This window comes from Mesoplodon mirus (assembly GCF_964341445.2).
Source record: "Mesoplodon mirus genome assembly, chromosome: 18".
Lineage (NCBI taxonomy): Eukaryota > Metazoa > Chordata > Mammalia > Artiodactyla > Ziphiidae > Mesoplodon > Mesoplodon mirus.
Window position 1 is genome coordinate 27,816,359 of NC_138994.1, and position 69,917 is coordinate 27,886,275.

The 69,917-nt window shown below is 54.1% G+C and overlaps 3 protein-coding genes across 3 annotated transcripts; all 3 read right to left on the reverse strand.

Annotated features, from left to right (window-relative positions):
* Nucleotides 1-3,066: 3,066 nt before the first annotated feature.
* On the reverse strand, nucleotides 3,067-6,018 carry LOC309793695 (forkhead box protein J1-like; the record flags this gene model as incomplete). The annotated part of the gene is made up of 2 exons (XM_082604386.1): nucleotides 3,067-3,834; nucleotides 5,521-6,018. The coding sequence occupies 2 exons, from the start codon at nucleotides 6,016-6,018 to the stop codon at nucleotides 3,067-3,069; spliced, it is 1,266 nt and encodes a 421-aa protein (XP_082460512.1).
* A 20,739-nt stretch (nucleotides 6,019-26,757) lies between these two features.
* Nucleotides 26,758-29,711, reverse strand: LOC309793944 (forkhead box protein J1-like; the record flags this gene model as incomplete). The annotated part of the gene is made up of 2 exons (XM_082604847.1): nucleotides 26,758-27,525; nucleotides 29,214-29,711. 2 exons carry the CDS (start codon nucleotides 29,709-29,711, stop codon nucleotides 26,758-26,760), a joined length of 1,266 nt encoding a protein of 421 aa, XP_082460973.1.
* Nucleotides 29,712-50,460: 20,749 nt separating this feature from the next.
* LOC309793993 (forkhead box protein J1-like) lies at nucleotides 50,461-53,413 on the reverse strand (the record flags this gene model as incomplete). The annotated part of the gene is made up of 2 exons (XM_082604929.1): nucleotides 50,461-51,228; nucleotides 52,916-53,413. The coding sequence occupies 2 exons, from the start codon at nucleotides 53,411-53,413 to the stop codon at nucleotides 50,461-50,463; spliced, it is 1,266 nt and encodes a 421-aa protein (XP_082461055.1).
* Between the last annotated feature and the right edge of the window lie 16,504 nt (nucleotides 53,414-69,917).

Below are 69,917 nucleotides of genomic sequence, written 5' to 3' on the forward strand. Positions count from 1 at the left end.
ACCACAGGAGTTTGTGTCCCTCCAGCACCTGTAACCATGTTGCAAAGAGAGTAAAGCAATGGACCCATGACGGGACTTGGCTGTCCTGAAGCTTAAACATGTCCAGGGCATGTTTAAGAGATTACAGACCACGCAACATGAAGGCAGTCTCTGCTGTGAACCAAGGAGGGGCAATTTCGACCTAGTCCACCAGGCAAGACGTGGCTTTAGAGCCATGGTTGGTGAAGCCCTTGGTGAGCATGGAGCAGAGAGACATCAGTGCCCAGAGTGTGACTGACAGGTGGGCTCCTCCTGAGAACTCATCCTGGATTCAGTTTAGTGTCATGAGAAGGAATAAGGGGCACGTTGATGGCCCTGATTGAATTTATAGAGTTAGGGCTCCAGGGAGAAGAGTTACCCTCGACCCCTGATTGTTCCTTTGGGATCCAAATCTAGGGAGCACAAGGCAACTGGTGGTAGCCCAGGGCTCACTGGGTCACAGAGCTAGTCTATAAAATGCTGGCTTTGAAATTCCTCTCTGATCCTAACTAAACACTCTCCTCTGAGTGGCTACAGGTTCCCTTTTCAAGGGCTCAGGCTCTCTTTCCAAGACCTTATCACAGAGGCCGTGTCTGCCTTAAACTGCCTGTTGATGGAAACAAGACCAGGCCCCCTGCCATGGGATCTGCAAGATCATGATGGAGTGGGCACGGTCAGGTCAAATCGGAAGGCTTTGGAGGTATTTTTGTGCCTTTCTCCATGCCCAAATAGATTCGCTTAGAGCAGAGTCGCTCTTTGCCCAAGGACTCTCCCAAGGCTGCCTCACTTCCTTTCAGCAACTGGCTCCCAGCACCTTAGCAAAGCCCATGCCTTCTTGCAGGAACTGCAGGGCAGGAGATGGGTGTCCCAGGGTGAGAGCAGGGGTGCGAGCAGGGGAGCGTCTCCCACCAAGTTCATGTTCAGCAGACTGCCACTCACCGGCTAAGCAGACCGCAGAGCACAGCTTATTGTCCAGTGCTTTCATGCTGGCGATGTCAAAGTCATTGTTATTGTCACACTCCATACCTAGAAATGCGAATGTCCTCTGGCCTGTAACGGAGTTAAGGCAGTTAGAGAGGACCTGGCTGTGTTTTTCTCTGCTTTGCTGTCCTTAAAATAAAAATCTTAAGGATGGAGACAAAAAACATCAAATCATATGTTAAAAAAAAGACAATAATTAAGTGGGGAGAGAGGACAATAAAGGAAACTGCGTGGGTACGTTTGTGTTCTCGCTCTGTTCTGCTCTGTTTCCTTAACTGGCCCCTTTCCAGCCTTCGTTCCAGGGAAATCAGACCCTGTGGGCTGTGCTCCACAAGGGCGTGCTGGCGGGGCCAGGTGCAGGCTCGGGGGAGAGATGGGTTCCAGGCAAAGCTGGGGTGAGGGGGTGGAAAGGTGCCTGCTGAGTGTCACATATTTGCTGTGCCTCAGTTTCCCCATCAGAACTCTGGTACGTTGATTCCTCACAGGCTGGAGCTGTAGGGTCTAGGCACCCCGTCTTCCGTCTGCCCTGATGGCCTCCCTCAGCCCCAACCTGCATTGGAGGGAAGGCCCTGGGCGGGGTGAATGAACCCCAGGGTGGCAAGTGGGGCCCCAGGGGCTGGGGCCCTCTGACCTCACACCCTGTCCCTTCAGGAAGGGACCAAGGGAGGGAGGAGCTGGAGACAGGCCCAGGCGAGGACCGCAGGTGAGTCTGGGCAGGCCCTCAACTTGGGCGAGGTGGGGAACGTGAGCCGAGCCCTGGGCAAGAACGGCCTTTGTGAGTGAGTCCTCAGGGCCAGGGAGGGGGCTGTGCCTCCTTTGCCGCCTGCTCCTCGGGGCTGTGGGTACAGTCTCCCCATTGCACATAGAGAGGTGCCGAGGCCCTGGCTGCAGGGGACCCCCGAGGGCCGCCTCTCAGCCCCTTTCTCTCTGGGCACCCAGAGATCCTGAGGAGTGCATCAGGGGACACTCTGCAGGCCTTTGGTGCCCCCCATCTTCCTCCCAGCCATTCCCCCTTGGGCCGTGGCCTCCCCAAAACTGGCCCATGCTTTTCCCCAGAGAAAGTTGCAAGCAGGTCCATTTTGAGACTTTTTAAAACTTTAGTTTTAAAAATGTTTTTATTGTAAATCACTTTCTATGAAAAAGGTTAAATTGCCCGATGGGTTAGGAGAGTGGATATGGGATGCAGCCCAGGGCGTTTATGGTGGAGCAAGACACTCCCCTGCAGGAGTGCAAGCAAGGGCACGGGGCCATCGCCCCATTCCTGGTCCCAGTGGTTCTAGCAAGCACTGCGTCCCTCCCAGTTAAGCCTCAGCTCTAGCTACACTCACTACATTAGTCTGTCTGTCCCCTTTCCCTCCGCAGCTTGGCTGCCCCAGCCCCTAACCCCCAGATCCCCATCTCCCCGCTGCTCTCAGCCTCAAGTTGGGCTCAAAGATTAGGGACACATACCCTCTGCCCCACCTCTAGGGATGAAGCCAGAAGATCCCAGAGGCCTTAGAAAATCTCCTGGCTCCACCCGGCACCCCGGCCTCCTTTCTGTCTCCTCTCTCTTCCCCCCTCCGCCTAGCTCCTCCTCACAGACTGCCGGGAGAGGCCTCTTGGGTGTTCATTTGCAGTCACCTAATCAGCATTGGTTGTACCTGGGAACTTGCTCTGGATAGAGACCTGGGGAGGAGAGCAGGAGAGAGAGAAGCTTGGAAGCTAAGGTGTTCTGGGGCGGGCCCTGTACTGATGTTTCCAGCTTGGCCAGGGCCCCTCCAAGCCGCAGCTCTCATAGTGCAGGGCCCTTAGCGTGTCTCTGGGGCAGGGAAGAAGTGGATCAATGAAACACTGTGTGTATGGGGGGCTGGGGAGCGGAGGCAGCAATTTGGGTCCTGGGCCCCAATTCTCAGCCTGCTGGACTAGAATCTGAGGATGGCCTGGGCTGGGGGCCGTGTGGCCTGGTGGGGTGAGCTGGCCCAGCCCCTGCCTGGGCGGTAGGGTGTCCATGGGCCTGCACTGGCGGGGAGGGGGGCAGTCTGGGCCCAGACTTCGGTGCTGTCTGGAGGTGGGGCAGGGCCTGGCTTCTTACAAGAAGGCGCCCAGGCTGGCCCAGTCATGCAGGTCAGAGGCCAGTGTGGCATCCCCGGCCTCAAAGAGGGGCTCGGGGGGCAGGGAGCTACGGGTGCTCTCGTCCCAGGGGTGCTCCAGGAAGGATGTGGCCAGGAAGGTCTCATCAAAGTCCAGGCTGTCGGTAGCCTGCTCCGCTGGAGGCCCCCAGGTAACAGGGCAGTCGATGTGGTGGCCATGGATGGTGAGGTCCACGTCCCCGTGTGAGGCAGGGCTCAGCGGCGGGATCAGCTCCGAGATCTCCAGCGTGCCCAGCTCCCCGTCCAGCGTGCCAGCGTCCAAGATGGCCTCCCAGTCAAAGTTGCCCTTGAGGGGTTCCAGCTCACCCTGCTCCTCCTGGGTCAGCAGCAGGGGGCTGGAGGGCCGCGGGACCTTGGCCTCCTGCTTGGGCAGCGGCTGTTGACGCTTGCGCCCCAGCCTGCCCTCGCCTGCACCCCAGCCCGCCTCCCCAGTGGCCTCCTCGAACTCCCGCAGCAGCTGCTGGGCCTCGGTGCTCACGGTCAGTGGCCCGGCCCATGGGGCGGCGCTGGGCTCTGGCACGGCCTGGCGGGCAAAGGCCGGGTGGATGTGGACTGGGGGCAGCCGCTGCTTCTTCAAGGCCCCACTCAGCAGCCGCTCGGCGTACTGGGGGTCGATGCACCAGAAGCCCCCCTTGCCTGGCTCGTCCTTCTCCCGAGGCACCTTGATGAAGCCCTTCTTCAGGGACAGGTTGTGGCGGATGGAGTTCTGGACACAGGGAGGTAGGAGAGAAGGAAGACAGCTGGGAGAGTGGGTGGGGTCAGTGATGGGGGGTTCCTAGAGCCACTGCCAGTCCCACCACCACCTTCTCTCCGATGGGGGCAGGGGAGACAGAGGCGCTGCTCCGAGCGGGAGGCTCTGGGACACCAGCCACGGGGCACCAGGAGCTGGGAGTGCTGTCGGGGGCTTTTGTTCCCTTTGGCCAGGATATCTGCCTGCTCGGTCATCCGAGCCCTGAGCCGCAGGGTGGCTCTCAGTGCCAGCCTGTCCTGCCCTCCCTCCCTTACCCCGCTGCTTGCGGCCTCTGGTCAAAGGCCTTGGCTCCCCCAGGTCCTGGACGGCCATCTCCCTCTGCCTGGGCCTGGCTGGCCTTCTCTGTTTGTGAAATGAGTGAGTGGGTGTGAGGGTGTGTGTGGGGGGGGGGGATGAAGTGTGGGAGGATCTGATGACTTTCCTTGTTTCTAGAGCCGGCTGCTGGCCTGGGCCCTCACCCACCATGTCCCCCTCCTCCCACCCCAGGCTCTGAGGCCTCAGTTGATTATTACCCAGCCAAGAGCATAGCGCTCATTCCTGGGGCCTCTCAGGCTTGGGGTAGTGTGTGGGGGGGTGGAGGGTCTCTGCTTTCTCACCAAGGTTACAAATGGTACCTGCCCCAGGGTCAGGGCCCAAGCAATCGTGGAATAGCTGTGATTACAGGAACTCTGATCCTGTGACCTGTGCCACAGGGAAGGATCTGTGCATCCTCAGGGTCTCTGTCCCCAAGTAGCCCCTGATCCTGATGGTCGAAGAGGCTCAGGGCAGCGTGTGCCCAGCCTGAATCACCATCCTGCCTTGTTCACGCCTGGGTGCACAGTCCAAACCACGCTGGGGCACAGGGGTCTGGGGCCTGGTGGGTGGGGCCGGCAGGTGAGTAGTGCCCCCTGGCAAGACTGGGAGGTTTACATGGTGGTCTGGGCCCCTTGGCTGCTCTGTGCCAGGTTCCGGAGACTTGGAACATGAAGCCAGTGTGGGAGGAAAGAGCCCCTGTGGAAAGCACGTGGCTGAGGTAATTGTCCCCCCAGGGAGTTTGATGAGAAGAGGGGGAGGAGTGTAGGCAGGAAACTAGGGAGGGCTTGGGGTGGGGGCTGGCACAGCAGCTTTCGGAAGGCCCCGTAGCCCTTCCACTGGGACACCGATGGCCTTCACACCCCGCAGCACGCCCCTCTCCCCTCCCAGAGCCCCTCCAGCCAACTGAAAGCAGGCGGGATGCAGAGTCTGGCAGGAACGATGCTCTGCCTCCAGTCAGGCCCTGACAAACTGACCTTGAGGAGGGGAGTGTCGAGGAATTCCAGGACTTGGGACAAAAATGTGTCCCTCAGTCCATCAACCTACCCTGGGGGGCTGTGTCCACGCATAGTTCAGCCCTGGTCTTTGGGCTGAGCCTGCCGGATGAGTGACAAGTTCTTTCCCCTTGAACCTCTATGTCGGCACCCCTGCAGCCCTCTGAACATCCTCCCTCCTCCGTCTCTGAAGTCAAAGGGGCAGCAGTCCAAGCACTGGGCTCCCTTGAGGTCCTTCCTGGACGGCCTTCCTCTCTCGGGGCCCTGGCCGTACCGCGCCTACTTGGCCTGCGGATCTGGGATGTGAGTCCAGTCCGCGAGGGCATGGGGAGGGAGGGAGGGAGTGCCTCCCTACCTGCCAGGTGGGATCAGCGTGGCGGAAGTAACAGAAGTTGTCCGTGATCCACTTGTAGATGGCCGACAGGGTGATCTTGGTGGCCTTGCTGGCCTGCATGGCCATGCAGATGAGCGTGGCATACGAGTAGGGCGGCTTCACGTGCGGGTTGGTGGCGTAGTCCACGTCGTCGGGAGGCGAGGCCTGCAGCCCCGAGGGGGCGCTCCGCGGCGTGCAGGAGGACGTGGGCTTGCCGGGTGTGTGCGGCTGCCCCAGGCAGGCGGGGTCCGCCGCCAGGGGAGACCCCGGCTCGGCCGAGCCTGCCAGCTCGTGGGAGCCGTGGGGGTCGGTGTCCCCCGAAGGCAGGGCGGGGAGCTCGGCGTTGAGAATGGAGAATTCCTGCAGCCACTGCAGGCTGGTCAGGCTGTCATTCAGGGCGTTGGACTCCTCCAGGCCGCCTTCCGGTCCGGCCTCCTCCGCTGCCCCTGCTCCCGAGACGCGTAGCCAGCTCTCCGCCATATCTGCGGGGACTCTCCGAGGGGGCTGTCAACATCCACGAGCCGAGCCGAGGGTGGCCGCCGAGCTCTCCGGCCCGCTGACTCCCGCGGCTTCAGTTACGCAGCCTCCCGGAAGCGGGCTTCCATCCCGCGATCCGGGGGTAGCCTCCTCCAAACGGAATGTGGTGCCTGCGGGGACCAGAGCGGGAACTGAGCCCTCTTTCCCCACCCCCGAGGGGAGAGTGTGGGCGAGGGGGGAGGCTCTTACTAAAATCCTTCCTGCAGCCGGGGAGGATCTTTTACTGCCGACGTCTGGGAAACAGAAGGTGTGCCCGGGGCTCCGACCCACACGGGGTTCGCCTCGCTCTTTTCCTCTTGGATCTTTAAGAGGAGACTTAATTAGCCCAACGAGGGAATAGTGTAGGGGCATGCGAGGCCACCCGTTTCTCCCTCAAAGCGGGGAATTAACCCCCCTCTCTCCGTCCACAACCAATGGAAATGGGGCGAGAGAGTCCAGGAGGGCAGTACGACGGGTCGGGGGGCGGGGGAGGTCGTCTGATCTTTGAAAAGGGATATTAGGATGGGGCTCAAGGGGAAGGAAGGAAACAATACAGAGAGTTATAAGGGGGTGGGAAGTGAGTGTCCCCCAAACGCCTCTGATGTCAGTCCCCGGGCCCTCCACTTCCGTCGGGGACGGATGGGAGAGCGGGCTGGTACTGACGCCCTCCCTTCCCACGGCCGGCAGCCCTCCCCGTCCCTTACCTGGCTCAGAGCGCAGCCCGGGCCAAAGGAAGCTTCTCAAAGAAATTCCTCCCACCGCCCACCCTCACCGCGGCTCTCTGCTCCCAGCTCCAGGGCCCAGCCAGCAATCCTCGTCGCCACTCACGCCCGCCGGCGCCTCTCTGAAAGCCAGCGGCTGGGGACCGGCACTCAGTAGCCGCTCGCAAGGCGTCTCCTGCTGCCGTGGCGACGCCCCGCCCATATAAACAGCTTCCGCTTCTGCCATTGGCCAGGGCATCTCCAAAGAGACCGCGGGCTCTTAACGGCTCTCTCACGCGGTAACTCTCTTCCAGCTCCCTCCTGCCGCCCTCTCCCGCGCGCGACCCAGCCCCCTACCCGCCACCGCGTCCCGGCTCCGCGCATTCCCGCCCGACGGCCCCGCGCAGGGCTCGGAGAGGCGCGCGGCTCGGCGCTCCCGCAGAGGCCCCGGGGCCCTCGGCGAGCAGTTCGCCGCGGGAACCGTCCTCCGCCCCACCCCCTTCCCATCTGGGCTGCTCAGAGGTGGCGACGGCTCCTGGGACGCAGCCCGTGGCGCGGGGGCCAGGGCTGGGTGCATGCTTGGGGCTTTCCTTTCCTCTCCTCTGGGCTGCGAGTGGCACTTCCTCACGTTTCTGCGGCCTGTCCCGGTCTCCCGACCGAGTGTCGTCTTGGTGCCCGCAAGCAGGTCTGACTCTCCGATGCCACCTGCCGCTCAGGTCCGCAGAAACCGCAGCCCCGGTCGCAGGCACCCCAAGGCGGCTAGGGTAATCCAGTGTTTCCCGGTAAGCGCCCCCTCCCCGCCCCGTCCTCAGCAAGATTCCCAGAAGCTGACATTCCAGAGGCTTCTTCGGAAGTGCTCTCCCTCCTTTCCAGATAGCCGAGGAAACAGAGCCGTTGGGTGAAAGCCAGGAAAGCCGTGGACTTGCCAAATTCTTTGACTGGGGTCATTTGCCCCATTCATTTCACCAGCCTTTAAGTGACGGACTAACGGTGGACTGTGGTCCTTCCTCCTCCCCTCCCCCAGCCTCCCTCCAGTCACCAGCTTTCCTGCTCTTCAGTTATTGAGGAGCTGCAGTTGGAAGTTCTCTGGTTGAAGGGGGTGGGTGGAGGTGAGGGCTCCTTATCAGGCCTCTGGGCAGGAGCTGTGCCCGGGGGATGGTACACCAGCTCCCACCCAGAAACATGTCTTTTCCTCTACCCCTTGCCCTCTCTCACTCCTCCATGTCCAGCTTGTCTTGAGTCAAAGTTTTTTTTTTCTTCCCAAGTATTTATTGTTTTATTTTAATTTTTATTTTATTTTTTTATTAGTTTCTGCTTTATAACAAAGTGAATCAGTCATACATATACATCTGTTCCCACATCCCTTCCCTCAGGCATCTCCCTCCCTCCCACCCTCCCCATCCCACCCCTCCAGGCGGTCACAAAGCACCGAGCTGATCTCCCTGTGCTCTGCGGCTGCTTCCCACTATCTACCTTACGTTTGGTAGTGTATATATGTCCATGCCTCTCTTTCGCTTTGTCACAACTTACCCTTCCCCCTCCCCATATCCTCAAGTCCATTCTCAAGTAGGTCTGTGTCTTTATTCCTGTTTTACCCCTAGGTTATTCATGACATTTTTTAAAATTCCATATATATGTGTTAGCATACGGTATTTGTCTTTCTCTTTCTGACTTACTTCACGGTGTATGACAGACTCTAGGTCTATCCACCTCATTACAAATAGCTCAGTTTCGTTTCTTTTTATGGCTGAGTAATATTCCATTGTATATATGTGCCACATCTTCTTTATCCATTCATCCGATGATGGACACTTAGGTTGCTTCCATCTCCGGGCTATTGTGAATAGAGCTGCAATGAACATTTTGGTACATGCCTCTTTTTGAATTATGGTTTTCTCAGGGTATATGCCTAGTAGTGGGATTGCTGGGTCATATGGTAGTTCGAGTTTTAGTCTTTTAAGGAACCTCCATACTGTTCTCCATAGTGGCTGTACCAATTCACATTCCCACCAGCAGTGCAAGAGTGTTCCCTTTTCTCCACACCCTCTCCAGCATTTATTGTTTCTAGATTTCTTGATGATGGCCATTCTGACTGGTGTGAGATGATATCTCATTGTAGTTTTGATTTGCATTTCTCTAATGATTAATGATGCTGAGCATTCTTTCATGTGTTTGTTGGCAGTCTGTATATCTTCTTTGGAGAAATGCCTATTTAAGTCTTCTGCCCATTTTTGGATTGGGTTGTTTGTTTTTTTGCTATTGAGCTGCATGAGCTGTTTTTAAATTTTGGAGATTAATCCTTTGTCAGTTGCTTCATTTGCAAATATTTTCTCCCATTCTGAGGGTTGTCTTTTGGTCTTGTTTATGGTTTCCTTTGCTGTGCAAAAGCTTTGAAGTTTCATTAGGTCCCATTTGTTTATCTTTGTTTTTATTTCCATTTCTCTAGGAGGTGGGTCCAAAAGGATCTTGCTGTGATTTATGTCATAGAGTGTTCTGCCTATGTTTTCCTCTAAGAGTTTGATAGCTTCTGGCCTTACATTTAGGTCTTTAATCCATTTTGAGCTTATTTTTGTGTATGGTGTCAGGGAATGATCTAATCTCATACTTTTACATGTCCCTGTCCAGTTTTCCCAGCACCACTTATTGAAGAGGCTGTCCTTTCTCCACTGTACATTCCTGCCTCCTTGATCAAAGATAAGTTGACCATATGGGTGTGGGTTTATCTCTGGGCTTTCTATCCTGTTCCATTGATCTATCTTTCTGTTTTTGTGCCAGTAAAACACTGTCTTGCTTACTATAGCTTTGTAGTGTAGTCTGAAGTCAGGGAGCCTGATTCCTCCAGCTCCGTTTTTCGTTCTCAAGATTGCTTTGGCTATTCGGAGTCTTTTGTTTTTCCAAACAAAGTTTGAATTTTTTTGTTCTAGTTCTGTGAAAAATGCCAGTGGTAGTTTGATAGGGATTGCATTGAACCTGTAGATTGCTTTGGGTAGTAGAGTCATTTTCACAATATCGATTCTTCCAATCCAGGAGCATGGTATATCTCTCCATCTATTTGTATCATCTTTAATTTCTTTCATCAGTATCTTATAATTTTCTGCATACAGGTCTTTTGTCTCCTTAGGTAGGTTTATTCCTAGGTATTTTATTCTTTTTGTTGCAATGGTAAATGGGGGTGTTTTCTTGATTTCACTTTCAGATTCTTCATCATTCGTGTACAGGAATGCCAGAGATTTCTGTGCATTAATTTTGTATCCTGCTACTTTTCCAAATTCATTGATTAGCTCTAGTAGTTTTCTGGTAGCATCTTTAGGATTCTCTATGTATAGTATCATGTCATCTGCAAACAGTGACAGCTTTACTTCTTCTTTTCCAATTTGGATTCCTTTTATTTCCTTTTCTTCTCTGATTGCTGTTTCTAAAACTTCCAAAACTAAGTTGAATAAGAGTGGTGAGAGTGGGCCACCTTGTCTTGTTCCTGATCTTAGTGGAAATGGTTTCAGTTTTTCACCATTGAGGACAATGTTGGCTGTGGGTTTGTCATTTATGGCCTTTATTATCTTGAGGAAAGTTCCCTCTATGCCTACTTTCTGCAGGGTTTTTATCATAAATGGGTGTTGAATTTTGTCGAAAGCTTTCTCTGAATCTATTGAGATGATCATATGGTTTTTCTCCTTCAATTTGTTAATATGGTGTATCACATTGATTGATTTGCGTATATTGAAGAATCCTTGCATTCCTGGCATAAACCCCACTTGATCATGGTGTATGATCCTTTTAATGTGCTGTTGGATTCTGTTTGCTAGTATTTTGTTGAGGATTTTTGCATCTATGTTCATCAGTGATATTGGCCTGTAGTTTTCTTTCTTTGTGACATCCTTGCCTGGTTTTGGTATCAAGGTGATGGTGGCCTCGTAGAATGAGTTTCGGAGTGCTCCTCCCTCTGCTATATTTTGGAAGAGTTTGAGAAGGATAGGTGTTAGCTCTTCTCTAAATGTCTGATAGAATTCGCCTGTGAAGCCATCTGGTCCTGGGCTTCTGTTTGTTGGAAGATTTTTAATCACAGTTTCCATTTCAGTGCTTGTGATTGGTCTATTCATATTTTCTATTTCTTCCTGATTCAGTCTTGGCAGGTTGTGCATTTCTAAGAATTTGTCCATTTCTTCCAGGTTGTCCATTTTCTTGGCATAGAGTTTCTTGTAGTAATCTCTCATGATCTTCTATATTTCTGCAGTGTGAGTTGTTATTGAGTCAAAGTATTAAAAGCGTGCTGGAGAAAGTCGGACAGCAACTTTCACAAATAAGCCAACTGCGCAGTTAACACCTCTTCTTCCCTTGTGAACAGTTTTATTCATTTTTAAGAATCATGCAGCAGTCCATAAATATTGCATCCTTGACGTCCCCACTGTAGTGTGCCCATGAGTGTACTCCAGGGAGTGAGGGGTACACAGATGGCACAACAGTACACACATATTTACACACACTAGGTGTGCAGATCCTAAAGCACAGTGAGCAAGCAGCATGCCAAGGTCAGGTGAACAGGACAAAAACCCTCCCCAGGTGAGATGGCTTAACGTGTGTGGATCCGTGCCCAGGAGACGCCCCAGCGTTGGCATGGCCTCTGGTAGGATGGGACTGGGGAGGAGAAGGAAAAAGGGCTCTGTGAGAAGGCTGGGATCACCACACCACCCGGAAGTGAGCTCATAGGTGAGCTCCGACTTGAGTGTGGCAGGAAGGAACCCCAGGCCTCCGGTTAGTCTGTGTCCTTGTGTGAGAAACCAGGCCCCGTCATATTCTCTGTGGGTCAACTGCCAACAACATGACCATCTCCAGATGATGACTGGGGCGGCTGTCCTGTTCCCCGACCAGGCTCTGTGCCCTGTTCCCTGATCCCAGCCCTTTTGGATGGGATATTTCTGCTCGCCAAAGAGCTAAATGAGGGCAAAGAGGTGCGGGGATGGGGGAGAGAGCAGGAACTGTCTGAGAAACAGGAGTGAAGGGCCACTTCTCACCCGGGTATGTCTTGGTTATGGAACCAAGGCCTTGAGGAATCTCTCTGAGCCTCTTCCTGGGAGAAGACAGACCCTCCAGAAAGGGTGAAGACAATGGCTTCCTCTTAGGGTTCCTGGCCACTGTGGCGACTGTTTACCTACATCTCCTTCATCTCAGGTAACACCACACTCTGAATACTACCTGCCGGGAGAGGAGGTGGATCTGTATGCCACCACCCCAGGCTCAGGGAGAGTCCCCTTCCCTAGTGCTTCTGGGGCTCAGATTTCAAGGAAATCAGGAAGTGTGGTTATTGCTGGAATCATCAATATGAAAGGGTCTGTAAGAATGTTTCGGGGAAAGAAAGGACATTAACAGGGGTCTGAAACAGCAGAGCCCACTGCAGGATTTCAGAGCGGGTGGACACCGGAACTCAAGGCAGAAGCTGAGATTTGGCTTGGCTCATGTAGTGTCTGTCAGGACCACAGGCCTCCACCTGCCCACCCCCAGGGCAGGATGTGAACCACAACCACCAGGCAGTGAGGGTCACCACGCACCTGACGGCACAAGGCAGCCACACAGGAGGTGCAAAAGATCCCCCGGTACTGGGCTCTCTTTGAGGCCTTGGGAAGGACCCTGAAAAGTTCCTCTAGGGCAACAATTCCAACTACTAATTCAGGCCATCATGGTGGGCATAGCCTAGGGCTCTGTCACATCTCAGCCTCACAAACTGTTGGATCCCACTTTGCTTCTCAATCTCATGCTCCACTAACTAACCACCTCTTCCAAAAGCCAGCAGACAATGCATCTATCAGAGAGCTATGAGGAATCCATTGATAACACTAGTGTTGAGAGACGAACAGCCAACAGCTTACGGTCTTGCTGTTTCAGACTGTTATTTATATGCCTACACTGGACTGGGGTGGGGTGGACATGTGATTTGAACAATATCTCTAAATCTCTGATGAGCCTATGGAAGGCAGTACCTCCGGCTCCCCCCATCAGGCTCAGCTGATCTGGAGGACAGGGGAGGAAAACCGGTGGGATGGGGAGCCTCCCAGACCACCACTGACCCCAGCTCAGCCCTTCCCCCAACCTCCTTTGGGGTTCCTGGGCACCAAATGAGAACCACCGGTCCACCCCTCTCTCAGCTTCTTTCTTCAACTCTTTCAGAAAAGCGGGGTGGAGACGGGGGCAGCAGGGGTAAGAATGCCACCTGACAGGGCGGTAGTGATGAAACGTGATAATATACGACAGTCCCTAACAAGTGCCTGGTACATAGAGGGGGTCAAAAATGCCTTTGCAGTGTCACCTTAGGATGGAGCCCCAGGCCTTCCTGAGTGCACCTGATCATAAAGAACTCCCCGGTAGGTCATCATGTAACTGAGGGGTTCTCAGATTCAAGGCCTCCTTCCTAAGCAGACACACGAGGCATAGCCTCTGCTACCAGAAGCAAGAACTGTTTTCCCAACCAACCTTCTGGTGGTTGCCACTGCTTCTTGTCCTTGAGAGAGGAGCTCCTAATGCATTTTGAGGGAAACCCCACTTACAGTGCAATATGGCTTTCCCTTCTCACAGGAGTCATCCCCCAACGCCACCCCAATCTGCAGGTCTCAGATTGGTTATGATGTCCCAGAGACTAGAAAATGCCAGATGGGTGTTTGTAATGAAGTCACCCAAACTCTTGAGTCTTCTTGGTCTACCTCCTCAGGAGAAAAAAAAAAAAAAAGATACAAAAGAAATAACCAGTCTGTAGACCACAGCTCCACCTGAAGATCAAGATACAGTGGAAACATTCCAGAGACTCTCTGCAAAGGGTCTCATGAGCTGCAGTTCGAGTGGCTTTAGCCCACAAGGAGAAAAGAGGTTTCCAGTCCCTTCTGAGAGGGGAAGGATCACGGTTGCGGAAGAAGATGAGTCTGGGAGAAGGGTCAGGTGCCCTCAGCATCCAGCTTTCACGTGGGTCTAAAAAGTCTCCGTGTGTCTGGCTGAGGATGCCCAGGAGGTCAGTGGTGCCATGAGGCCAGGATGGGATGTGAGAACGGGAGGAGAGCCCTGGTACAGGGGCTAAGGCTCTCAGATGGCCAAAGGATCCCACACGCAGAGCCTGTTCTCGGGGTCCTCCAGGCTGCCAGAAGATGGGCGTCTGCGCTGCGTGTTCCGACGACTGACCACGTTGTCGTCAGCCTGCCAGGCACCTGAGAAGAGGAAAGGAAGGTTACCGGACCTTTGGTTTGGTGCAGATGGTGTCTCTGGCAGGACAGTCCGGGAGTTTGGCACGAAAGCTGGCAAGATGCGCATTAGCTGGAACTCCCACAGGGTGCAAACCACAGCACGTGAAACTTGGGAGCAGTGGCGTCCACTGGGCGAGGGACAGTCATGGCCACTGTGGCCCACTGATGGAGGGACATGCAGGATGGTCCTTGTTTTGTGAGCTTGCCGTAGGATCCACCTTTGTATCTTTATTTGGTCTTGAAGTTTGCCTAAGTGTTACAGCGGACCAGGAAAAGAAACTGAGTCTGGCTGAGACTTTCACGAGAGCAGGAGGAGGTGAAGGGGAGGGAGAAGAGTGTGTTAATTTGGGCTCAGAGTTAGTGTTTGCTGTGGGGGCCAGGGTGGGGCAGGAAGGGACTGGCTGCCCAGCAGGGTGCCAGGGACCAAATGGCATGGCAGAGAACAGAGTGACAGCTGTTCCTCTCCTTCTGCACCCGAACAGCCCACCGAGAGTTGCTATCAGCTGGTGCCACCAACCCCAGGAGACATTAGCTCCAGAGCTTTGGGGTCCCCCGGGTACCATCCACGAAACTCATCATCTTCCCCCCCTTGTCCTGCAGTTCCTGCACGAGAAGCACCCGCTGCCCATGCTGGAAACCCACTCTTGGTGCTTCTCTCTCCTTCATGCTCTGTATCCAATCCATCCTGACCTCCTGCTTGTTCAAGCTCTAGTAAGGTCTAAATCTGTAGTCAGAAAACCGGGATACAGCCCCAGCTTGTAACGTACTGACTGTGTGACCTTGGGCAGGTCACTGTACTTGGAGCCCTGGTTTTCCCATCCATCAGATGGGAGACAAGTACTTACACCCCAGGGATGCCGTGAGACTAAGCGAGGTGACATGGAAGAGTGGTGAGCAGGGCGCCTGACTCACAGAATGTGCGCGAAAACCATCCGCCCCCCAGGCCTTGTTCAGGCTACACTCATCTCCCCCAAGTCGTCCTCCCAGCCCACAGAATGACTCCATCTGATTCAGTCCCCCCAGTGCAGCGAGATGCCCCTTCTGAAGGGAGAGGATGAAGCCCTAACCCCCTGAGTTGGGGGAAAGCCTTCCATTCTCTGGCCGAGGACTGCTGAGCTGCCTCTTCCAGCACCTGCCCCCAGAAGGCCCCCCCTGAAGCCAGATGGGGTCCAGCGTGCTCCGAAGTGCTCCCCCACTGGCCCGTACCACCACCCCATTTCTCATGCTGTGTGGAAATTGCTGGATCCTCCAGCACACGGTGATCTCCTCCAGGGCAGAGCCGAGAGCCATGCCCTTCAGAGGGCTCAGTTCGTGGACGGAGCCGGCTGACCCTGGAGGGTGGGCGTGAGGCTCACTGTGTCACATTTGAGGGAGGCCACTCACAAATGTCTGGCGTCAGCTTCAGTTTAGGCCAGCCCAAGACACGAAACCCTTTAATGGCAGAAACACTAGGATTCAGCGGGTATAAATTGTGTATACCCATAAATGTCCTGGTGTGCTAATCCGCCCTAAGGCTCTAATAATAGTCTTGTGGAGGTGGACCCCAGGGGAAGGGGAGTGAGTGGGACAGGAAATGTTTAGGTATCTCTCACAGCCAGATGGAATGCGGGGATCTGTACTCCCTGGGGGTACCGGAGTCCGGCACATGGGTCCACAGTGCTTTTCCCCTCTAAGGGTGACAGGATGCAGAGCAGGCAAGATTGCGCTTTTAAGTTAGGAACCCCCAGATGAAATAAGTTGTTCCTTCATTTTATATAATTTGGTAGATCTCATACTTATTCCTCTGTGTTTAATGGGCAGGACTCCGGAACTGTGGCTGTTTGGTAGGAACGACCAAAAGCAAATGGTAAACAGGAGAGAAGACACACACACACACACACACACACACACACACACACAAAGTCAAATCAAAACACTGCTGCAGCCTCGCCGCCACCACCACTGGCTGCCAGGCTGCCTGGCTCTGAATTCTTGAGTCCTTGCTACAAACACCACCGGTCCAGATTCTGAGCCAGGGCTGAAAACTGGCTCCTTCTGAAACAGCCTGAAGACTCAGACCTGAAGTCTCTGATCTCCCCAGCTTCTTGGTACAGTCGGTGGTTCTCTTTCCTCTAAAAAGGCTTCTGCCAGACCCTCGGCGAAACCCTGCTGCTCCGTGCATCCTGGATGCAGAAGGTAAGCCTGGAAGGCGCAGGAGGACTTCCTGAGCGAGTGCTACCATTCTGTCCAGCCCTCAGCCAGAAAAGGGAGCCTGGAGATTCAAAATCCTTCCCGGGAGGTAGAGAAAGGTGGTTCCCACTTAATTCCCTCCTCAGGCTCAGAAACGGGGGAGTGAAGACACCTCTAGAGGCAGATTTGGGGAGCACATCTAGGGGGATTCCACACACCTCTTTCCTGCCTCTACCCAGCCACTAATTAAATTTAAGATCTGTAACAGTTCCACCATCTTGTAGAGTTTCTCTCCAAGAAAAGAGAAAGTTAATTCCGATTTTTCCTTAGTATCTGCGAAGCATAACCCTTCCTAGTGGCGTCTTAGTCTTGGGTTATTTCAGGTCTCCATAAGTACTTTTCTTTTTTTGGCTGCACAGTGGCTTGGAAGATCTTAGTTCTCCGACCAGGGATTGAACCAGGCCACTGAAGTGAAAGTGCTGAGTCCTAACCACTGGACTGCCAGGGAATTCCCTCCATAAGTACTTTTAGATTTCATCGGTATGCCCACTCCTGTCCAATGCCATCATTTAAAAACATCTGTATCGGGCTTCCCTGATGGCGCAGTGGTTGAGAGTCTCCCTGCCGATGCAGAGGACAAGGGTTTGTGCCCTGGTCCGGGAAAATCCCAAATGCCACGGAGCGGCTGGGCCCGTGAGCCATGGCCGCTGAGCCTGAGCATCCGGAGCCTGTGCTCCGCAACGGGAGAGGCCACAACAGTGGGAGGCACGCGTACCACAAAAAACAAAACAAAACAAAACAAAAACATTTGTATTTCCACTAATAAACTCAAATTATCTTTGCTTTTTCCCATCACACCACCCAGAGCCTTTTCACAGAATTGTCACTGGTCCCCTGGCCACTATCCTGACGCCTGTGTGATACTCCATCAGGTTCCTTGGGGCCCCGTCTACCTAGCATGGCCTCGCGATTATAGTCAGCTCATCACCTACAATGGTCAACTCAGATTTCCTCCCTTTGAGAACCTTGCAGAACAATCTCAGAACATACCATCGCCCCCCCACCTTGGTCTCGGGGCCAAAGAAGACCCAGAGGCTTCTTAGCGGAAGAGGTGCTGGAATGACACAGGTGCTTTCTCAACATCACTCCCACAAGGGTGATGAGAGCAGCGAGGATGGGGACCTGAGCCATCCTTGCCGCGAGCTGGGGCTCCTGGCAGAGCACCTGTGGGCCTGGGGAGGGTGGACCATGGGGTGCTCCCCGGGCTCCCTCCTTGTGGGCGCTCCGTGAGGCGAGTGGCATCCGTGTGGGGAGGGAAACAGTGTGGAGAGGGAGACCAAGTGCCTGAGAAGCTGTCCTGATGGCCAAGCCAGCCTGAGGCACCTCAGTCATAGGAAGGAACTTTGAACTTACAGCTGAGCGTGGTGAGGTCTGTTGATTCCATGGGACCTACCACAGTGGATGCTCCTGTCATTAACCTGACATTAACCTGACAGATTCTTCCAGAGAGTTCCCCAGCTCTTTACTACCAGTGTGACGCTAACGGCAGAACCCGAGAAACATTTTACCAAGAGAGCAGATGCACTTTCCTTCTCTCGTAAGAGCCCTTGAGACCTCAGGTTGAGGCTACGATGGGACCCTCAACTCCCTCTCCCGGCAGGCGCCACTGTCATTCGGTTTCAGGTCTGGCCTGAACGGTGAAGCCAGTTTAATCTGAGAATGGCTGGCTCCCGAGATCACCGTAAAGAAGCCCAGGCATTGTTTTCCTTCCAGGCCTCGCTCTCCTGCCGCAATCCCAGAGTGGAATAAACATCCACCAGCAGGTTGGCCCGAAGGAGTTAGGGAGAGGAGGAAGCACAAGGCCTGGGGTCAGTTTCCACCAGCATGGGCGGCTAAAACAATTCCCAGGAGCTCTCTCTGCCAAACACGGGGGTTGGTGGGGAGCCACTGCGGGGAGGCAGGAGCCTAGATTCCTCTCTTGAAGCCCAGTGAGCGGCTGGCCGGCACAGCTGCCACAGACTCAGGGCAGAGTGAGGGCAGAGATGGCATCTTCCCCAACTAGTGACCAAAACGAATCCTGCCTGTAACCTTTGCCACCGAAGCATCCCCGCTTTTGTGGAACAGGGATTAATCTAGTCTCACAGATATTTATTTTTCCTGGAAAATTTCAGCCTATTAAATACAGGCTCTTGCCAGTTAGGAATGGAAGCCTCAGCGAGGGCCCCTCGGATGTGCGTGCGCCCAGCAAGCTTGGGGTTGGGTGTGGGTGAACATGAACTTTCACACGAAGTCTGGGTAACCTAAATGAGTTTCAAAATAAACAAACTGGACAGACAGACGTACATTTGGCAAAAAGACATGAGAAACAAATGGACAGACAGAAGCCAGGTAAAGAGTGGGAAGGCAGGAAGTGAAGTGTACCCTGGACCTCAGCCACTCTGGCCCAAGCCTGGCTGGGTCAACGCTAAGTGGGAAGGGACCGGAGAGCCCCTGGGAAGGCTGTGGGAGGCGTCTCTGGGGATTACGGCTTCCTCCACCACAAGCCTGCATGGGGCCAGAGGGGTGAGTACATGGGTCTTCTGCAAGCTGATGGAGAGTGGCAACCACAGGAGTTTGTGTCCCTCCAGCACCTGTAACCATGTTGCAAAGAGAGTAAAGCAATGGACCCATGACGGGACCTGGCTGTCCTGAAGCTTAAACATGTCCAGGGCATGTTTAAGAGATTACAGACCACGCAACATGAAGGCAGTCTCTGCTGTGAACCAAGGAGGGGCAATTTGGACCTAGTCCACCAGGCAAGACGTGGCTTTAGAGCCATGGTTGGTGAAGCCCTTGGTGAGCATGGAGCAGAGAGACATCAGTGCCCAGAGTGTGACTGACAGGTGGGCTCCTCCTGAGAACTCATCCCGGATTCAGTTTAGTGTCATGAGAAGGAATAAGGGGCACGTTGATGGCCCTGATTGAATTTATAGAGTTAGGGCTCCAGGGAGAAGAGTTACCCTCGACCCCTGATTGTTCCTTTGGGATCCAAATCTAGGGAGCACAAGGCAACTGGTGGTAGCCCAGGGCTCACTGGGTCACAGAGCTAGTCTATAAAATGCTGGCTTTGAAATTCCTCTCTGATCCTAACTAAACACTCTCCTCTGAGTGGCTACAGGTTCCCTTTTCAAGGGCTCAGGCTCTCTTTCCAAGACCTTATCACAGAGGCCGTGTCTGCCTTAAACTGCCTGTTGATGGAAACAAGACCAGGCCCCCTGCCATGGGATCTGCAAGATCATGATGGAGTGGGCACGGTCAGGTCAAATCGGAAGGCTTTGGAGGTATTTTTGTGCCTTTCTCCATGCCCAAATAGATTCGCTTAGAGCAGAGTCGCTCTTTGCCCAAGGACTCTCCCAAGGCTGCCTCACTTCCTTTCAGCAACTGGCTCCCAGCACCTTAGCAAAGCCCATGCCTTCTTGCAGGAACTGCAGGGCAGGAGATGGGTGTCCCAGGGTGAGAGCAGGGGTGCGAGCAGGGGAGCGTCTCCCACCAAGTTCATGTTCAGCAGACTGCCACTCACCGGGTAAGCAGACCGCAGAGCACAGCTTATTGTCCAGTGCTTTCATGCTGGCGATGTCAAAGTCATTGTTATTGTCACGCTCCATACCTAGAAATGCGAATGTCCTCTGGCCTGTAACGGAGTTAAGGCAGTTAGAGAGGACCTGGCTGTGTTTTTCTCTGCTTTGCTGTCCTTAAAATAAAAATCTTAAGGATGGAGACAAAAAACATCAAATCATATGTTAAAAAAAAGACAATAATTAAGTGGGGAGAGAGGACAATAAAGGAAACTGCGTGGGTACGTTTGTGTTCTCGCTCTGTTCTGCTCTGTTTCCTTAACTGGCCCCTTTCCAGCCTTCGTTCCAGGGAAATCAGACCCTGGGGAGGTCTGTGGGATTCGGACACGCAGACCCGGGCCCAGAGCAGAGCCTAAGCCAGGCTGGAAGAGCTAGGAGAGCCACGGGGGAAGTGACCCCGGGCTCAGGCCTGTGTCTGTCGGTGCACGTGAGGTGTGTTTATGACCACAAGGCTCTGCGAAATGACTAATACATAAAATGGCAATTAAAGCTCTTTGGTCCCGTAATTTTGCACCTGAAATCAAAGAATCGCATTGCTTGCAAAATTATGATTTATTTTCTCTGAGACTTAATTTTCTATTCTGAAGATGTTTTAAGGGGCTGACCAGAAACCTACAGTCGTGTAAGATGGGAAGGGGACAATTTTAGATGTTATTTTTTCAAGCCCCCACCCGGTTTTTTTTTCCTTGGTGAAAGGGAGAGGAAGAAACATACATCTACTGTGTACAGCATGTCAGGTGGAAACCACATATGGAATGTCAGGCGGAAACCACGTACTGCCCTGTGCCTTTTAGAAGCAAATATTCTACTGGGGACGACAATCACAATGGAGAACTCAGAGCCTTGCGCCCTGAAGACATCAACCGAGGAGAGGTAGCGCCCAACCCCGGCTTGGTTGGCGTGCGCGTGCGGCAGAGGCACAGCCTGGGCGACCACCCCTCCTCCGGCACTACTTTGCCAGGAGAGAGTGGTCATGTGCACATGCGCACACCCTGCACACCACACAACCCCCCAAGCAACTGCCATGGCCAAAGCAGAAGCGACTAGCATGACATCTGCATCCAGGCTGGGATCCAGGTTTGCTCTGGAGATTGCCCTTCGGTGCAGGCACCTCAGAGGAGCAGACGGAAGAGACACCGGTTCCTGGGACGCCTGGTCCTACAATCCCAGGTGGGATTCCCAGCTCGCCTACCCTCCCCCCCCCCGCCACTTCCTTGCTCTATATGTAGGTCGTTCCTTCGCTTCTCGGCTTACTAGAAACCAAATTCTTCCGACTGAAGATATGATTGACCTTATTTACAAAACAGAAATAGAGTCACAGGTGTAGAAAACAAACTTATGGTTATGGCGGGGGGCAAGGGAGGGGAGGGATAAATTGGGAGATTGGGATTGACATATACACACTACTATATATAAAATAGATAACTAATAAGGACCTGCTGTAGAGCACAGGGGACTCTACTCAGTACCCTGTAATGGCCTATATGGGCAAAGAATCTAAAAACAGAGTGGATATATGTATATGTATAATTGATTCACGTTGCTGTACAGCAGAAACTAACACAACATTGTAAACCAACTCTTCCAATTTAAAAAAAAATATCTACTTGAGGCCTGAATGATGGTAAAGAGACTCGTTCCAATAGCCTACAAACACTAGTGTACGCTGAGCTGCTAACGTCTCTTCCCCTCACCTTTGCTGTGCCGCCAGGGCTGTGATCCTTCTGCTACTGTAACATCAGCCGTTTTCTTCACTAAAGCAGGAAAACCTACTGCCTAACAGTCGGTTCCCCCAAGGGGAGGAAGCTGTTCTCCTGCTGCAGCTGAACTTTGGGGCTGCTAGAGCAGTTCTGTGAGACTCGGCTGAGAAGCTGAAGCAGGAAGGAAGGTGATGGCAGTTGCCCAAGAAGCTTCAGGATCTACTCAACGTAGATGGAGAACTCCATGTATCTTCTGCAGCCTTGGCTCAGAGGCCCAGAAAGAGCCAGGAAGGCTGCTGAGGTCCTCAGATACCCTGCTTGCTTTGATATTCCATCAAGAAGACAACCTTTCCCCAAAGCCACACCCTTGAGCAGTGCCACCAAGTCACACCAGTGCCCCTTTCTCTACCCTTCAGAGAATACCCGGGAGAGAAATATAATAAAAGGGAGCAAAAGACCAGGTCTTTTACCATCTTCTTGTGTGGGTGATCCGTCCTCTTCTTCTAGAACCTCATTTCCCTAGGACAGAAGGAAGGCACTGTGAGTCCATAAAGCAGTGAAATGAGTCTACTGATTGTCAGAAGACAGAACTAACCACCCTCATGGTATCCATACATTTCCTGTCCGTGTGAGATGGCTGGGAGGCCCAGCAGAGGCAGATTTTGCTTGGCGAGGCAGGATCGGCCCGTAGGGACCAGGTCTGAGGCACGTTCCAGAGGGACCAGGTCTGAGGCACCTTACAGAGGGACCCTGGGACTGTCAGGAATAGCCTTGGTCATAGTTTAGCTCACACTGTTTCTCTCAGGTGGAAATCAAAGTTGTCAAATGAAAAAGCAAACCGTGAGATCATAAAACTTTCAGGAACCCTTTAGGATCCCCAATCCCATCCAGATACTCCTTTGAGAACATCTGGCTCAAGAGAAAGTTGTAGAGTCCCCACTGGGAGCTGGGCATTCCATATACTTCAGGCACACCTCCGTCAGAGCACTGCTCACGCTGAGTTATAACTCTGATTCCTCCATCAGATGGAGCTCCGGGATGGGTGGGATGGGTGGATTGGGGGTGTGGGCAGGCAAAAGCCATGTCACTCGGTCTTTGTGTCCCCCAGTGCCAGGAAGATGTGAGATGCCTGTGCCAGGTAAATACTAAGTGAATTGGAGGACAAACACCCTCTCAAGGGTCTGGCCTGGAAGACTTCCCTCTGGAACTCACCCCACGCCTATTACGCTGAGACCAGCGCCCTCTGCTAACCGGACAGTCCCTCTGCTCTGCACCCTGCCTCTAACAGATCCAAGTGCACCACCTTGGAAGGCTTCTTCCAGAAGAGCCCCCATCCTATTTGCATCCTGTGCCAGCGCCGGCAGTCCCTCTGACCGGGGAGGGGCACCAGCGTCCACCTTGCTCTTACCTCTGCATCCTGCTCTTCAGCGGTGGCGACGAGGCCCGCAAAGTTGCAGTCTGGAGACGCCGCTGGCGTCACCTGCAAAGGAGCAACAAAAGTCAAGGTGCAGATGCCACCGGCTCTCCTACCCAGCTCGCCTGGCAGCAAGCGCTAACCAAGTCCTCAGGACAGAAGTGGTGCCACATGGAAGATCACATCTGAGGGAGTCTGTGATTCAACAACCCGGTACCGTGTTTTCCAGGGCTCCCCTCCCGAGCACTGGGGGGCTTTGCCGATCTCCCTGGCAGGCCCTGGACTGAGCTCCTTGGGACTCGAGTACAGAGCAGAGCAGAGCGGCGAGGGCGATCCCATGCTCCTCTCTTACGTCTCCTTCTTCTGAGGGGGTCCTGCTGGCGGCCCGGGGCCAGGGGAGAGCCTCCCCGTCCTCTTCCGTGCCAGGGGCGATGTAGGAGCCGGACATGGAGGAGACGGTGTCGGTGCTGACCTGGGAGGACACCATGGACATGACCTTCCTTCTTCAAGTCTGGGTCCCCAGTATGTTGAGGGGGGCAGAGGCGGGGAGAAGAGTGTTTCCTGCCCTCAGCTCAGCTCTTCAGGAGGCCTGGCGCATTTGCTTCAGGCCAGCATGGAATCCCATCCCGGGGGCCTTCCCGTCACTGGAGCTGGGGGTGGCCTGTCCCGTGGGCAGACGGTGAGGGTCCCCAAACACTGAGTTCCTGAACATTGCCCCTCATCCCTTTCCTGGCTGGCGATACATGGGGGAGGGAGGATAGGGAAGAGGTGGAAAGTGAGGAGACAGAAAGCTAGCTTCTTGCTTTGGGAAGGGACTGTACCACACCTGAGGGTGAAGTGGCTGAAGGGCTTCTCACCTCAAACGTGGAGATCAAAGGAAATGCGAAACCTGCCCAGAGAGCTTGAGTCATGGGCTCAAAGCCACACAGGGCAAAAGAGAAAGGACAACTCAGTGCAACATGGGGTCCTGGATTGGGATGTTGGAATGGAGAGGAGCATTCCTGGGGTGATCTGCAAGACGTGAAGGGGGTCTGCGGTTACATGGGATTACCAGGTCAGTGTTCATTTCCTGATTGTGATGGTGGTACTGGGATTATGGAGGTGTGTCCTTGTTCTAAGGAAACACACACTAAAGTATCTAGTGCTAATGGGGCAGCCTGTCTGCAACTTACTGTTAAGGGCGCAAAATATATATTGACTGGGATTACATCGAATCTCTAAATAAATACGGAGTCACTGAACGTTTTTTCAAAAAGCCACCCAGCCAAGGGCCGGGGCAGGGATGAATAGGAGGGAAAGGATCCACTCACGCTTCCCGCCTCCTCCACCGCCAACCCCCAAACGCTGCCTGCTGAAAGGGTGTGTGAAGCCCTGTGTTGTGGCCGCTTCGGAGCCCCCTCTTAGCTTTGGCTGCTCGTTGGCAGCATCCATGGACCCTTAAAAGTGCCAGTGTTTGGGTCCCAGCCCCAGAGACGCTAGTCCCAAGCATAGGGATTTTCAGGAGCTCCTGGGGATTCTTCCTGGCAGCCAGAAGCTTCTTCAGCCTTTCCTTACCTGGCAGGCAGTTCTGCAAGACCCTGACCTTGCCCCTCTTCCCCCAGCATGGGCCCAGGCAGAGGGTGAGGAGGGGGGACAGTGACCGGCCCCACCTGTCAATCCAGGATGTACCCCTTTTGGCGGGGGCTGGAGGCTGAGCCTGGGGACCAGTGGAGAGGCTGGAGCCCCCATGTTCCCCCAGTGCTGGGGAGCGTGGGGAGGAAGGCTGGAGGGTGGTGGGGAGAGGGAGGGAGTCGTTGCTTAGGGGGTGAAGGGAGTCTCAGAGGGAGGTTGGGGCAGCCTCCTCAGCAAGCGGTGGGAAGGGGATGGGCTGCCTCCTGAGCTCTGTAAGGCCCCAACCCGCCTGGCCCTGCAGTGTGCGCACCCTTCGAAAATATTTTGAATAATTAGCAAGGGAAAGCAGCAAGTTGGCGGGGGAATGCCAGGTTGTCCTGGAGCCAGCCTCCAGTGCAAGGAAAGAAAGGGGCCTCAGGAGAAAGGGGCCCGTGGAGGCTGGGCAGGATTGTGTAGGACAGTGCCCGTTTGTGTGTGTTTGTGTGTGTGTGTCTGTGCGCACGTGCACGTGAGTGCTGGGGGAAGGGGCTGTGCACCACAAGGGCGTGCTGGCGGGGCCAGGTGCAGGCTCGGGGGAGAGATGGGTTCCAGGCAAAGCTGGGGTGAGGGGGTGGAAAGGTGCCTGCTGAGTGTCACATATTTGCTGTGCCTCAGTTTCCCCATCAGAACTCTGGTACGTTGATTCCTCACAGGCTGGAGCTGTAGGGTCTAGGCACCCCGTCTTCCGTCTGCCCTGATGGCCTCCCTCAGCCCCAACCTGCATTGGAGGGAAGGCCCTGGGCGGGGTGAATGAACCCCAGGGTGGCAAGTGGGGCCCCAGGGGCTGGGGCCCTCTGACCTCACACCCTGTCCCTTCAGGAAGGGACCAAGGGAGGGAGGAGCTGGAGACAGGCCCAGGCGAGGACCGCAGGTGAGTCTGGGCAGGCCCTCAACTTGGGCGAGGTGGGGAACGTGAGCCGAGCCCTGGGCAAGAACGGCCTTTGTGAGTGAGTCCTCAGGGCCAGGGAGGGGGCTGTGCCTCCTTTGCCGCCTGCTCCTCGGGGCTGTGGGTACAGTCTCCCCATTGCACATAGAGAGGTGCCGAGGCCCTGGCTGCAGGGGACCCCCGAGGGCCGCCTCTCAGCCCCTTTCTCTCTGGGCACCCAGAGATCCTGAGGAGTGCATCAGGGGACACTCTGCAGGCCTTTGGTGCCCCCCATCTTCCTCCCAGCCATTCCCCCTTGGGCCGTGGCCTCCCCAAAACTGGCCCATGCTTTTCCCCAGAGAAAGTTGCAAGCAGGTCCATTTTGAGACTTTTTAAAACTTTAGTTTTAAAAATGTTTTTATTGTAAATCACTTTCTATGAAAAAGGTTAAATTGCCCGATGGGTTAGGAGAGTGGATGTGGGATGCAGCCCAGGGCGTTTATAGTGGAGCAAGACACTCCCCTGCAGGAGTGCAAGCAAGGGCAATGGGCCATTCCCCCATTCCTGGTCCCAGTGGTTCTAGCAAGCACTGCGTCCCTCCCAGTTAAGCCTCAGCTCTAGCTACACTCACTACATTAGTCTGTCTGTCCCCTTTCCCTCCGCAGCTTGGCTGCCCCAGCCCCTAACCCCCAGATCCCCATCTCCCCGCTGCTCTCAGCCTCAAGTTGGGCTCAAAGATTAGGGACACATACCCTCTGCCCCACCTCTAGGGATGAAGCCAGAAGATCCCAGAGGCCTTAGAAAATCTCCTGGCTCCACCCGGCACCCCGGCCTCCTTTCTGTCTCCTCTCTCTTCCCCCCTCCGCCTAGCTCCTCCTCACAGACTGCCGGGAGAGGCCTCTTGGGTGTTCATTTGCAGTCACCTAATCAGCATTGGTTGTACCTGGGAACTTGCTCTGGATAGAGACCTGGGGAGGAGAGCAGGACAGAGAGAAGCTTGGAAGCTAAGGTGTTCTGGGGCGGGCCCTGTACTGATGTTTCCAGCTTGGCCAGGGCCCCTCCAAGCCGCAGCTCTCATAGTGCAGGGCCCTTAGCGTGTCTCTGGGGCAGGGAAGAAGTGGATCAATGAAACACTGTGTGTATGGGGGGCTGGGGAGCGGAGGCAGCAATTTGGGTCCTGGGCCCCAATTCTCAGCCTGCTGGACTAGAATCTGAGGATGGCCTGGGCTGGGGGCCGTGTGGCCTGGTGGGGTGAGCTGGCCCAGCCCCTGCCTGGGCGGTAGGGTGTCCATGGGCCTGCACTGGCGGGGAGGGGGGCAGTCTGGGCCCAGACTTCGGTGCTGTCTGGAGGTGGGGCAGGGCCTGGCTTCTTACAAGAAGGCGCCCAGGCTGGCCCAGTCATGCAGGTCAGAGGCCAGTGTGGCATCCCCGGCCTCAAAGAGGGGCTCGGGGGGCAGGGAGCTACGGGTGCTCTCGTCCCAGGGGTGCTCCAGGAAGGATGTGGCCAGGAAGGTCTCATCAAAGTCCAGGCTGTCGGTAGCCTGCTCCGCTGGAGGCCCCCAGGTAACAGGGCAGTCGATGTGGTGGCCATGGATGGTGAGGTCCACGTCCCCGTGTGAGGCAGGGCTCAGCGGCGGGATCAGCTCCGAGATCTCCAGCGTGCCCAGCTCCCCGTCCAGCGTGCCAGCGTCCAAGATGGCCTCCCAGTCAAAGTTGCCCTTGAGGGGTTCCAGCTCACCCTGCTCCTCCTGGGTCAGCAGCAGGGGGCTGGAGGGCCGCGGGACCTTGGCCTCCTGCTTGGGCAGCGGCTGTTGACGCTTGCGCCCCAGCCTGCCCTCGCCTGCACCCCAGCCCGCCTCCCCAGTGGCCTCCTCGAACTCCCGCAGCAGCTGCTGGGCCTCGGTGCTCACGGTCAGTGGCCCGGCCCATGGGGCGGCGCTGGGCTCTGGCACGGCCTGGCGGGCAAAGGCCGGGTGGATGTGGACTGGGGGCAGCCGCTGCTTCTTCAAGGCCCCACTCAGCAGCCGCTCGGCGTACTGGGGGTCGATGCACCAGAAGCCCCCCTTGCCTGGCTCGTCCTTCTCCCGAGGCACCTTGATGAAGCCCTTCTTCAGGGACAGGTTGTGGCGGATGGAGTTCTGGACACAGGGAGGTAGGAGAGAAGGAAGACAGCTGGGAGAGTGGGTGGGGTCAGTGATGGGGGGTTCCTAGAGCCACTGCCAGTCCCACCACCACCTTCTCTCCGATGGGGGCAGGGGAGACAGAGGCGCTGCTCCGAGCGGGAGGCTCTGGGACACCAGCCACGGGGCACCAGGAGCTGGGAGTGCTGTCGGGGGCTTTTGTTCCCTTTTGCCAGGATATCTGCCTGCTCGGTCATCCGAGCCCTGAGCCGCAGGGTGGCTCTCAGTGCCAGCCTGTCCTGCCCTCCCTCCGTTACCCCGCTGCTTGCGGCCTCTGGTCAAAGGCCTTGGCTCCCCCAGGTCCTGGACGGCCATCTCCCTCTGCCTGGGCCTGGCTGGCCTTCTCTGTTTGTGAAATGAGTGAGTGGGTGTGAGGGTGTGTGTGTGTGGGGGGGGATGAAGTGTGGGAGGATCTGATGACTTTCCTTGTTTGTAGAGCCGGCTGCTGGCCTGGGCCCTCACCCACCATGTCCCCCTCCTCCCACCCCAGGCTCTGAGGCCTCAGTTGATTATTACCCAGCCAAGAGCATAGCGCTCATTCCTGGGGCCTCTCAGGCTTGGGGTAGTGTGTGGGGGGGGTGGAGGGTCTCTGCTTTCTCACCAAGGTTACAAATGGTACCTGCCCCAGGGTCAGGGCCCAAGCAATCGTGGAATAGCTGTGATTACAGGAACTCTGATCCTGTGACCTGTGCCACAGGGAAGGATCTGTGCATCCTCAGGGTCTCTGTCCCCAAGTAGCCCCTGATCCTGATGGTTGAAGAGGCTCAGGGCAGCGTGTGCCCAGCCTGAATCACCATCCTGCCTTGTTCAGGCCTGGGTGCACAGTCCAAACCACGCTGGGGCACAGGGGTCTGGGGCCTGGTGGGTGGGGCCGGCAGGTGAGTAGTGCCCCCTGGCAAGACTGGGAGGTTTACATGGTGGTCTGGGCCCCTTGGCTGCTCTGTGCCAGGTTCCGGAGACTTGGAACATGAAGCCAGTGTGGGAGGAAAGAGCCCCTGTGGAAAGCACGTGGCTGAGGTAATTGTCCCCCCAGGGAGTTTGATGAGAAGAGGGGGAGGAGTGTAGGCAGGAAACTAGGGAGGGCTTGGGGTGGGGGCTGGCACAGCAGCTTTCGGAAGGCCCCGTAGCCCTTCCACTGGGACACCGATGGCCTTCACACCCCGCAGCACGCCCCTCTCCCCTCCCAGAGCCCCTCCAGCCAACTGAAAGCAGGCGGGATGCAGAGTCTGGCAGGAACGATGCTCTGCCTCCAGTCAGGCCCTGACAAACTGACCTTGAGGAGGGGAGTGTCGAGGAATTCCAGGACTTGGGACAAAAATGTGTCCCTCAGTCCATCAACCTACCCTGGGGGGCTGTGTCCACGCATAGTTCAGCCCTGGTCTTTGGGCTGAGCCTGCCGGATGAGTGACAAGTTCTTTCCCCTTGAACCTCTATGTCGGCACCCCTGCAGCCCTCTGAACATCCTCCCTCCTCCGTCTCTGAAGTCAAAGGGGCAGCAGTCCAAGCACTGGGCTCCCTTGAGGTCCTTCCTGGACGGCCTTCCTCTCTCGGGGCCCTGGCCGTACCGCGCCTACTTGGCCTGCGGATCTGGGATGTGAGTCCAGTCCGCGAGGGCATGGGGAGGGAGGGAGGGAGTGCCTCCCTACCTGCCAGGTGGGATCAGCGTGGCGGAAGTAACAGAAGTTGTCCGTGATCCACTTGTAGATGGCCGACAGGGTGATCTTGGTGGCCTTGCTGGCCTGCATGGCCATGCAGATGAGCGTGGCATACGAGTAGGGCGGCTTCACGTGCGGGTTGGTGGCGTAGTCCACGTCGTCGGGAGGCGAGGCCTGCAGCCCCGAGGGGGCGCTCCGCGGCGTGCAGGAGGACGTGGGCTTGCCGGGTGTGTGCGGCTGCCCCAGGCAGGCGGGGTCCGCCGCCAGGGGAGACCCCGGCTCGGCCGAGCCTGCCAGCTCGTGGGAGCCGTGGGGGTCGGTGTCCCCCGAAGGCAGGGCGGGGAGCTCGGCGTTGAGAATGGAGAATTCCTGCAGCCACTGCAGGCTGGTCAGGCTGTCATTCAGGGCGTTGGACTCCTCCAGGCCGCCTTCCGGTCCGGCCTCCTCCGCTGCCCCTGCTCCCGAGACGCGTAGCCAGCTCTCCGCCATATCTGCGGGGACTCTCCGAGGGGGCTGTCAACATCCACGAGCCGAGCCGAGGGTGGCCGCCGAGCTCTCCGGCCCGCTGACTCCCGCGGCTTCAGTTACGCAGCCTCCCGGAAGCGGGCTTCCATCCCGCGATCCGGGGGTAGCCTCCTCCAAACGGAATGTGGTGCCTGCGGGGACCAGAGCGGGAACTGAGCCCTCTTTCCCCACCCCCGAGGGGAGAGTGTGGGCGAGGGGGGAGGCTCTTACTAAAATCCTTCCTGCAGCCGGGGAGGATCTTTTACTGCCGACGTCTGGGAAACAGAAGGTGTGCCCGGGGCTCCGACCCACACGGGGTTCGCCTCGCTCTTTTCCTCTTGGATCTTTAAGAGGAGACTTAATTAGCCCAACGAGGGAATAGTGTAGGGGCATGCGAGGCCACCCGTTTCTCCCTCAAAGCGGGGAATTAACCCCCCTCTCTCCGTCCACAACCAATGGAAATGGGGCGAGAGAGTCCAGGAGGGCAGTACGACGGGTCGGGGGGCGGGGGAGGTCGTCTGATCTTTGAAAAGGGATATTAGGATGGGGCTCAAGGGGAAGGAAGGAAACAATACAGAGAGTTATAAGGGGGTGGGAAGTGAGTGTCCCCCAAACGCCTCTGATGTCAGTCCCCGGGCCCTCCACTTCCGTCGGGGACGGATGGGAGAGCGGGCTGGTACTGACGCCCTCCCTTCCCACGGCCGGCAGCCCTCCCCGTCCCTTACCTGGCTCAGAGCGCAGCCCGGGCCAAAGGAAGCTTCTCAAAGAAATTCCTCCCACCGCCCACCCTCACCGCGGCTCTCTGCTCCCAGCTCCAGGGCCCAGCCAGCAATCCTCGTCGCCACTCACGCCCGCCGGCGCCTCTCTGAAAGCCAGCGGCTGGGGACCGGCACTCAGTAGCCGCTCGCAAGGCGTCTCCTGCTGCCGTGGCGACGCCCCGCCCATATAAACAGCTTCCGCTTCTGCCATTGGCCAGGGCATCTCCAAAGAGACCGCGGGCTCTTAAGGGCTCTCTCACGCGGTAACTCTCTTCCAGCTCCCTCCTGCCGCCCTCTCCCGCGCGCGACCCAGCCCCCTACCCGCCACCGCGTCCCGGCTCCGCGCATTCCCGCCCGACGGCCCCGCGCAGGGCTCGGAGAGGCGCGCGGCTCGGCGCTCCCGCAGAGGCCCCGGGGCCCTCGGCGAGCAGTTCGCCGCGGGAACCGTCCTCCGCCCCACCCCCTTCCCATCTGGGCTGCTCAGAGGTGGCGACGGCTCCTGGGACGCAGCCCGTGGCGCGGGGGCCAGGGCTGGGTGCATGCTTGGGGCTTTCCTTTCCTCTCCTCTGGGCTGCGAGTGGCACTTCCTCACGTTTCTGCGGCCTGTCCCGGTCTCCCGACCGAGTGTCGTCTTGGTGCCCGCAAGCAGGTCTGACTCTCCGATGCCACCTGCCGCTCAGGTCCGCAGAAACCGCAGCCCCGGTCGCAGGCACCCCAAGGCGGCTAGGGTAATCCAGTGTTTCCCGGTAAGCGCCCCCTCCCCGCCCCGTCCTCAGCAAGATTCCCAGAAGCTGACATTCCAGAGGCTTCTTCGGAAGTGCTCTCCCTCCTTTCCAGATAGCCGAGGAAACAGAGCCGTTGGGTGAAAGCCAGGAAAGCCGTGGACTTGCCAAATTCTTTGACTGGGGTCATTTGCCCCATTCATTTCACCAGCCTTTAAGTGACGGACTAACGGTGGACTGTGGTCCTTCCTCCTCCCCTCCCCCAGCCTCCCTCCCGTCACCAGCTTTCCTGCTCTTCAGTTATTGAGGAGCTGCAGTTGGAAGTTCTCTGGTTGAAGGGGGTGGGTGGAGGTGAGGGCTCCTTATCAGGCCTCTGGGCAGGAGCTGTGCCCGGGGGATGGTACACCAGCTCCCACCCAGAAACATGTCTTTTCCTCTACCCCTTGCCCTCTCTCACTCCTCCATGTCCAGCTTGTCTTGAGTCAAAGTTTTTTTTTTCTTCCCAAGTATTTATTGTTTTATTTTAATTTTTATTTTATTTTTTTATTAGTTTCTGCTTTATAACAAAGTGAATCAGTCATACATATACATCTGTTCCCACATCCCTTCCCTCAGGCATCTCCCTCCCTCCCACCCTCCCCATCCCACCCCTCCAGGCGGTCACAAAGCACCGAGCTGATCTCCCTGTGCTCTGCGGCTGCTTCCCACTATCTACCTTACGTTTGGTAGTGTATATATGTCCATGCCTCTCTTTCGCTTTGTCACAACTTACCCTTCCCCCTCCCCATATCCTCAAGTCCATTCTCAAGTAGGTCTGTGTCTTTATTCCTGTTTTACCCCTAGGTTATTCATGACATTTTTTAAAATTCCATATATATGTGTTAGCATACGGTATTTGTCTTTCTCTTTCTGACTTACTTCACGGTGTATGACAGACTCTAGGTCTATCCACCTCATTACAAATAGCTCAGTTTCGTTTCTTTTTATGGCTGAGTAATATTCCATTGTATATATGTGCCACATCTTCTTTATCCATTCATCCGATGATGGACACTTAGGTTGCTTCCATCTCCGGGCTATTGTGAATAGAGCTGCAATGAACATTTTGGTACATGCCTCTTTTTGAATTATGGTTTTCTCAGGGTATATGCCTAGTAGTGGGATTGCTGGGTCATATGGTAGTTCGAGTTTTAGTCTTTTAAGGAACCTCCATACTGTTCTCCATAGTGGCTGTACCAATTCACATTCCCACCAGCAGTGCAAGAGTGTTCCCTTTTCTCCACACCCTCTCCAGCATTTATTGTTTCTAGATTTCTTGATGATGGCCATTCTGACTGGTGTGAGATGATATCTCATTGTAGTTTTGATTTGCATTTCTCTAATGATTAATGATGCTGAGCATTCTTTCATGTGTTTGTTGGCAGTCTGTATATCTTCTTTGGAGAAATGCCTATTTAAGTCTTCTGCCCATTTTTGGATTGGGTTGTTTGTTTTTTTGCTATTGAGCTGCATGAGCTGTTTTTAAATTTTGGAGATTAATCCTTTGTCAGTTGCTTCATTTGCAAATATTTTCTCCCATTCTGAGGGTTGTCTTTTGGTCTTGTTTATGGTTTCCTTTGCTGTGCAAAAGCTTTGAAGTTTCATTAGGTCCCATTTGTTTATCTTTGTTTTTATTTCCATTTCTCTAGGAGGTGGGTCCAAAAGGATCTTGCTGTGATTTATGTCATAGAGTGTTCTGCCTATGTTTTCCTCTAAGAGTTTGATAGCTTCTGGCCTTACATTTAGGTCTTTAATCCATTTTGAGCTTATTTTTGTGTATGGTGTCAGGGAATGATCTAATCTCATACTTTTACATGTCCCTGTCCAGTTTTCCCAGCACCACTTATTGAAGAGGCTGTCCTTTCTCCACTGTACATTCCTGCCTCCTTGATCAAAGATAAGTTGACCATATGGGTGTGGGTTTATCTCTGGGCTTTCTATCCTGTTCCATTGATCTATCTTTCTGTTTTTGTGCCAGTAAAACACTGTCTTGCTTACTATAGCTTTGTAGTGTAGTCTGAAGTCAGGGAGCCTGATTCCTCCAGCTCCGTTTTTCGTTCTCAAGATTGCTTTGGCTATTCGGAGTCTTTTGTTTTTCCAAACAAAGTTTGAATTTTTTTGTTCTAGTTCTGTGAAAAATGCCAGTGGTAGTTTGATAGGGATTGCATTGAACCTGTAGATTGCTTTGGGTAGTAGAGTCATTTTCACAATATCGATTCTTCCAATCCAGGAGCATGGTATATCTCTCCATCTATTTGTATCATCTTTAATTTCTTTCATCAGTGTCTTATAATTTTCTGCATACAGGTCTTTTGTCTCCTTAGGTAGGTTTATTCCTAGGTATTTTATTCTTTTTGTTGCAATGGTAAATGGGGGTGTTTTCTTGATTTCACTTTCAGATTCTTCATCATTCGTGTACAGGAATGCCAGAGATTTCTGTGCATTAATTTTGTATCCTGCTACTTTTCCAAATTCATTGATTAGCTCTAGTAGTTTTCTGGTAGCATCTTTAGGATTCTCTATGTATAGTATCATGTCATCTGCAAACAGTGACAGCTTTACTTCTTCTTTTCCAATTTGGATTCCTTTTATTTCCTTTTCTTCTCTGATTGCTGTTTCTAAAACTTCCAAAACTAAGTTGAATAAGAGTGGTGAGAGTGGGCCACCTTGTCTTGTTCCTGATCTTAGTGGAAATGGTTTCAGTTTTTCACCATTGAGGACAATGTTGGCTGTGGGTTTGTCATTTATGGCCTTTATTATCTTGAGGAAAGTTCCCTCTATGCCTACTTTCTGCAGGGTTTTTATCATAAATGGGTGTTGAATTTTGTCGAAAGCTTTCTCTGCATCTATTGAGATGATCATATGGTTTTTCTCCTTCAATTTGTTAACATGGTGTATCACATTGATTGATTTGCGTATGTTGAAGAATCCTTGCATTCCTGGCATAAACCCCACTTGAGCATGGTGTATGATCCTTTTAATGTGCTGTTGGATTCTGTTTGCTAGTATTTTGTTGAGGATTTTTGCATCTATGTTCATCAGTGATATTGGCCTGTAGTTTTCTTTCTTTGTGACATTCTTGCCTGGCTTTGGTATCAAGGTGATGGTGGCCTCGTAGAATGAGTTTGGGAGTGCTCCTCCCTCTGCTATATTTTGGAAGAGTTTGAGAAGGATAGGTGTTAGCTCTTCTCTAAATGTCTGATAGAATTCGCCTGTGAAGCCATCTGGTCCTGGGCTTCTGTTTGTTGGAAGATTTTTAATCACAGTTTCCATTTCAGTGCTTGTGATTGGTCTATTCATATTTTCTATTTCTTCCTGATTCAGTCTTGGCAGGTTGTGCATTTCTAATAATTTGTCCATTTCTTCCAGGTTGTCCATTTTCTTGGCATAGAGTTTCTTGTAGTAATCTCTCATGATCTTCTATATTTCTGCAGTGTGAGTTGTTATTGAGTCAAAGTATTAAAAGCGTGCTGGAGAAAGTCGGACAGCAACTTTCACAAATAAGCCAACTGCGCAGTTAACACCTCTTCTTCCCTTGTGAACAGTTTTATTCATTTTTAAGAATCATGCAGCAGTCCATAAATATTGCATCCTTGACGTCCCCACTGTAGTGTGCCCATGAGTGTACTCCAGGGAGTGAGGGGTACACAGATGGCACAACAGTACACACATATTTACACACACTAGGTGTGCAGATCCTAAAGCACAGTGAGCAAGCAGCATGCCAAGGTCAGGTGAACAGGACAAAAACCCTCCCCAGGTGAGATGGCTTAACGTGTGTGGATCCGTGCCCAGGAGACGCCCCAGCGTTGGCATGGCCTCTGGTAGGATGGGACTGGGGAGGAGAAGGAAAAAGGGCTCTGTGAGAAGGCTGGGATCACCACACCACCCGGAAGTGAGCTCATAGGTGAGCTCCGACTTGAGTGTGGCAGGAAGGAGCCCCAGGCCTCCGGTTAGTCTGTGTCCTTGTGTGAGAAACCAGGCCCCGTCATATTCTCTGTGGGTCAACTGCCAACAACATGACCATCTCCAGATGATGACTGGGGCGGCTGTCCTGTTCCCCGACCAGGCTCTGTGCCCTGTTCCCTGATCCCAGCCCTTTTGGATGGGATATTTCTGCTCGCCAAAGAGCTAAATGAGGGCAAAGAGGTGCGGGGATGGGGGAGAGAGCAGGAACTGTCTGAGAAACAGGAGTGAAGGGCCACTTCTCACCCGGGTATGTCTTGGTTATGGAACCAAGGCCTTGAGGAATCTCTCTGAGCCTCTTCCTGGGAGAAGACAGACCCTCCAGAAAGGGTGAAGACAATGGCTTCCTCTTAGGGTTCCTGGCCACTGTGGCGACTGTTTACCTACATCTCCTTCATCTCAGGTAACACCACACTCTGAATACTACCTGCCGGGAGAGGAGGTGGATCTGTATGCCACCACCCCAGGCTCAGGGAGAGTCCCCTTCCCTAGTGCTTCTGGGGCTCAGATTTCAAGGAAATCAGGAAGTGTGGTTATTGCTGGAATCATCAATATGAAAGGGTCTGTAAGAATGTTTCGGGGAAAGAAAGGACATTAACAGGGGTCTGAAACAGCAGAGCCCACTGCAGGATTTCAGAGCGGGTGGACACCGGAACTCAAGGCAGAAGCTGAGATTTGGCTTGGCTCATGTAGTGTCTGTCAGGACCACAGGCCTCCACCTGCCCACCCCCAGGGCAGGATGTGAACCACAACCACCAGGCAGTGAGGGTCACCACGCACCTGACGGCACAAGGCAGCCACACAGGAGGTGCAAAAGATCCCCCGGCACTGGGCTCTCTTTGAGGCCTTGGGAAGGACCATGAAAAGTTCCTCTAGGGCAACAATTCCAACTACTAATTCAGGCCATCATGGTGGGCATAGCCTAGGGCTCTGTCACATCTCAGCCTCACAAACTGTTGGATCCCACTTTGCTTCTCAATCTCATGCTCCACTAACTAACCACCTCTTCCAAAAGCCAGCAGACAATGCATCTATCAGAGAGCTATGAGGAATCCATTGATAACACTAGTGTTGAGAGACGAACAGCCAACAGCTTACGGTCTTGCTATTTCAGACTGTTATTTATATGCCTACACTGGACTGGGGTGGGGTGGACATGTGATTTGAACAATATCTCTAAATCTCTGATGAGCCTATGGAAGGCAGTACCTCCGGCTCCCCCCATCAGGCTCAGCTGATCTGGAGGACAGGGGAGGAAAACCGGTGGGATGGGGAGCCTCCCAGACCACCACTGACCCCAGCTCAGCCCTTCCCCCAACCTCCTTTGGGGTTCCTGGGCACCAAATGAGAACCACCGGTCCACCCCTCTCTCAGCTTCTTTCTTCAACTCTTTCAGAAAAGCGGGGTGGAGACGGGGGCAGCAGGGGTAAGAATGCCACCTGACAGGGCGGTAGTGATGAAACGTGATAATATACGACAGTCCCTAACAAGTGCCTGGTACATCGAGGGGGTCAAAAATGCCTTTGCAGTGTCACCTTAGGATGGAGCCCCAGGCCTTCCTGAGTGCACCTGATCATAAAGAACTCCCCGGTAGGTCATCATGTAACTGAGGGGTTCTCAGATTCAAGGCCTCCTTCCTAAGCAGACACACGAGGCATAGCCTCTGCTACCAGAAGCAAGAACTGTTTTCCCAACCAACCTTCTGGTGGTTGCCACTGCTTCTTGTCCTTGAGAGAGGAGCTCCTAATGCATTTTGAGGGAAACCCCACTTACAGTGCAATATGACTTTCCCTTCTCACAGGAGTCATCCCCCAACGCCACCCCAATCTGCAGGTCTCAGATTGGTTATGATGTCCCAGAGACTAGAAAATGCCAGATGGGTGTTTGTAATGAAGTCACCCAAACTCTTGAGTCTTCTTGGTCTACCTCCTAAGGAGAAAAAAAAAAAAAAGATACAAAAGAAATAACCAGTCTGTAGACCACAGCTCCACCTGAAGATCAAGATACAGTGGAAACATTCCAGAGACTCTCTGCAAAGGGTCTCATGAGCTGCAGTTCGAGTGGCTTTAGCCCACAAGGAGAAAAGAGGTTTCCAGTCCCTTCTGAGAGGGGAAGGATCACGGTTGCGGAAGAAGATGAGTCTGGGAGAAGGGTCAGGTGCCCTCAGCATCCAGCTTTCACGTGGGTCTAAAAAGTCTCCGTGTGTCTGGCTGAGGATGCCCAGGAGGTCAGTGGTGCCATGAGGCCAGGATGGGATGTGAGAACGGGAGGAGAGCCCTGGTACAGGGGCTAAGGCTCTCAGATGGCCAAAGGATCCCACACGCAGAGCCTGTTCTTGGGGTCCTCCAGGCTGCCAGAAGATGGGCGTCTGCGCTGCGTGTTCCGACGACTGACCACGTTGTCGTCAGCCTGCCAGGCACCTGAGAAGAGGAAAGGAAGGTTACCGGACCTTTGGTTTGGTGCAGATGGTGTCTCTGGCAGGACAGTCCGGGAGTTTGGCACGAAAGCTGGCAAGATGCGCATTAGCTGGAACTCCCACAGGGTGCAAACCACAGCACGTGAAACTTGGGAGCAGTGGCGTCCACTGGGCGAGGGACAGTCATGGCCACTGTGGCCCACTGATGGAGGGACATGCAGGATGGTCCTTGTTTTGTGAGCTTGCCGTAGGATCCACCTTTGTATCTTTATTTGGTCTTGAAGTTTGCCTAAGTGTTACAGCGGACCAGGAAAAGAAACTGAGTCTGGCTGAGACTTTCACGAGAGCAGGAGGAGGTGAAGGGGAGGGAGAAGAGTGTGTTAATTTGGGCTCAGAGTTAGTGTTTGCTGTGGGGGCCAGGGTGGGGCAGGAAGGGACTGGCTGCCCAGCAGGGTGCCAGGGACCAAATGGCATGGCAGAGAACAGAGTGACAGCTGTTCCTCTCCTTCTGCACCCGAACAGCCCACCGAGAGTTGCTATCAGCTGGTGCCACCAACCCCAGGAGACATTAGCTCCAGAGCTTTGGGGTCCCCCGGGTACCATCCACGAAACTCATCATCTTCCCCCCTTGTCCTGCAGTTCCTGCACGAGAAGCACCCGCTGCCCATGCTGGAAACCCACTCTTGGTGCTTCTCTCTCCTTCATGCTCTGTATCCAATCCATCCTGACCTCCTGCTTGTTCAAGCTCTAGTAAGGTCTAAATCTGTAGTCAGAAAACCGGGATACAGCCCCAGCTTGTAACGTACTGACTGTGTGACCTTGGGCAGGTCACTGTACTTGGAGCCCTGGTTTTCCCATCCATCAGATGGGAGACAAGTACTTACACCCCAGGGATGCCGTGAGACTAAGCGAGGTGACATGGAAGAGTGGTGAGCAGGGCGCCTGACTCACAGAATGTGCGCGAAAACCATCCGCCCCCCAGGCCTTGTTCAGGCTACACTCATCTCCCCCAAGTCGTCCTCCCAGCCCACAGAATGACTCCATCTGATTCAGTCCCCCCAGTGCAGCGAGATGCCCCTTCTGAAGGGAGAGGATGAAGCCCTAACCCCCTGAGTTGGGGGAAAGCCTTCCATTCTCTGGCCGAGGACTGCTGAGCTGCCTCTTCCAGCACCTGCCCCCAGAAGGCCCCCCCTGAAGCCAGATGGGGTCCAGCGTGCTCCGAAGTGCTCCCCCACTGGCCCGTACCACCACCCCATTTCTCATGCTGTGTGGAAATTGCTGGATCCTCCAGCACACGGTGATCTCCTCCAGGGCAGAGCCGAGAGCCATGCCCTTCAGAGGGCTCAGTTCGTGGACGGAGCCGGCTGACCCTGGAGGGTGGGCGTGAGGCTCACTGTGTCACATTTGAGGGAGGCCACTCACAAATGTCTGGCGTCAGCTTCAGTTTAGGCCAGCCCAAGACACGAAACCCTTTAATGGCAGAAACACTAGGATTCAGCGGGTATAAATTGTGTATACCCATAAATGTCCTGGTGTGCTAATCCGCCCTAAGGCTCTAATAATAGTCTTGTGGAGGTGGACCCCAGGGGAAGGGGAGTGAGTGGGACAGGAAATGTTTAGGTATCTCTCACAGCCAGATGGAATGCGGGGATCTGTACTCCCTGGGGGTACCGGAGTCCGGCACATGGGTCCACAGTGCTTTTCCCCTCTAAGGGTGACAGGATGCAGAGCAGGCAAGATTGCGCTTTTAAGTTAGGAACCCCCAGATGAAATAAGTTGTTCCTTCATTTTATATAATTTGGTAGATCTCATACTTATTCCTCTGTGTTTAATGGGCAGGACTCCGGAACTGTGGCTGTTTGGTAGGAACGACCAAAAGCAAATGGTAAACAGGAGAGAAGACACACACACACACACACACACACACACACACACACACACACACACACACAAAGTCAAATCAAAACACTGCCGCAGCCTCGCCGCCACCACCACTGGCTGCCAGGCTGCCTGGCTCTGAATTCTTGAGTCCTTGCTACAAACACCACCGGTCCAGATTCTGAGCCAGGGCTGAAAACTGGCTCCTTCTGAAACAGCCTGAAGACTCAGACCTGAAGTCTCTGATCTCCCCAGCTTCTTGGTACAGTCGGTGGTGCTCTTTCCTCTAAAAAGGCTTCTGCCAGACCCTCGGCGAAACCCTGCTGCTCCGTGCATCCTGGATGCGGAAGGTAAGCCTGGAAGGCGCAGGAGGACTTCCTGAGCGAGTGCTACCATTCTGTCCAGCCCTCAGCCAGAAAAGGGAGCCTGGAGATTCAAAATCCTTCCCGGGAGGTAGAGAAAGGTGGTTCCCACTTAATTCCCTCCTCAGGCTCAGAAACGGGGGAGTGAAGACACCTCTAGAGGCAGATTTGGGGAGCACATCTAGGGGGATTCCACACACCTCTTTCCTGCCTCTACCCAGCCACTAATTAAATTTAAGATCTGTAACAGTTCCACCATCTTGTAGAGTTTCTCTCCAAGAAAAGAGAAAGTTAATTCCGATTTTTCCTTAGTATCTGCGAAGCATAAGCCTTCCTAGTGGCGTCTTAGTCTTGGGTTATTTCAGGTCTCCATAAGTACTTTTCTTTTTTTGGCTGCACAGTGGCTTGGAAGATCTTAGTTCTCCGACCAGGGATTGAACCAGGCCACTGAAGTGAAAGTGCTGAGTCCTAACCACTGGACTGCCAGGGAATTCCCTCCATAAGTACTTTTAGATTTCATCGGTATGCCCACTCCTGTCCAATGCCATCATTTAAAAACATCTGTATCGGGCTTCCCTGATGGCGCAGTGGTTGAGAGTCTCCCTGCCGATGCAGAGGACAAGGGTTTGTGCCCTGGTCCGGGAAAATCCCAAATGCCACGGAGCGGCTGGGCCCGTGAGCCATGGCCGCTGAGCCTGAGCGTCCGGAGCCTGTGCTCCGCAACGGGAGAGGCCACAACAGTGGGAGGCACGCGTACCACAAAAACCAAAACAAAACAAAACAAAAACATTTGTATTTCCACTAATAAACTCAAATTATCTTTGCTTTTTCCCATCACACCACCCAGAGCCTTTTCACAGAATTGCCACTGGTCCCCTGGCCACTATCCTGACGCCTGTGTGATACTCCATCAGGTTCCTTGGGGCCCCGTCTACCTAGCATGGCCTCGCGATTATAGTCAGCTCATCACCTACAATGGTCAACTCAGATTTCCTCCCTTTGAGAACCTTGCAGAACAATCTCAGAACATACCATCGCCCCCCCACCTTGGTCTCGGGGCCAAAGAAGACCCACAGGCTTCTTAGCGGAAGAGGTGCTGGAATGACACAGGTGCTTTCTCAACATCACTCCCACAAGGGTGATGAGAGCAGCGAGGATGGGGACCTGAGCCATCCTTGCCGCGAGCTGGGGCTCCTGGCAGAGCACCTGTGGGCCTGGGGAGGGTGGACCATGGGGTGCTCCCCGGGCTCCCTCCTTGTGGGTGCTCCGTGAGGCGAGTGGCATCCGTGTGGGGAGGGAAACAGTGTGGAGAGGGAGACCAAGTGCCTGAGAAGCTGTCCTGATGGCCAAGCCAGCCTGAGGCACCTCAGTCATAGGAAGGAACTTTGAACTTACAGCTGAGCGTGGTGAGGTCTGTTGATTCCATGGGACCTACCACAGTGGATGCTCCTGTCATTAACCTGACATTAACCTGACAGATTCTTCCAGAGAGTTCCCCAGCTCTTTACTACCAGTGTGACGCTAACGGCAGAACCCGAGAAACATTTTACCAAGAGAGCAGATGCACTTTCCTTCTCTCGTAAGAGCCCTTGAGACCTCAGGTTGAGGCTACGATGGGACCCTCAACTCCCTCTCCCGGCAGGCGCCACTGTCATTCGGTTTCAGGTCTGGCCTGAACGGTGAAGCCAGTTTAATCTGAGAATGGCTGGCTCCCGAGATCACCGTAAAGAAGCCCAGGCATTGTTTTCCTTCCAGGCCTCGCTCTCCTGCCGCAATCCCAGAGTGGAATAAACATCCACCAGCAGGTTGGCCCGAAGGAGTTAGGGAGAGGAGGAAGCACAAGGCCTGGGGTCAGTTTCCACCAGCATGGGCGGCTAAAACAATTCCCAGGAGCTCTCTCTGCCAAACACGGGGGTTGGTGGGGAGCCACTGCGGGGAGGCAGGAGCCTAGATTCCTCTCTTGAAGCCCAGTGAGCGGCTGGCCGGCACAGCTGCCACAGACTCAGGGCGGAATGAGGGCAGAGATGGCATCTTCCCCAACTAGTGACCAAAACGAATCCTGCCTGTAACCTTTGCCACCGAAGCATCCCCGCTTTTGTGGAACAGGGATTAATCTAGTCTCACAGATATTTATTTTTCCTGGAAAATTTCAGCCTATTAAATACAGGCTCTTGCCAGTTAGGAATGGAAGCCTCAGCGAGGGCCCCTCGGATGTGCGTGCGCCCAGCAAGCTTGGGGTTGGGTGTGGGTGAACATGAACTTTCACACGAAGTCTGGGTAACCTAAATGAGTTTCAAAATAAACAAACTGGACAGACAGACGTACATTTGGCAAAAAACATGAGAAACAAATGGACAGACAGAAGCCAGGTAAAGAGTGGGAAGGCAGGAAGTGAAGTGTACCCTGGACCTCAGCCACTCTGGCCCAAGCCTGGCTGGGTCAACGCTAAGTGGGAAGGGACCGGAGAGCCCCTGGGAAGGCTGTGGGAGGCGTCTCTGGGGATTACGGCTTCCTCCACCACAAGCCTGCATGGGGCCAGAGGGGTGAGTACATGGGTCTTCTGCAAGCTGATGGAGAGTGGCAACCACAGGAGTTTGTGTCCCTCCAGCACCTGTAACCATGTTGCAAAGAGAGTAAAGCAATGGACCCATGACGGGACCTGGCTGTCCTGAAGCTGAAACATGTCCAGGGCATGTTTAAGAGATTACAGACCACGCAACATGAAGGCAGTCTCTGCTGTGAACCAAGGAGGGGCAATTTCGACCTAGTCCACCAGGCAAGACGTGGCTTTAGAGCCATGGTTGGTGAAGCCCTTGGTGAGCATGGAGCAGAGAGACATCAGTGCCCAGAGTGTGACTGACAGGTGGGCTCCTCCTGAGAACTCATCCTGGATTCAGTTTAGTGTCATGAGAAGGAATAAGGGGCACGTTGATGGCCCTGATTGAATTTATAGAGTTAGGGCTCCAGGGAGAAGAGTTACCCTCGACCCCTGATTGTTCCTTTGGGATCCAAATCTAGGGAGCACAAGGCAACTGGTGGTAGCCCAGGGCTCACTGGGTCACAGAGCTAGTCTATAAAATGCTGGCTTTGAAATTCCTCTCTGATCCTAACTAAACACTCTCCTCTGAGTGGCTACAGGTTCCCTTTTCAAGGGCTCAGGCTCTCTTTCCAAGACCTTATCACAGAGGCCGTGTCTGCCTTAAACTGCCTGTTGATGGAAACAAGACCAGGCCCCCTGCCATGGGATCTGCAAGATCATGATGGAGTGGGCACGGTCAGGTCAAATCGGAAGGCTTTGGAGGTATTTTTGTGCCTTTCTCCATGCCCAAATAGATTCGCTTAGAGCAGAGTCGCTCTTTGCCCAAGGACTCTCCCAAGGCTGCCTCACTTCCTTTCAGCAACTGGCTCCCAGCACCTTAGCAAAGCCCATGCCTTCTTGCAGGAACTGCAGGGCAGGAGATGGGTGTCCCAGGGTGAGAGCAGGGGTGCGAGCAGGGGAGCGTCTCCCACCAAGTTCATGTTCAGCAGACTGCCACTCACCGGCTAAGCAGACCGCAGAGCACAGCTTATTGTCCAGTGCTTTCATGCTGGCGATGTCAAAGTCATTGTTATTGTCACACTCCATACCTAGAAATGCGAATGTCCTCTGGCCTGTAACGGAGTTAAGGCAGTTAGAGAGGACCTGGCTGTGTTTTTCTCTGCTTTGCTGTCCTTAAAATAAAAATCTTAAGGATGGAGACAAAAAACATCAAATCATATGTTAAAAAAAAGACAATAATTAAGTGGGGAGAGAGGACAATAAAGGAAACTGCGTGGGTACGTTTGTGTTCTCGCTCTGTTCTGCTCTGTTTCCTTAACTGGCCCCTTTCCAGCCTTCGTTCCAGGGAAATCAGACCCTGGGGAGGTCTGTGGGATTCGGACACGCAGACCCGGGCCCAGAGCAGAGCCTAAGCCAGGCTGGAAGAGCTAGGAGAGCCACGGGGGAAGTGACCCCGGGCTCAGGCCTGTGTCTGTCGGTGCACGTGAGGTGTGTTTATGACCACAAGGCTCTGCGAAATGACTAATACATAAAATGGCAATTAAAGCTCTTTGGTCCCGTAATTTTGCACCTCAAATCAAAGAATCGCATTGCTTGCAAAATTATGATTTATTTTCTTTGAGACTTAATTTTCTATTCTGAAGATGTTTTAAGGGGCTGACCAGAAACCTACAGTCGTGTAAGATGGGAAGGGGACAATTTTAGATGTTATTTTTTCAAGCCCCCACCCGGTTTTTTTTTCCTTGGTGAAAGGGAGAGGAAGAAACATACATCTACTGTGTACAGCATGTCAGGTGGAAACCACATATGGAATGTCAGGCGGAAACCACGTACTGCCCTGTGCCTTTTAGAAGCAAATATTCTACTGGGGACGACAATCACAATGGAGAACTCAGAGCCTTGCGCCCTGAAGACATCAACCGAGGAGAGGTAGCGCCCAACCCCGGCTTGGTTGGCGTGCGCGTGCGGCAGAGGCACAGCCTGGGCGACCACCCCTCCTCCGGCACTACTTTGCCAGGAGAGAGTGGTCATGTGCACATGCGCACCCCCTGCACACCACACAACCCCCCAAGCAACTGCCATGGCCAAAGCAGAAGCGACTAGCATGACATCTGCATCCAGGCTGGGATCCAGGTTTGCTCTGGAGGTTGCCCTTCGGTGGAGGCACCTCAGAGGAGCAGACGGAAGAGACACCGGTTCCTGGGACGCCTGGTCCTACAATCCCAGGTGGGATTCCCAGCTCGCCTACCCTCCCCCCCCCACCACTTCCTTGCTCTATATGTAGGTCGTTCCTTCGCTTCTCGGCTTACTAGAAACCAAATTCTTCCGACTGAAGATATGATTGACCTCATTTACAAAACAGAAATAGAGTCACAGGTGTAGAAAACAAACTTATGGTTATGGCGGGGGGCAAGGGAGGGGAGGGATAAATTGGGAGATTGGGATTGACATATACACACTACTATATATAAAATAGATAACTAATAAGGACCTGCTGTAGAGCACAGGGGACTCTACTCAGTACCCTGTAATGGCCTATATGGGCAAAGAATCTAAAAACAGAGTGGATATATGTATATGTATAATTGATTCACGTTGCTGTACAGCAGAAACTAACACAACATTGTAAACCAACTCTTCCAATTTAAAAAAATATATCTACTTGAGGCCTGAATGATGGTAAAGGGACTCGTTCCAATAGCCTACAAACACTAGTGTACGCTGAGCTGCTAACGTCTCTTCACCTCACCTTTGCTGTGCCGCCAGGGCTGTGATCCTTCTGCTACTGTAACATCAGCCGTTTTCTTCACTAAAGCAGGAAAACCTACTGCCTAACAGTCGGTCCCCCCAAGGGGAGGAAGCTGTTCTCCTGCTGCAGCTGAACTTTGGGGCTGCTAGAGCAGTTCTGTGAGACTCGGCTGAGAAGCTGAAGCAGGAAGGAAGGTGATGGCAGTTGCCCAAGAAGCTTCAGGATCTACTCAACGTAGATGGAGAACTCCATGTATCTTCTGCAGCCTTGGCTCAGAGGCCCAGAAAGAGCCAGGAAGGCTGCTGAGGTCCTCAGATACCCTGCTTGCTTTGATATTCCATCAAGAAGACAACCTTTCCCCAAAGCCACACCCTTGAGCAGTGCCACCAAGTCACACCAGTGCCCCTTTCTGTACCCTTCAGAGAATACCCGGGAGAGAAATATAATAAAAGGGAGCAAAAGACCAGGTCTTTTACCATCTTCTTGTGTGGGTGATCCGTCCTCTTCTTCTAGAACCTCATTTCCCTAGGACAGAAGGAAGGCACTGTGAGTCCATAAAGCAGTGAAATGAGCCTACTGATTGTCAGAAGACAGAACTAACCACCCTCATGGTATCCATACATTTCCTGTCTGTGTGAGATGGCTGGGAGGCCCAGCAGAGGCAGATTTTGCTTGGCGAGGCAGGATCGGCCCGTAGGGACCAGGTCTGAGGCACGTTCCAGAGGGACCAGGTCTGAGGCACCTTACAGAGGGACCCTGGGACTGTCAGGATTAGCCTTGGTCATAGTTTAGCTCACACTGTTTCTCTCAGGTGGAAATCAAAGTTGTCAAATGAAAAAGCAAACCGTGAGATCATAAAACTTTCAGGAACCCTTTAGGATCCCCAATCCCATCCAGATACTCCTTTGAGAACATCTGGCTCAAGAGAAAGTTGTAGAGTCCCCACTGGGAGCTGGGCATTCCATATACTTCAGGCACACCTCCGTCAGAGCACTGCTCACGCTGAGTTATAACTCTGATTCCTCCATCAGATGGAGCTCCGGGATGGGTGGGATGGGTGGATTGGGGGTGTGGGCAGGCAAAAGCCATGTCACTCGGTCTTTGTGTCCCCCAGTGCCAGGAAGATGTGAGATGCCTGTGCCAGGTAAATACTAAGTGAATTGGAGGACAAACACCCTCTCAAGGGTCTGGCCTGGAAGACTTCCCTCTGGAACTCACCCCACGCCTATTACGCTGAGACCAGCGCCCTCTGCTAACCGGACAGTCCCTCTGCTCTGCACCCTGCCTCTAACAGATCCAAGTGCACCACCTTGGAAGGCTTCTTCCAGAAGAGCCCCCATCCTATTTGCATCCTGTGCCAGCGCCGGCAGTCCCTCTGACCGGGGAGGGGCACCAGCGTCCACCTTGCTCTTACCTCTGCATCCTGCTCTTCAGCGGTGGCGACGAGGCCCGCAAAGTTGCAGTCTGGAGACGCCGCTGGCGTCACCTGCAAAGGAGCAACAAAAGTCAAGGTGCAGATGCCACCGGCTCTCCTACCCAGCTCGCCTGGCAGCAAGCGCAAACCAAGTCCTCAGGACAGAAGTGGTGCCACATGGAAGATCACATCTGAGGGAGTCTGTGATTCAACAACCCGGTACCGTGTTTTCCAGGGCTCCCCTCCCGAGCACTGGGGGGCTTTGCCGATCTCCCTGGCAGGCCCTGGACTGAGCTCCTTGGGACTCGAGTACAGAGCAGAACAGAGCGGCGAGGGCGATCCCATGCTCCTCTCTTACGTCTCCTTCTTCTGAGGGGGTCCTGCTGGCGGCCCGGGGGCAGGGGAGAGCCTCCCCGTCCTCTTCCGTGCCAGGGGCGATGTAGGAGCCGGACATGGAGGAGACGGTGTCGGTGCTGACCTGGGAGGACACCATGGACATGACCTTCCTTCTTCAAGTCTGGGTCCCCAGTATGTTGAGGGGGGCAGAGGCGGGGAGAAGAGTGTTTCCTGCCCTCAGCTCAGCTCTTCAGGAGGCCTGGCGCATTTGCTTCAGGCCAGCATGGAATCCCATCCCGGGGGCCTTCCCGTCACTGGAGCTGGGGGTGGCCTGTCCCGTGGGCAGACGGTGAGGGTCCCCAAACACTGAGTTCCTGAACATTGCCTCTCATCCCTTTCCTGGCTGGCGATACATGGGGGAGGGAGGATAGGGTAGAGGTGGAAAGTGAGGAGACAGAAAGCTAGCTTCTTGCTTTGGGAAGGGACTGTACCACACCTGAGGGTGAAGTGGCTGAAGGGCTTCTCACCTCAAACGTGGAGATCAAAGGAAATGCGAAACCTGCCCAGAGAGCTTGAGTCATGGGCTCAAAGCCACACAGGGCAAAAGAGAAAGGACAACTCAGTGCAACATGGGGTCCTGGATTGGGATGTTGGAATGGAGAGGAGCATTCCTGGGGTGATCTGCAAGACGTGAAGGGGGTCTGCGGTTACATGGGATTACCAGGTCAGTGTTCATTTCCTGATTGTGATGGTGGTACTGGGATTATGGAGGTGTGTCCTTGTTCTAAGGAAACACACACTAAAGTATCTAGTGCTAATGGGGCAGCCTGTCTGCAACTTACTGTTAAGGGCGCAAAATATATATTGACTGGGATTACATCGAATCTCTAAATAAATACGGAGTCACTGAACGTTTTTTCAAAAAGCCACCCAGCCAAGGGCCGGGGCAGGGATGAATAGGAGGGACAGGATCCACTCACGCTTCCCGCCTCCTCCACCGCCAACCCCCAAACGCTGCCTGCTGAAAGGGTGTGTGAAGCCCTGTGTTGTGGCCGCTTCGGAGCCCCCTCTTAGCTTTGGCTGCTCGTTGGCAGCATCCATGGACCCTTAAAAGTGCCAGTGTTTGGGTCCCAGCCCCAGAGACGCTAGTCCCAAGCATAGGGATTTTCAGGAGCTCCTGGGGATTCTTCCTGGCAGCCAGAAGCTTCTTCAGACTTTCCTTACCTGGCAGGCAGTTCTGCAAGACCCTGACCTTGCCCCTCTTCCCCCAGCATGGGCCCAGGCAGAGGGTGAGGAGGGGGGACAGTGACCGGCCCCACCTGTCAATCCAGGATGTACCCCTTTTGGCGGGGGCTGGAGGCTGAGCCTGGGGACCAGTGGAGAGGCTGGAGCCCCCATGTTCCCCCAGTGCTGGGGAGCGTGGGGAGGAAGGCTGGAGGGTGGTGGGGAGAGGGAGGGAGTCGTTGCTTAGGGGGTGAAGGGAGTCTCAGAGGGAGGTTGGGGCAGCCTCCTCAGCAAGCGGTGGGAAGGGGATGGGCTGCCTCCTGAGCTCTGTAAGGCCCCAACCCGCCTGGCCCTGCAGTGTGCGCACCCTTCGAAAATATTTTGAGTAATTAGCAAGGGAAAGCAGCAAGTTGGCGGGGGAATGCCAGGTTGTCCTGGAGCCAGCCTCCAGTGCAAGGAAAGAAAGGGGCCTCAGGAGAAAGGGGCCCGTGGAGGCTGGGCAGGATTGTGTAGGACAGTGCCCGTTTGTGTGTGTTTGTGTGTGTGTGTCTGTGCGCACGTGCACGTGAGTGCTGGGGGAAGGGGCTGTGCACCACAAGGGCGTGCTGGCGGGGCCAGGTGCAGGCTCGGGGGAGAGATGGGTTCCAGGCAAAGCTGGGGTGAGGGGGTGGAAAGGTGCCTGCTGAGTGTCACATATTTGCTGTGCCTCAGTTTCCCCATCAGAACTCTGGTACGTTGATTCCTCACAGGCTGGAGCTGTAGGGTCTAGGCACCCCGTCTTCCGTCTGCCCTGATGGCCTCCCTCAGCCCCAACCTGCATTGGAGGGAAGGCCCTGGGCGGGGTGAATGAACCCCAGGGTGGCAAGTGGGGCCCCAGGGGCTGGGGCCCTCTGACCTCACACCCTGTCCCTTCAGGAAGGGACCAAGGGAGGGAGGAGCTGGAGACAGGCCCAGGCGAGGACCGCAGGTGAGTCTGGGCAGGCCCTCAACTTGGGCGAGGTGGGGAACGTGAGCCGAGCCCTGGGCAAGAACGGCCTTTGTGAGTGAGTCCTCAGGGCCAGGGAGGGGGCTGTGCCTCCTTTGCCGCCTGCTCCTCGGGGCTGTGGGTACAGTCTCCCCATTGCACATAGAGAGGTGCCGAGGCCCTGGCTGCAGGGGACCCCCGAGGGCCGCCTCTCAGCCCCTTTCTCTCTGGGCACCCAGAGATCCTGAGGAGTGCATCAGGGGACACTCTGCAGGCCTTTGGTGCCCCCCATCTTCCTCCCAGCCATTCCCCCTTGGGCCGTGGCCTCCCCAAAACTGGCCCATGCTTTTCCCCAGAGAAAGTTGCAAGCAGGTCCATTTTGAGACTTTTTAAAACTTTAGTTTTAAAAATGTTTTTATTGTAAATCACTTTCTATGAAAAAGGTTAAATTGCCCGATGGGTTAGGAGAGTGGATGTGGGATGCAGCCCAGGGCGTTTATAGTGGAGCAAGACACTCCCCTGCAGGAGTGCAAGCAAGGGCAATGGGCCATTCCCCCATTCCTGGTCCCAGTGGTTCTAGCAAGCACTGCGTCCCTCCCAGTTAAGCCTCAGCTCTAGCTACACTCACTACATTAGTCTGTCTGTCCCCTTTCCCTCCGCAGCTTGGCTGCCCCAGCCCCGAAACCCCAGATCCCCATCTCCCCGCTGCTCTCAGCCTCAAGTTGGGCTCAAAGATTAGGGACACATACCCTCTGCCCCACCTCTAGGGATGAAGCCAGAAGATCCCAGAGGCCTTAGAAAATCTCCTGGCTCCACCCGGCACCCCGGCCTCCTTTCTGTCTCCTCTCTCTTCCCCCCTCCGCCTAGCTCCTCCTCACAGACTACCGGGAGAGGCCTCTTGGGTGTTCATTTGCAGTCACCTAATCAGCATTGGTTGTACCTGGGAACTTGCTCTGGATAGAGACCTGGGGAGGAGAGCAGGAGAGAGAGAAGCTTGGAAGCTAAGGTGTTCTGGGGCGGGCCCTGTACTGATGTTTCCAGCTTGGCCAGGGCCCCTCCAAGCCGCAGCTCTCATAGTGCAGGGCCCTTAGCGTGTCTCTGGGGCAGGGAAGAAGTGGATCAATGAAACACTGTGTGTATGGGGGGCTGGGGAGCGGAGGCAGCAATTTGGGTCCTGGGCCCCAATTCTCAGCCTGCTGGACTAGAATCTGAGGATGGCCTGGGCTGGGGGCCGTGTGTCCTGGTGGGGTGAGCTGGCCCAGCCCCTGCCTGGGCGGTAGGGTGTCCATGGGCCTGCACTGGCGGGGAGGGGGGCAGTCTGGGCCCAGACTTCGGTGCTGTCTGGAGGTGGGGCAGGGCCTGGCTTCTTACAAGAAGGCGCCCAGGCTGGCCCAGTCATGCAGGTCAGAGGCCAGTGTGGCATCCCCGGCCTCAAAGAGGGGCTCGGGGGGCAGGGAGCTACGGGTGCTCTCGTCCCAGGGGTGCTCCAGGAAGGATGTGGCCAGGAAGGTCTCATCAAAGTCCAGGCTGTCGGTAGCCTGCTCCGCTGGAGGCCCCCAGGTAACAGGGCAGTCGATGTGGTGGCCATGGATGGTGAGGTCCACGTCCCCGTGTGAGGCAGGGCTCAGCGGCGGGATCAGCTCCGAGATCTCCAGCGTGCCCAGCTCCCCGTCCAGCGTGCCAGCGTCCAAGATGGCCTCCCAGTCAAAGTTGCCCTTGAGGGGTTCCAGCTCACCCTGCTCCTCCTGGGTCAGCAGCAGGGGGCTGGAGGGCCGCGGGACCTTGGCCTCCTGCTTGGGCAGCGGCTGTTGACGCTTACGCCCCAGCCTGCCCTCGCCTGCACCCCAGCCCGCCTCCCCAGTGGCCTCCTCGAACTCCCGCAGCAGCTGCTGGGCCTCGGTGCTCACGGTCAGTGGCCCGGCCCATGGGGCGGCGCTGGGCTCTGGCACGGCCTGGCGGGCAAAGGCCGGGTGGATGTGGACTGGGGGCAGCCGCTGCTTCTTCAAGGCCCCACTCAGCAGCCGCTCGGCGTACTGGGGGTCGATGCACCAGAAGCCCCCCTTGCCTGGCTCGTCCTTCTCCCGAGGCACCTTGATGAAGCCCTTCTTCAGGGACAGGTTGTGGCGGATGGAGTTCTGGACACAGGGAGGTAGGAGAGAAGGAAGACAGCTGAGAGAGTGGGTGGGGTCAGTGATGGGGGGTTCCTAGAGCCACTGCCAGTCCCACCACCACCTTCTCTCCGATGGGGGCAGGGGAGACAGAGGCGCTGCTCCGAGCGGGAGGCTCTGGGACACCAGCCACGGGGCACCAGGAGCTGGGAGTGCTGTCGGGGGCTTTTGTTCCCTTTTGCCAGGATATCTGCCTGCTCGGTCATCCGAGCCCTGAGCCGCAGGGTGGCTCTCAGTGCCAGCCTGTCCTGCCCTCCCTCCGTTACCCCGCTGCTTGCGGCCTCTGGTCAAAGGCCTTGGCTCCCCCAGGTCCTGGACGGCCATCTCCCTCTGCCTGGGCCTGGCTGGCCTTCTCTGTTTGTGAAATGAGTGAGTGGGTGTGAGGGTGTGTGTGTGTGGGGGGGGATGAAGTGTGGGAGGATCTGATGACTTTCCTTGTTTCTAGAGCCGGCTGCTGGCCTGGACCCTCACCCACCATGTCCCCCTCCTCCCACCCCAGGCTCTGAGGCCTCAGTTGATTATTACCCAGCCAAGAGCATAGCGCTCATTCCTGGGGCCTCTCAGGCTTGGGGTAGTGTGTGGGGGGGTGGAGGGTCTCTGCTTTCTCACCAAGGTTACAAATGGTACCTGCCCCAGGGTCAGGGCCCAAGCAATCGTGGAATAGCTGTGATTACAGGAACTCTGATCCTGTGACCTGTGCCACAGGGAAGGATCTGTGCATCCTCAGGGTCTCTGTCCCCAAGTAGCCCCTGATCCTGATGGTCGAAGAGGCTCAGGGCAGCGTGTGCCCAGCCTGAATCACCATCCTGCCTTGTTCACGCCTGGGTGCACAGTCCAAACCACGCTGGGGCACAGGGGTCTGGGGCCTGGTGGGTGGGGCCGGCAGGTGAGTAGTGCCCCCTGGCAAGACTGGGAGGTTTACATGGTGGTCTGGGCCCCTTGGCTGCTCTGTGCCAGGTTCCGGAGACTTGGAACATGAAGCCAGTGTGGGAGGAAAGAGCCCCTGTGGAAAGCACGTGGCTGAGGTAATTGTCCCCCCAGGGAGTTTGATGAGAAGAGGGGGAGGAGTGTAGGCAGGAAACTAGGGAGGGCTTGGGGTGGGGGCTGGCACAGCAGCTTTCGGAAGGCCCCGTAGCCCTTCCACTGGGACACCGATGGCCTTCACACCCCGCAGCACGCCCCTCTCCCCTCCCAGAGCCCCTCCAGCCAACTGAAAGCAGGCGGGATGCAGAGTCTGGCAGGAACGATGCTCTGCCTCCAGTCAGGCCCTGACAAACTGACCTTGAGGAGGGGAGTGTCGAGGAATTCCAGGACTTGGGACAAAAATGTGTCCCTCAGTCCATCAACCTACCCTGGGGGGCTGTGTCCACGCATAGTTCAGCCCTGGTCTTTGGGCTGAGCCTGCCGGATGAGTGACAAGTTCTTTCCCCTTGAACCTCTATGTCGGCACCCCTGCAGCCCTCTGAACATCCTCCCTCCTCCGTCTCTGAAGTCAAAGGGGCAGCAGTCCAAGCACTGGGCTCCCTTGAGGTCCTTCCTGGACGGCCTTCCTCTCTCGGGGCCCTGGCCGTACCGCGCCTACTTGGCCTGCGGATCTGGGATGTGAGTCCAGTCCGCGAGGGCATGGGGAGGGAGGGAGGGAGTGCCTCCCTACCTGCCAGGTGGGATCAGCGTGGCGGAAGTAACAGAAGTTGTCCGTGATCCACTTGTAGATGGCCGACAGGGTGATCTTGGTGGCCTTGCTGGCCTGCATGGCCATGCAGATGAGCGTGGCATACGAGTAGGGCGGCTTCACGTGCGGGTTGGTGGCGTAGTCCACGTCGTCGGGAGGCGAGGCCTGCAGCCCCGAGGGGGCGCTCCGCGGCGTGCAGGAGGACGTGGGCTTGCCGGGTGTGTGCGGCTGCCCCAGGCAGGCGGGGTCCGCCGCCAGGGGAGACCCCGGCTCGGCCGAGCCTGCCAGCTCGTGGGAGCCGTGGGGGTCGGTGTCCCCCGAAGGCAGGGCGGGGAGCTCGGCGTTGAGAATGGAGAATTCCTGCAGCCACTGCAGGCTGGTCAGGCTGTCATTCAGGGCGTTGGACTCCTCCAGGCCGCCTTCCGGTCCGGCCTCCTCCGCTGCCCCTGCTCCCGAGACGCGTAGCCAGCTCTCCGCCATATCTGCGGGGACTCTCCGAGGGGGCTGTCAACATCCACGAGCCGAGCCGAGGGTGGCCGCCGAGCTCTCCGGCCCGCTGACTCCCGCGGCTTCAGTTACGCAGCCTCCCGGAAGCGGGCTTCCATCCCGCGATCCGGGGGTAGCCTCCTCCAAACGGAATGTGGTGCCTGCGGGGACCAGAGCGGGAACTGAGCCCTCTTTCCCCACCCCCGAGGGGAGAGTGTGGGCGAGGGGGGAGGCTCTTACTAAAATCCTTCCTGCAGCTGGGGAGGATCTTTTACTGCCGACGTCTGGGAAACAGAAGGTGTGCCCGGGGCTCCGACCCACACGGGGTTCGCCTCGCTCTTTTCCTCTTGGATCTTTAAGAGGAGACTTAATTAGCCCAACGAGGGAATAGTGTAGGGGCATGCGAGGCCACCCGTTTCTCCCTCAAAGCGGGGAATTAACCCCACTCTCTCCGTCCACAACCAATGGAAATGGGGCGAGAGAGTCCAGGAGGGCAGTACGACGGGTCGGGGGGCGGGGGAGGTCGTCTGATCTTTGAAAAGGGATATTAGGATGGGGCTCAAGGGGAAGGAAGGAAACAATACAGAGAGTTATAAGGGGGTGGGAAGTGAGTGTCCCCCAAACGCCTCTGATGTCAGTCCCCGGGCCCTCCACTTCCGTCGGGGACGGATGGGAGAGCGGGCTGGTACTGACGCCCTCCCTTCCCACGGCCGGCAGCCCTCCCCGTCCCTTACCTGGCTCAGAGCGCAGCCCGGGCCAAAGGAAGCTTCTCAAAGAAATTCCTCCCACCGCCCACCCTCACCGCGGCTCTCTGCTCCCAGCTCCAGGGCCCAGCCAGCAATCCTCGTCGCCACTCACGCCCGCCGGCGCCTCTCTGAAAGCCAGCGGCTGGGGACCGGCACTCAGTAGCCGCTCGCAAGGCGTCTCCTGCTGCCGTGGCGACGCCCCGCCCATATAAACAGCTTCCGCTTCTGCCATTGGCCAGGGCATCTCCAAAGAGACCGCGGGCTCTTAACGGCTCTCTCACGCGGTAACTCTCTTCCAGCTCCCTCCTGCCGCCCTCTCCCGCGCGCGACCCAGCCCCCTACCCGCCACCGCGTCCCGGCTCCGCGCATTCCCGCCCGACGGCCCCGCGCAGGGCTCGGAGAGGCGCGCGGCTCGGCGCTCCCGCAGAGGCCCCGGGGCCCTCGGCGAGCAGTTCGCCGCGGGAACCGTCCTCCGCCCCACCCCCTTCCCATCTGGGCTGCTCAGAGGTGGCGACGGCTCCTGGGACGCAGCCCGTGGCGCGGGGGCCAGGGCTGGGTGCATGCTTGGGGCTTTCCTTTCCTCTCCTCTGGGCTGCGAGTGGCACTTCCTCACGTTTCTGCGGCCTGTCCCGGTCTCCCGACCGAGTGTCGTCTTGGTGCCCGCAAGCAGGTCTGACTCTCCGATGCCACCTGCCGCTCAGGTCCGCAGAAACCGCAGCCCCGGTCGCAGGCACCCCAAGGCGGCTAGGGTAATCCAGTGTTTCCCGGTAAGCGCCCCCTCCCCGCCCCGTCCTCAGCAAGATTCCCAGAAGCTGACATTCCAGAGGCTTCTTCGGAAGTGCTCTCCCTCCTTTCCAGATAGCCGAGGAAACAGAGCCGTTGGGTGAAAGCCAGGAAAGCCGTGGACTTGCCAAATTCTTTGACTGGGGTCATTTGCCCCATTCATTTCACCAGCCTTTAAGTGACGGACTAACGGTGGACTGTGGTCCTTCCTCCTCCCCTCCCCCAGCCTCCCTCCCGTCACCAGCTTTCCTGCTCTTCAGTTATTGAGGAGCTGCAGTTGGAAGTTCTCTGGTTGAAGGGGGTGGGTGGAGGTGAGGGCTCCTTATCAGGCCTCTGGGCAGGAGCTGTGCCCGGGGGATGGTACACCAGCTCCCACCCAGAAACATGTCTTTTCCTCTACCCCTTGCCCTCTCTCACTCCTCCATGTCCAGCTTGTCTTGAGTCAAAGTTTTTTTTTTCTTCCCAAGTATTTATTGTTTTATTTTAATTTTTATTTTATTTTTTTATTAGTTTCTGCTTTATAACAAAGTGAATCAGTCATACATATACATCTGTTCCCACATCCCTTCCCTCAGGCATCTCCCTCCCTCCCACCCTCCCCATCCCACCCCTCCAGGCGGTCACAAAGCACCGAGCTGATCTCCCTGTGCTCTGCGGCTGCTTCCCACTATCTACCTTACGTTTGGTAGTGTATATATGTCCATGCCTCTCTTTCGCTTTGTCACAACTTACCCTTCCCCCTCCCCATATCCTCAAGTCCATTCTCAAGTAGGTCTGTGTCTTTATTCCTGTTTCACCCCTAGGTTATTCATGACATTTTTTAAAATTCCATATATATGTGTTAGCATACGGTATTTGTCTTTCTCTTTCTGACTTACTTCACGGTGTATGACAGACTCTAGGTCTATCCACCTCATTACAAATAGCTCAGTTTCGTTTCTTTTTATGGCTGAGTAATATTCCATTGTATATATGTGCCACATCTTCTTTATCCATTCATCCGATGATGGACACTTAGGTTGCTTCCATCTCCGGGCTATTGTGAATAGAGCTGCAATGAACATTTTGGTACATGCCTCTTTTTGAATTATGGTTTTCTCAGGGTATATGCCTAGTAGTGGGATTGCTGGGTCATATGGTAGTTCGAGTTTTAGTCTTTTAAGGAACCTCCATACTGTTCTCCATAGTGGCTGTACCAATTCACATTCCCACCAGCAGTGCAAGAGTGTTCCCTTTTCTCCACACCCTCTCCAGCATTTATTGTTTCTAGATTTCTTGATGATGGCCATTCTGACTGGTGTGAGATGATATCTCATTGTAGTTTTGATTTGCATTTCTCTAATGATTAATGATGCTGAGCATTCTTTCATGTGTTTGTTGGCAGTCTGTATATCTTCTTTGGAGAAATGCCTATTTAAGTCTTCTGCCCATTTTTGGATTGGGTTGTTTGTTTTTTTGCTATTGAGCTGCATGAGCTGTTTTTAAATTTTGGAGATTAATCCTTTGTCAGTTGCTTCATTTGCAAATATTTTCTCCCATTCTGAGGGTTGTCTTTTGGTCTTGTTTATGGTTTCCTTTGCTGTGCAAAAGCTTTGAAGTTTCATTAGGTCCCATTTGTTTATCTTTGTTTTTATTTCCATTTCTCTAGGAGGTGGGTCCAAAAGGATCTTGCTGTGATTTATGTCATAGAGTGTTCTGCCTATGTTTTCCTCTAAGAGTTTGATAGCTTCTGGCCTTACATTTAGGTCTTTAATCCATTTTGAGCTTATTTTTGTGTATGGTGTCAGGGAATGATCTAATCTCATACTTTAACATGTCCCTGTCCAGTTTTCCCAGCACCACTTATTGAAGAGGCTGTCCTTTCTCCACTGTACATTCCTGCCTCCTTGATCAAAGATAAGTTGACCATATGGGTGTGGGTTTATCTCTGGGCTTTCTATCCTGTTCCATTGATCTATCTTTCTGTTTTTGTGCCAGTAAAACACTGTCTTGCTTACTATAGCTTTGTAGTGTAGTCTGAAGTCAGGGAGCCTGATTCCTCCAGCTCCGTTTTTCGTTCTCAAGATTGCTTTGGCTATTCGGAGTCTTTTGTTTTTCCAAACAAAGTTTGAATTTTTTTGTTCTAGTTCTGTGAAAAATGCCAGTGGTAGTTTGATAGGGATTGCATTGAACCTGTAGATTGCTTTGGGTAGTAGAGTCATTTTCACAATATCGATTCTTCCAATCCAGGAGCATGGTATATCTCTCCATCTATTTGTATCATCTTTAATTTCTTTCATCAGTGTCTTATAATTTTCTGCATACAGGTCTTTTGTCTCCTTAGGTAGGTTTATTCCTAGGTATTTTATTCTTTTTGTTGCAATGGTAAATGGGGGTGTTTTCTTGATTTCACTTTCAGATTCTTCATCATTCGTGTACAGGAATGCCAGAGATTTCTGTGCATTAATTTTGTATCCTGCTACTTTTCCAAATTCATTGATTAGCTCTAGTAGTTTTCTGGTAGCATCTTTAGGATTCTCTATGTATAGTATCATGTCATCTGCAAACAGTGACAGCTTTACTTCTTCTTTTCCAATTTGGATTCCTTTTATTTCCTTTTCTTCTCTGATTGCTGTTTCTAAAACTTCCAAAACTAAGTTGAATAAGAGTGGTGAGAGTGGGCCACCTTGTCTTGTTCCTGATCTTAGTGGAAATGGTTTCAGTTTTTCACCATTGAGGACAATGTTGGCTGTGGGTTTGTCATTTATGGCCTTTATTATCTTGAGGAAAGTTCCCTCTATGCCTACTTTCTGCAGGGTTTTTATCATAAATGGGTGTTGAATTTTGTCGAAAGCTTTCTCTGAATCTATTGAGATGATCATATGGTTTTTCTCCTTCAATTTGTTAACATGGTGTATCACATTGATTGATTTGCGTATGTTGAAGAATCCTTGCATTCCTGGCATAAACCCCACTTGAGCATGGTGTATGATCCTTTTAATGTGCTGTTGGATTCTGTTTGCTAGTATTTTGTTGAGGATTTTTGCATCTATGTTCATCAGTGATATTGGCCTGTAGTTTTCTTTCTTTGTGACATCCTTGCCTGGTTTTGGTATCAAGGTGATGGTGGCCTCGTAGAATGAGTTTGGGAGTGCTCCTCCCTCTGCTATATTTTGGAAGAGTTTGAGAAGGATAGGTGTTAGCTCTTCTCTAAATGTCTGATAGAATTCGCCTGTGAAGCCATCTGGTCCTGGGCTTCTGTTTGTTGGAAGATTTTTAATCACAGTTTCCATTTCAGTGCTTGTGATTGGTCTATTCATATTTTCTATTTCTTCCTGATTCAGTCTTGGCAGGTTGTGCATTTCTAAGAATTTGTCCATTTCTTCCAGGTTGTCCATTTTCTTGGCATAGAGTTTCTTGTAGTAATCTCTCATGATCTTCTATATTTCTGCAGTGTGAGTTGTTATTGAGTCAAAGTATTAAAAGCGTGCTGGAGAAAGTCGGACAGCAACTTTCACAAATAAGCCAACTGCGCAGTTAACACCTCTTCTTCCCTTGTGAACAGTTTTATTCATTTTTAAGAATCATGCAGCAGTCCATAAATATTGCATCCTTGACGTCCCCACTGTAGTGTGCCCATGAGTGTACTCCAGGGAGTGAGGGGTACACAGATGGCACAACAGTACACACATATTTACACACACTAGGTGTGCAGATCCTAAAGCACAGTGAGCAAGCAGCATGCCAAGGTCAGGTGAACAGGACAAAAACCCTCCCCAGGTGAGATGGCTTAACGTGTGTGGATCCGTGCCCAGGAGACGCCCCAGCGTTGGCATGGCCTCTGGTAGGATGGGACTGGGGAGGAGAAGGAAAAAGGGCTCTGTGAGAAGGCTGGGATCACCACACCACCCGGAAGTGAGCTCATAGGTGAGCTCCGACTTGAGTGTGGCAGGAAGGAGCCCCAGGCCTCCGGTTAGTCTGTGTCCTTGTGTGAGAAACCAGGCCCCGTCATATTCTCTGTGGGTCAACTGCTAACAACATGACCATCTCCAGATGATGACTGGGGCGGCTGTCCTGTTCCCCGACCAGGCTCTGTGCCCTGTTCCCTGATCCCAGCCCTTTTGGATGGGATATTTCTGCTCGCCAAAGAGCTAAATGAGGGCAAAGAGGTGCGGGGATGGGGGAGAGAGCAGGAACTGTCTGAGAAACAGGAGTGAAGGGCCACTTCTCACCCGGGTATGTCTTGGTTATGGAACCAAGGCCTTGAGGAATCTCTCTGAGCCTCTTCCTGGGAGAAGACAGACCCTCCAGAAAGGGTGAAGACAATGGCTTCCTCTTAGGGTTCCTGGCCACTGTGGCGACTGTTTACCTACATCTCCTTCATCTCAGGTAACACCACACTCTGAATACTACCTGCCGGGAGAGGAGGTGGATCTGTATGCCACCACCCCAGGCTCAGGGAGAGTCCCCTTCCCTAGTGCTTCTGGGGCTCAGATTTCAAGGAAATCAGGAAGTGTGGTTATTGCTGGAATCATCAATATGAAAGGGTCTGTAAGAATGTTTCGGGGAAAGAAAGGACATTAACAGGGGTCTGAAACAGCAGAGCCCACTGCAGGATTTCAGAGCGGGTGGACACCGGAACTCAAGGCAGAAGCTGAGATTTGGCTTGGCTCATGTAGTGTCTGTCAGGACCACAGGCCTCCGCCTGCCCACCCCCAGGGCAGGATGTGAACCACAACCACCAGGCAGTGAGGGTCACCACGCACCTGACGGCACAAGGCAGCCACACAGGAGGTGCAAAAGATCCCCCGGCACTGGGCTCTCTTTGAGGCCTTGGGAAGGACCCTGAAAAGTTCCTCTAGGGCAACAATTCCAACTACTAATTCAGGCCATCATGGTGGGCATAGCCTAGGGCTCTGTCACATCTCAGCCTCACAAACTGTTGGATCCCACTTTGCTTCTCAATCTCATGCTCCACTAACTAACCACCTCTTCCAAAAGCCAGCAGACAATGCATCTATCAGAGAGCTATGAGGAATCCATTGATAACACTAGTGTTGAGAGACGAACAGCCAACAGCTTACGGTCTTGCTGTTTCAGACTGTTATTTATATGCCTACACTGGACTGGGGTGGGGTGGACATGTGATTTGAACAATATCTCTAAATCTCTGATGAGCCTATGGAAGGCAGTACCTCCGGCTCCCCCCATCAGGCTCAGCTGATCTGGAGGACAGGGGAGGAAAACCGGTGGGATGGGGAGCCTCCCAGACCACCACTGACCCCAGCTCAGCCCTTCCCCCAACCTCCTTTGGGGTTCCTGGGCACCAAATGAGAACCACCGGTCCACCCCTCTCTCAGCTTCTTTCTTCAACTCTTTCAGAAAAGCGGGGTGGAGACGGGGGCAGCAGGGGTAAGAATGCCACCTGACAGGGCGGTAGTGATGAAACGTGATAATATACGACAGTCCCTAACAAGTGCCTGGTACATAGAGGGGGTCAAAAATGCCTTTGCAGTGTCACCTTAGGATGGAGCCCCAGGCCTTCCTGAGTGCACCTGATCATAAAGAACTCCCCGGTAGGTCATCATGTAACTGAGGGGTTCTCAGATTCAAGGCCTCCTTCCTAAGCAGACACAAGAGGCATAGCCTCTGCTACCAGAAGCAAGAACTGTTTTCCCAACCAACCTTCTGGTGGTTGCCACTGCTTCTTGTCCTTGAGAGAGGAGCTCCTAATGCATTTTGAGGGAAACCCCACTTACAGTGCAATATGGCTTTCCCTTCTCACAGGAGTCATCCCCCAACGCCACCCCAATCTGCAGGTCTCAGATTGGTTATGATGTCCCAGAGACTAGAAAATGCCAGATGGGTGTTTGTAATGAAGTCACCCAAACTCTTGAGTCTTCTTGGTCTAACTCCTAAGGAGAAAAAAAAAAAAAAAGATACAAAAGAAATAACCAGTCTGTAGACCACAGCTCCACCTGAAGATCAAGATACATCAAGATACAAGTGGAAACATTCCAGAGATCTCTGCAAAGGGTCTCATGAGCTGCAGTTCGAGTGGCTTTAGCCCACAAGGAGAAAAGAGGTTTCCAGTCCCTTCTGAGAGGGGAAGGATCACGGTTGCGGAAGAAGATGAGTCTGGGAGAAGGGTCAGGTGCCCTCAGCATCCAGCTTTCACGTGGGTCTAAAAAGTCTCCGTGTGTCTTGCTGAGGATGCCCAGGAGGTCAGTGGTGCCATGAGGCCAGGATGGGATGTGAGAACGGGAGGAGAGCCCTGGTACAGGGGCTAAGGCTCTCAGATGGCCAAAGGATCCCACACGCAGAGCCTGTTCTCGGGGTCCTCCAGGCTGCCAGAAGATGGGCGTCTGCGCTGCGTGTTCCGACGACTGACCACGTTGTCGTCAGCCTGCCAGGCACCTGAGAAGAGGAAAGGAAGGTTACCGGACCTTTGGTTTGGTGCAGATGGTGTCTCTGGCAGGACAGTCCGGGAGTTTGGCACGAAAGCTGGCAAGATGCGCATTAGCTGGAACTCCCACAGGGTGCAAACCACAGCACGTGAAACTTGGGAGCAGTGGCGTCCACTGGGCGAGGGACAGTCATGGCCACTGTGGCCCACTGATGGAGGGACATGCAGGATGGTCCTTGTTTTGTGAGCTTGCCGTAGGATCCACCTTTGTATCTTTATTTGGTCTTGAAGTTTGCCTAAGTGTTACAGCGGACCAGGAAAAGAAACTGAGTCTGGCTGAGACTTTCACGAGAGCAGGAGGAGGTGAAGGGGAGGGAGAAGAGTGTGTTAATTTGGGCTCAGAGTTAGTGTTTGCTGTGGGGGCCAGGGTGGGGCAGGAAGGGACTGGCTGCCCAGCAGGGTGCCAGGGACCAAATGGCATGGCAGAGAACAGAGTGACAGCTGTTCCTCTCCTTCTGCACCCGAACAGCCCACCGAGAGTTGCTATCAGCTGGTGCCACCAACCCCAGGAGACATTAGCTCCAGAGCTTTGGGGTCCCCCGGGTACCATCCACGAAACTCATCATCTTCCCCCCTTGTCCTGCAGTTCCTGCACGAGAAGCACCCGCTGCCCATGCTGGAAACCCACTCTTGGTGCTTCTCTCTCCTTCATGCTCTGTATCCAATCCATCCTGACCTCCTGCTTGTTCAAGCTCTAGTAAGGTCTAAATCTGTAGTCAGAAAACCGGGATACAGCCCCAGCTTGTAACGTACTGACTGTGTGACCTTGGGCAGGTCACTGTACTTGGAGCCCTGGTTTTCCCATCCATCAGATGGGAGACAAGTACTTACACCCCAGGGATGCCGTGAGACTAAGCGAGGTGACATGGAAGAGTGGTGAGCAGGGCGCCTGACTCACAGAATGTGCGCGAAAACCATCCGCCCCCCAGGCCTTGTTCAGGCTACACTCATCTCCCCCAAGTCGTCCTCCCAGCCCACAGAATGACTCCATCTGATTCAGTCCCCCCAGTGCAGCGAGATGCCCCTTCTGAAGGGAGAGGATGAAGCCCTAACCCCCTGAGTTGGGGGAAAGCCTTCCATTCTCTGGCCGAGGACTGCTGAGCTGCCTCTTCCAGCACCTGCCCCCAGAAGGCCCCCCCTGAAGCCAGATGGGGTCCAGCGTGCTCCGAAGTGCTCCCCCACTGGCCCGTACCACCACCCCATTTCTCATGCTGTGTGGAAATTGCTGGATCCTCCAGCACACGGTGATCTCCTCCAGGGCAGAGCCAAGAGCCATGCCCTTCAGAGGGCTCAGTTCGTGGACGGAGCCGGCTGACCCTGGAGGGTGGGCGTGAGGCTCACTGTGTCACATTTGAGGGAGGCCACTCACAAATGTCTGGCGTCAGCTTCAGTTTAGGCCAGCCCAAGACACGAAACCCTTTAATGGCAGAAACACTAGGATTCAGCGGGTATAAATTGTGTATACCCATAAATGTCCTGGTGTGCTAATCCGCCCTAAGGCTCTAATAATAGTCTTGTGGAGGTGGACCCCAGGGGAAGGGGAGTGAGTGGGACAGGAAATGTTTAGGTATCTCTCACAGCCAGATGGAATGCGGGGATCTGTACTCCCTGGGGGTACCGGAGTCCGGCACATGGGTCCACAGTGCTTTTCCCCTCTAAGGGTGACAGGATGCAGAGCAGGCAAGATTGCGCTTTTAAGTTAGGAACCCCCAGATGAAATAAGTTGTTCCTTCATTTTATATAATTTGGTAGATCTCATACTTATTCCTCTGTGTTTAATGGGCAGGACTCCGGAACTGTGGCTGTTTGGTAGGAACGACCAAAAGCAAATGGTAAACAGGAGAGAAGACACACACACACACACACACACACACACACACACAAAGTCAAATCAAAACACTGCCGCAGCCTCGCCGCCACCACCACTGGCTGCCAGGCTGCCTGGCTCTGAATTCTTGAGTCCTTGCTACAAACACCACCGGTCCAGATTCTGAGCCAGGGCTGAAAACTGGCTCCTTCTGAAACAGCCTGAAGACTCAGACCTGAAGTCTCTGATCTCCCCAGCTTCTTGTTACAGTCGGTGGTTCTCTTTCCTCTAAAAAGGCTTCTGCCAGACCCTCGGCGAAACCCTGCTGCTCCGTGCATCCTGGATGCAGAAGGTAAGCCTGGAAGGCGCAGGAGGACTTCCTGAGCGAGTGCTACCATTCTGTCCAGCCCTCAGCCAGAAAAGGGAGCCTGGAGATTCAAAATCCTTCCCGGGAGGTAGAGAAAGGTGGTTCCCACTTAATTCCCTCCTCAGGCTCAGAAACGGGGGAGTGAAGAGACCTCTAGAGGCAGATTTGGGGAGCACATCTAGGGGGATTCCACACACCTCTTTCCTGCCTCTACCCAGCCACTAATTAAATTTAAGATCTGTAACAGTTCCACCATCTTGTAGAGTTTCTCTCCAAGAAAAGAGAAAGTTAATTCCGATTTTTCCTTAGTATCTGCGAAGCATAACCCTTCCTAGTGGCATCTTAGTCTTGGGTTATTTCAGGTCTCCATAAGTACTTTTCTTTTTTTGGCTGCACAGTGGCTTGGAAGATCTTAGTTCTCCGACCAGGGATTGAACCAGGCCACTGAAGTGAAAGTGCTGAGTCCTAACCACTGGACTGCCAGGGAATTCCCTCCATAAGTACTTTTAGATTTCATCGGTATGCCCACTCCTGTCCAATGCCATCATTTAAAAACATCTGTATCGGGCTTCCCTGATGGCGCAGTGGTTGAGAGTCTCCCTGCCGATGCAGAGGACAAGGGTTTGTGCCCTGGTCCGGGAAAATCCCAAATGCCACGGAGCGGCTGGGCCCGTGAGCCATGGCCGCTGAGCCTGAGCGTCCGGAGCCTGTGCTCCGCAACGGGAGAGGCCACAACAGTGGGAGGCACGCGTACCACAAAAAACAAAACAAAACAAAACAAAAACATTTGTATTTCCACTAATAAACTCAAATTATCTTTGCTTTTTCCCATCACACCACCCAGAGCCTTTTCACAGAATTGCCACTGGTCCCCTGGCCACTATCCTGACGCCTGTGTGATACTCCATCAGGTTCCTTGGGGCCCCGTCTACCGAGCATGGCCTCGCGATTATAGTCAGCTCATCACCTACAATGGTCAACTCAGATTTCCTCCCTTTGAGAACCTTGCAGAACAATCTCAGAACATACCATCGCCCCCCCACCTTGGTCTCGGGGCCAAAGAAGACCCAGAGGCTTCTTAGCGGAAGAGGTGCTGGAATGACACAGGTGCTTTCTCAACATCACTCCCACAAGGGTGATGAGAGCAGCGAGGATGGGGACCTGAGCCATCCTTGCCGCGAGCTGGGGCTCCTGGCAGAGCACCTGTGGGCCTGGGGAGGGTGGACCATGGGGTGCTCCCCGGGCTCCCTCCTTGTGGGCGCTCCGTGAGGCGAGTGGCATCCGTGTGGGGAGGGAAACAGTGTGGAGAGGGAGACCAAGTGCCTGAGAAGCTGTCCTGATGGCCAAGCCAGCCTGAGGCACCTCAGTCATAGGAAGGAACTTTGAACTTACAGCTGAGCGTGGTGAGGTCTGTTGATTCCATGGGACCTACCACAGTGGATGCTCCTGTCATTAACCTGACATTAACCTGACAGATTCTTCCAGAGAGTTCCCCAGCTCTTTACTACCAGTGTGACGCTAACAGCAGAACCCGAGAAACATTTCACCAAGAGAGCAGATGCACTTTCCTTCTCTCGTAAGAGCCCTTGAGACCTCAGGTTGAGGCTACGATGGGACCCTCAACTCCCTCTCCCGGCAGGCGCCACTGTCATTCGGTTTCATGTCTGGCCTGAACGGTGAAGCCAGTTTAATCTGAGAATGGCTGGCTCCCGAGATCACCGTAAAGAAGCCCAGGCATTGTTTTCCTTCCAGGCCTCGCTCTCCTGCCGCAATCCCAGAGTGGAATAAACATCCACCAGCAGGTTGGCCCGAAGGAGTTAGGGAGAGGAGGAAGCACAAGGCCTGGGGTCAGTTTCCACCAGCATGGGCGGCTAAAACAATTCCCAGGAGCTCTCTCTGCCAAACACGGGGGTTGGTGGGGAGCCACTGCGGGGAGGCAGGAGCCTAGATTCCTCTCTTGAAGCCCAGTGAGCGGCTGGCCGGCACAGCTGCCACAGACTCAGGGCAGAGTGAGGGCAGAGATGGCATCTTCCCCAACTAGTGACCAAAACGAATCCTGCCTGTAACCTTTGCCACCGAAGCATCCCCGCTTTTGTGGAACAGGGATTAATCTAGTCTCACAGATATTTATTTTTCCTGGAAAATTTCAGCCTATTAAATACAGGCTCTTGCCAGTTAGGAATGGAAGCCTCAGCGAGGGCCCCTCGGATGTGCGTGCGCCCAGCAAGCTTGGGGTTGGGTGTGGGTGAACATGAACTTTCACACGAAGTCTGGGTAACCTAAATGAGTTTCAAAATAAACAAACTGGACAGACAGACGTACATTTGGCAAAAAGACATGAGAAACAAATGGACAGACAGAAGCCAGGTAAAGAGTGGGAAGGCAGGAAGTGAAGTGTACCCTGGACCTCAGCCACTCTGGCCCAAGCCTGGCTGGGTCAACGCTAAGTGGGAAGGGACCGGAGAGCCCCTGGGAAGGCTGTGGGAGGCGTCTCTGGGGATTACGGCTTCCTCCACCACAAGCCTGCATGGGGCCAGAGGGGTGAGTACATGGGTCTTCTGCAAGCTGATGGAGAGTGGCAACCACAGGAGTTTGTGTCCCTCCAGCACCTGTAACCACGTTGCAAAGAGAGTAAAGCAATGGACCCATGACGGGACCTGGCTGTCCTGAAGCTTAAACATGTCCAGGGCATGTTTAAGAGATTACAGACCACGCAACATGAAGGCAGTCTCTGCTGTGAACCAAGGAGGGGCAATTTGGACCTAGTCCACCAGGCAAGACGTGGCTTTAGAGCCATGGTTGGTGAAGCCCTTGGTGAGCATGGAGCAGAGAGACATCAGTGCCCAGAGTGTGACTGACAGGTGGGCTCCTCCTGAGAACTCATCCCGGATTCAGTTTAGTGTCATGAGAAGGAATAAGGGGCACGTTGATGGCCCTGATTGAATTTATAGAGTTAGGGCTCCAGGGAGAAGAGTTACCCTCGACCCCTGATTGTTCCTTTGGGATCCAAATCTAGGGAGCACAAGGCAACTGGTGGTAGCCCAGGGCTCACTGGGTCACAGAGCTAGTCTATAAAATGCTGGCTTTGAAATTCCTCTCTGATCCTAACTAAACACTCTCCTCTGAGTGGCTACAGGTTCCCTTTTCAAGGGCTCAGGCTCTCTTTCCAAGACCTTATCACAGAGGCCGTGTCTGCCTTAAACTGCCTGTTGATGGAAACAAGACCAGGCCCCCTGCCATGGGATCTGCAAGATCATGATGGAGTGGGCACGGTCAGGTCAAATCGGAAGGCTTTGGAGGTATTTTTGTGCCTTTCTCCATGCCCAAATAGATTCGCTTAGAGCAGAGTCGCTCTTTGCCCAAGGACTCTCCCAAGGCTGCCTCACTTCCTTTCAGCAACTGGCTCCCAGCACCTTAGCAAAGCCCATGCCTTCTTGCAGGAACTGCAGGGCAGGAGATGGGTGTCCCAGGGTGAGAGCAGGGGTGCGAGCAGGGGAGCGTCTCCCACCAAGTTCATGTTCAGCAGACTGCCACTCACCGGGTAAGCAGACCGCAGAGCACAGCTTATTGTCCAGTGCTTTCATGCTGGCGATGTCAAAGTCATTGTTATTGTCACACTCCATACCTAGAAATGCGAATGTCCTCTGGCCTCTAACGGAGTTAAGGCAGTTAGAGAGGACCTGGCTGTGTTTTTCTCTGCTTTGCTGTCCTTAAAATAAAAATCTTAAGGATGGAGACAAAAAACATCAAATCATATGTTAAAAAAAAGACAATAATTAAGTGGGGAGAGAGGACAATAAAGGAAACTGCGTGGGTACGTTTGTGTTCTCGCTCTGTTCTGCTCTGTTTCCTTAACTGGCCCCTTTCCAGCCTTCGTTCCAGGGAAATCAGACCCTGGGGAGGTCTGTGGGATTCGGACACGCACACCCGGGCCCAGAGCAGAGCCTAAGCCAGGCTGGAAGAGCTAGGAGAGCCACGGGGGAAGTGACCCCGGGCTCAGGCCTGTGTCTGTCGGTGCACGTGAGGTGTGTTTATGACCACAAGGCTCTGCGAAATGACTAATACATAAAATGGCAATTAAAGCTCTTTGGTCCCGTAATTTTGCACCTCAAATCAAAGAATCGCATTGCTTGCAAAATTATGATTTATTTTCTTTGAGACTTAATTTTCTATTCTGAAGATGTTTTAAGGGGCTGACCAGAAACCTACAGTCGTGTAAGATGGGAAGGGGACAATTTTAGATGTTATTTTTTCAAGCCCCCACCCGGTTTTTTTTTCCTTGGTGAAAGGGAGAGGAAGAAACATACATCTACTGTGTACAGCATGTCAGGTGGAAACCACATATGGAATGTCAGGCGGAAACCACGTACTGCCCTGTGCCTTTTAGAAGCAAATATTCTACTGGGGACGACAATCACAATGGAGAACTCAGAGCCTTGCGCCCTGAAGACATCAACCGAGGAGAGGTAGCGCCCAACCCCGGCTTGGTTGGCGTGCGCGTGCGGCAGAGGCACAGCCTGGGCGACCACCCCTCCTCCGGCACTACTTTGCCAGGAGAGAGTGGTCATGTGCACATGCGCACCCCCTGCACACCACACAACCCCCCAAGCAACTGCCATGGCCAAAGCAGAAGCGACTAGCATGACATCTGCATCCAGGCTGGGATCCAGGTTTGCTCTGGAGGTTGCCCTTCGGTGGAGGCACCTCAGAGGAGCAGACGGAAGAGACACCGGTTCCTGGGACGCCTGGTCCTACAATCCCAGGTGGGATTCCCAGCTCGCCTACCCTCCCCCCCCCACCACTTCCTTGCTCTATATGTAGGTCGTTCCTTCGCTTCTCGGCTTACTAGAAACCAAATTCTTCCGACTGAAGATATGATTGACCTTATTTACAAAACAGAAATAGAGTCACAGGTGTAGAAAACAAACTTATGGTTATGGCGGGGGGCAAGGGAGGGGAGGGATAAATTGGGAGATTGGGATTGACATATACACACTACTATATATAAAATAGATAACTAATAAGGACCTGCTGTAGAGCACAGGGGACTACTCTGTACCCTGTAATGGCCTATATGGGCAAAGAATCTAAAAACAGAGTGGATATATGTATATGTATAATTGATTCACGTTGCTGTACAGCAGAAACTAACACAACATTGTAAACCAACTCTTCCAATTTAAAAATATATCTACTTGAGGCCTGAATGATGGTAAAGAGACTCGTTCCAATAGCCTACAAACACTAGTGTACGCTGAGCTGCTAACGTCTCTTCACCTCACCTTTGCTGTGCCGCCAGGGCTGTGATCCTTCTGCTACTGTAACATCAGCCGTTTTCTTCACTAAAGCAGGAAAACCTACTGCCTAACAGTCGGTTCCCCCAAGGGGAGGAAGCTGTTCTCCTGCTGCAGCTGAACTTTGGGGCTGCTAGAGCAGTTCTGTGAGACTCGGCTGAGAAGCTGAAGCAGGAAGGAAGGGGATGGCAGTTGCCCAAGAAGCTTCAGGATCTACTCAACGTAGATGGAGAACTCCATGTATCTTCTGCAGCCTTGGCTCAGAGGCCCAGAAAGAGCCAGGAAGGCTGCTGAGGTCCTCAGATACCCTGCTTGCTTTGATATTCCATCAAGAAGACCTTTCCCCAAAGCCACACCCTTGAGCAGTGCCACCAAGTCACACCAGTGCCCCTTTCTCTACCCTTCAGAGAATACCCGGGAAAGAAATATAATAAAAGGGAGCAAAAGACCAGGTCTTTTACCATCTTCTTGTGTGGGTGATCCGTCCTCTTCTTCTAGAACCTCATTTCCCTAGGACAGAAGGAAGGCACTGTGAGTCCATAAAGCAGTGAAATGAGTCTACTGATTGTCAGAAGACAGAACTAATCACCCTCATGTTATCCATACATTTCCTGTCCGTGTGAGATGGCTGGGAGGCCCAGCAGAGGCAGATTTTGCTTGGCGAGGCAGGATCGGCCCGTAGGGACCAGGTCTGAGGCACGTTCCAGAGGGACCAGGTCTGAGGCACCTTACAGAGGGACCCTGGGACTGTCAGGAATAGCCTTGGTCATAGTTTAGCTCACACTGTTTCTCTCAGGTGGAAATCAAAGTTGTCAAATGAAAAAGCAAACCGTGAGATCATAAAACTTTCAGGAACCCTTTAGGATCCCCAATCCCATCCAGATACTCCTTTGAGAACATCTGGCTCAAGAGAAAGTTGTAGAGTCCCCACTGGGAGCTGGGCATTCCATATACTTCAGGCACACCTCCGTCAGAGCACTTCTCACGCTGAGTTATAACTCTGATTCCTCCATCAGATGGAGCTCCGGGATGGGTGGGATGGGTGGATTGGGGGTG